The sequence below is a fragment of the Silene latifolia genome, chromosome 2, assembly GCF_048544455.1.
Source record: "Silene latifolia isolate original U9 population chromosome 2, ASM4854445v1, whole genome shotgun sequence".
Taxonomy (NCBI): domain Eukaryota; kingdom Viridiplantae; phylum Streptophyta; class Magnoliopsida; order Caryophyllales; family Caryophyllaceae; genus Silene; species Silene latifolia.
In genome coordinates, this window is record NC_133527.1 from 63,131,356 (window position 1) to 63,203,444 (window position 72,089).

Consider the following 72,089-nt stretch of genomic DNA (forward strand, 5'->3'; position numbering starts at 1 on the left):
TTCTTTATTCCACTGTGGTGCTACTTACATTTCTGTGTAGCACATGCGCAGATTTATGATTTAATGCTGCGCGCTTTGAGCTGTTTTGATTATGACTGTTTAGAGAGGCTCGAAGAAAAAGAAGGTCGAGCTGGGACCTGACTGAAGCTAGCGCTACCCGGGAGGCAACCCGGAGTTTTTATTTTGCATTTTTATTTCATTTCAGTTGTAATAAATGGTTTTCATACCATAGACTATATCAGTATGCTTGTTTTGTTAGTTTGCGGGCTTTTTTTATTGCATTTTGCAGGAACACACTAAGGATCACTCGATCGAGTACTTTTTGTACTCGATCGAGCACTTTTGCTGATAAATCCTCTCGATCGAGCAGCTGTTATACTCGATCGAGCACCTGCAAAGAGTGAACTACTCGATCGACCTAATTTCCTTTCGATCGAGCATTTTTGGATGCCCAACCCACTCGATCGACCACTGTTCGAGTGCCATCGAGTGTTTTTGACTTGGATTAGCTTCCTGTGACGGTATTTCGGGCCTTTAGCAACCTCCCATGTTCATGGCTGGTTTGGGGAGGTCCCTTATTCGCGCAATCTTGTGAGCTTTCCGTATTTATTCTCTTCCTCCTTTAGTTTGCATTTCCTTTCCATGTTTTGGTACAATGGGGGCATTGTACGGTTTGGTTTGGGGAGGTTATGCATCCATATGTGTGTCTGCATCTTGTTTTTATTTGCATTTCTGTTATCACGTTTAATTTCCGTATGCATTGTTGTTTATTTTTCATATAAAATTTAAAATTCCATAAAAATTCAAAAAAATTCACGTTTATTTTAGCATGTAGGTGGAGTCGGAACGGTAGATTTCTATGATGAAATTGCACTGTAATTTGTCTTTTGCTTAAGCCTTGCAATAAATTTATATCTTTTAGCTTTGTCTTTTGCATATCTACGAGTTAATGTTCAAATTTAGCTGAACAAATAGACTTGACCTGAAATTTTGGCAACCTACTTATAAATTCTAAAGATTAGAGCCTTATAAACTGGTGTCATTTGTGACCGGTTTCATGTAGGATTGTGAGTAGTTATTCCTTGCATAACATGTTCATCAATTTGCACATATATGAAATTCAATTGCTTTTTGCCGTCATACATTCGGGTTAGTGGTTGGTGTCACATGCAGGGAGGTGCTTACATTCCCTTTTCTTTCATTTTACCCATTTAACTCTACATTAGCCAAATTTCCCTGTTGACCCTTAGCTACATTCCAAATTTAGCCTGCCTTGCCAAGCTAGTTTAGTGTATGTTTCTGCGGTATATATTTCATTGTGCCAAGTTTGGCTTGTATTTGTTGATTCGGAGTTTTTAATCTATGAAGAAAAGGAGGTTGATGAAAAAGACGTGAAAAAGAAAAAAAATGTGAAGAAATGAAAAATGAAAAAAAAAAAACAGAAAAAGACGTGAAGAAAGAAAAGAAAAAAAAACCGAAAAAAAAATAGAAAGGAAAAAAAGAGTTTGTTTTGTTGACGGTTTCTACTCCTATGCTTTATTTACATTTATTGAGGATTATTTTCAGTTCGGATTGGTGAGTTTTGTGCCAAATGAAGGGCATATGTGCTTAATTCATAATTGAGTTGGAAATGGATGTCGTCATATGGTTCTGTTTAGGTACTAGCTTGATCACCTATACCTCCACATTCCCATAATTATTTTGCCTTTTCTTACCCATTGCCTCACTTTACCATATTTTTGTAAGCCCTCGGCTGTGACAGGACCTTGTTTGGTTGGAATGTGTGTACGCTAGCTAGAATTGTTTATCATATTAGTTGCACACATGTTATGTAGGTCGTAGTTTAGGTGAGTGACTATCTTTCTTTCTCTCTTACATATATATGTTCACCCTTTGCTTCATGAGAGAAGAGTGACTCGTGAGAGTCCATTATTAAAGGTCTTGCAAGGTCGACGGTTCAGCTTTATTATAAACATCTTACAACTCGTTTGCATTTGACTGTTTGCTATAAGTGTTAGTTGCTTGCATTAAATCGGTTTAAGTGGGCATTTGTAGCTAGCTCTGAGTTATCTTTTCCGTTCCATTAGTTTGCATTTAGTTTACTCGAGGACGAGTAAAGGTTTGGTTTGGGGAGATTTGATACGTGCATTTTATATAGTCTTTATAGGCCTTTTTATGCACGTATTTCCATGCTTTTATCGTAGTTTATGCTACGAAATGCCCCGAATATGCTACTTTGGGTTATTTTGTCTTATTTGCAGGAATGAACCAGAAAGTATTGAAATGAAGCCATTTATCGTCCGTTTTGCATGCATTTGGAGGAAGAGTGAATTTGGAGCGGAAATATTACTGTCTTGGGATGCGTGAAGCTGTTTTGGGAGCTAAAAGGACAAGTCAAAGTCAAACTAACGAGATTTTGTAGCTGCTGAAGTCAAGAAGCACTCGATCGAGTACTTTACTAGTCGATCGAGTGGTTTTAGGTCAAATAATCACTCGATCGAGTACTTTAGATGGTCGATCGACCAGTTTCATATTAAGGGTTAGTCGATCGAGCACTTCTTTTGGTCGATCGAACGGTTTGAGCCAGGATTTGCTCGATCGAGTGGTTTATCCTACGGGGTTTGGCTTTTTAGTTTATTTCCGTCAATTAGGTTAAATAATTCCTATTTTCTTATAAATAGGAAGTTAGACGTCATTTGTAATCTCTCCCTTCTTTCCTCTTACTCTGGTTCGGACGCTGCTTTTCCCTGTTACTTTGTTCCTCTTATTTCTGGATCATTAATTCAGTAATCTAATCTTTCCCTTTACTCTTATTTAATGCTTATTTCTTCCTTATCTCTCCCTTTTGTTCTTGTTCTTTATTTAGTTATGTCTAGCTAAATTCCTCTTCTAGGATTAGGTGATTCAATAGACCGATGTTAATTGCTAATTAGGTTATTAGATCTGTCATTGTAGTTAGGTCTATGTTGTTATCGCTGCTTTAACTGTATCCTGCTAGTTGATTCGAAGCAATTAGCCTTTTAATATTGGTAAACCTTGACCTGGACCGAAAGGTTGGAAGGGGTGAGACCCGCAGTGAACAATATGATGCTTTAGTGAGGGCGAAAGTTAAGCTAATAGCATTCTAGGGCGAATTGAGACCGAAAGGAGATATTCATTGCCCCTTAGACCGACACATCGACTAATCTGTGACCTTACCTGCAATTAACTGACTTTCATTGATGACCCGAAGTCCTAGTTCCCTTCTCTTACTGTTAATTTCTCTCATCTTTATTACTCTTGCCTTCGCCTCTTTAGTTTAGTTTAAACAATCAAAACCCCCACATTGTGACATTAGACAGATAGAATAGACAAGTAGATAGTAAACCGCCTTCCTGTGGTGATCGACCCTACTTACCGCTAACTTCTGTTAGTAGTAGCTAGGTATTTATTTTTGGTACATAATGTGGAGAGGGGACGATCCTTCTTCTTATCTAGGCAAGAGGGAGAATTCCGCGATCTTACAGTGTTTCTAACACCATAAGGAGCCTACTTTTGACAAAAGCATTTAACGATTGAGGATAAAAGTACCATGAGTTTGACACAACTTGGAGAAATGATATCTAGAATTGAGTGTGTACCCTTGAATTGCTTCCCCCTCAGGTGATTTCCGCCACTTAGATGAGGAAAGTGGCTATTCTTTTGTAGATGCATCCATTACTTGTTTTGTGTGCTTAATGCTTGGATGTATCGCCATTTTCGCAAGCCCCACCTTTCCTTGCAAGAAGGAATCTTACCTCATGGATGTCTTGTTGTAAGTTGAAGGGTCGGAGTGAGACCCGCTAATTTTCTCACATCGATTATATTATTAGGATAGTTTAAATAAAGGTCAAGTTCTCGTCACCTATTTACTCGAGACGAGTAAAGGTTCAGCTTGGAGATGTTTGATGTGACTCTTAATTGTGCACATTTAGTCCCCTAATTAAACCCATTTTGCATTCTAATATAGCATTTCATGACCATTTTATCCGCCAATTCCTTCCTATTTTGCTTTCCAATTGCATTGTATATGTCTTGTAGGAAAGAAGATAATGAGGCGGAATTTCCGACTCTCGCGCATATTCGGAAACTTGTTGACGATCTTGGATGGACTATGTAGATACCTCATTTCTGCACCTCTCGCAAACCACCCGGTGATGATTGGGCCGCATGTTTGGTACGTGGAACGATTTGTGACAATTCATAAGTTTATCGTCAAGTGATTGCTCAAATATTAATGTCTACCTCTTAGTTGTCATCTACGTGCCGATAAGGTCGTTTTGACAGTAATTAGAGTACATTTGGAGTCCGAGCCTAAAACCGTCTCCATTTTCTGATAATCGTTCAATCCCGAGTCGGAATGTTCTGGAATGTTCCGGATTTTTCTATTCCATATTTTATAAATATTTCACAATCTTAATCTTTTGGCAAACAATTTCCCCTAATATTCATATAAAGTATTAAGGAAAACCAAATTATTCCGTCCTACCATAACTAAAACACGGAAATCTTTCTTCCGCAGGAGGAAACCACTTGGGAACAGACGCAGCAGGTGATGCGCCTCTTCCAAGAGACGCAGTGACTGCTGCGCCTCTTCCCAGTCCTATCTTTGCGTAATTTTCGTATCTTTTTCATATCTTTCCGAGATTCACTTCCAAAGAGTCTCCGAAACCCTATTTCCTCCACGTGATTAGTATAAATAGGAGCCTTCGCTCCTCATATTTCTCACGCGAGTGTCCGCCCTTCTCTTCTCCCTTTGCATTCTAGACCTTTGTTCTTACTTTTTGGCGTCTACGTGATTAAACATTCGACCACGTAAGCTCGGATCCTTCTGAGTACCAGCCTCGTTTTGCATGACTGACCAATTTGACCAACTCCACAATCAATCAAAATAATTAATCTAATCGTTTTCCTCTTACGAGGGCACTTTCATATTTCCATTATAGTTCAAGTCGTGCATCCTTAATCGATAACTTAGTCAAACATGTAAGTCTGAGGGTGTAAATCTCTCTTTTATTATTGTTATTTACCTTTTGTATCATCATTAATGTAAGGTTTATGTCGAAAATACCTCCTTAAAACCGATTTCTAAAACCGTGCTTTAAAACCTCTTTTTACGGATTTCAAGAAGACAAACCGTCGAGAAAGGACGCAGCAACTGCTGCGCCTCTTCGAAGGAGCGCAGTTCCTGCTGCGCCTCTTCGTGAGGCTGCCGCAGTTCCTGCTTCCTTTCTTCTTCCTTCGTCCTCTGTGATTCGTTCGTCTTTTGTTTGTTTTCGTTTGTTTCCTGTTAATTCTTTGATATGATAGCATATTAACCTCACATGTATATTATTTATCATTCATTTACATGTTTAATTCGTCATTAAATCCGACTTAAATCCCTTATAATCCAATATTTGCGGGTTTTCGTCATTAAATTCATACGGGTTGTAGAAGTTCGATTTGTTCATATTGAGTTTCTGGAATTCGTCTTTGATATATTTTAATCTGTCTTTTGTCACATTCATCGCATTTTCATCATTAATTCGTTATTAATTTGTCATATTCAGTCTATTTTGTTCACCCATGTCACTAATCAATCATTAATCATGTAATTAACCCGCCTTATCTCCGTTTCATCCATGTTTTATTGTTTATGATCCATTAATCACATGTAAATAACCTATTAATCACTTCCATCTGAGTAAATAAATTAATCCATCGTCAAATTCACCAATGAGTATTAACAACACGCAATTAAAACTTCACAAAATTTAAGTCAGGAACAGACGCAGCGTCTGCTGCGCCTATTCCAAAGGATGCAGCTCTGCTGCGCCTGTTCCGGGTTGAATTCTGTCCCTGAACTCCGTTTTTGCCTTGACTTAGTTTAATTAGCTCGCGTATAATTAACTATTAATCGTATTATCACCTTCTGATCTGTTCGTAATTTTATTCCTTTATTCGTTTTTTCCAAATTATCCGTTTTAAAGGTATTTTCGACATAAATCGCCTAATCCAATGTAATTATTGTAATTCTTTTATTGTGATTTTCTTTTATTGTATTTATCATTATTTCTTGTATCATTTGAATGTTCTCACATGTAATTGAGCATTAAATCCTACTTCGACCTTAATTGTATGCTAAATTGATTGTTCACCGACTTAGTATTAATTCTCACATGCTAGGATTAAAACTTGGATGTTGCATTGCATGCATACAATCGACGATATATCGAGTACGAATAACTTCCCTAATCATTAGTAGAGGCCGCCATCGAGGCGGGCGGGATTAGGTGTTCGATCAAAAGAGCTTCCTAATACGTACCCTCACCCCTTACTCCAGATCTCCGTGAACACCCGTGTTCATTGGCATCCACGAGAGTCATTCTAGACATAGAATGCTAAGGGTAACGATTCCTTAGTGTTCATGTCTCTACTTTGTGTCTTGACATGACACGAGGTATTCGAACGGTTCCAATTTCCCATAATGGCGACTCCAACAAAAATGCAAACGCTTGTTTCTCTTCTCTCCCAAGCGCCCCCGTGGGCCCCCCGCTGTCCACAGTTTGGCGACTCCGCTGGGGATAATACACTTACGTGTAGCTAAGGGTGAAACTTGAACAAGGTTAGGGAATAGTTTGTACAAGACAATTGTCGGTTCTCATAACTCGGTCTTCCTAGACCGTTTTAATCGGCCTTCCTAGGCCCAACCCAACCTATTCGACCAATCGTCCCGTCTAAACGGTCCTAATTCCTATTTGGGCCTAAGGATGGATAGCGATTGACGTCATCCATACCATGATGCTTACTCTTGTTTGTGTCAAGGGCCTTCACTACTTGAGGAAATGGACTAGGAATTGGCCTTACTCTTGTTTGGTACGAGCCTCTCCACAGACTTCGGGTTTGATGGTTCGGTCTGGCAACCCACCCTTTAAACCAAAACCCTCTTAAATGCACTCAGCATCCCGTTATAATGCTTGTATAAATGCTTGTACATTACATGATCACCATTTCCTAAACAAAACCATGACGATTTTTCAAAAAGCAAAACCCCTTTTCTTAATCAAAATTTCGAAATAGGCCATTTGATTAGCGCAAAATCCAGTCGAAACTCTGTCCGTTTGTCAAGTCAAAATTCGGGCCACAAGCCCGTTTCAAAACCTCACTTCGAGTGCACTCCTACAACTACACTATAGTTGACTAGGATACACATTTTCAAAATCTTTGTCTTTCTTCAAAACTCACTCAACACAAGTGGCACACACCCACTTCACGAGTCAAAACATTTCTTCTTTTAGCAAGCGTGTTAGAATGGTCGATCGTGTTTTGATTCGTCATCGATCTCTTATCCAGTTTTCAAGATGCCTGGATCCAGCGAAACAAACCTCAACCAACTTCAAGATGGTAATGATCGAATCCTAGCCGCGCTAGCCCGTATCCAAGATACCCAAGACCAAGTCCATGATCGCCTTGAGATCATCGAGGGGCGGATCTATGCCGTAGAGGGAAGGTTGCCTCCCCATGAAAGTGAAGTAATAGGTGACTCCGAGAATGAATCCAGGGATGAAAATCCTCTCATGGGGATGACTGTAGCTGAGAAAAGACTCCAATACTTAGAGGAGCAATTGATGTACCTTAAGGGGGATGACATTTATAGAGAGAATAACCGCAAGTACGAGGCCATCGATGCCAAATTACCAACCAACTTCAAAATGACGGATATCCCTAAATTCAAGGGTCATGAGAACCCTTTGAACCACATCCGTGCTTTCAAGGAGTACATGTCTATCAAAGGCATCAAACCCGAGATGTTCTTAAGGATCTTTCCTTCATCTCTTGACACTATCCCAAAGCAATGGTTCTACTCTCTAGATCATAAGAAGGTCGCTACTTGGGAAGATGTTGCAATCGAGTTTTCTAAACAATATGCGGATAATGTCGAGATCCAAGTTAACATGCGCATTCTAGAGGTTCTTACCCAAAATGACAAAGAAGGATTCCCCGACTTCCTAAGTAGGTGGAGGAAGACTAGTACCCAACTAGTTGAACGGCCGGATGAGGCTACCCTTGTGGAGAAGTTCGTGGATAATTTCAAACCCATTTATGCCAACCATTTGAGATACCAAAACATCAAAAGTTTCAAGGACTTAACCGTACTAGGGACAAGGATCGAAGATGACATCCGTAAAGGACTCTTGTCCAAAACAGTAGGTCGAGGATATCAAGGCTCAACAAGCCGTTCATACGGCTCTACTAGCAAGACAGATGAAGTTAACCTTCTCGAGCCATCCAAGAAAACTACCCCACCAAAGAAATTCACAAATCTTGGGGACACTTACGCCAACGCTCTGAAAAGGCTAATGAAGCAAGGCAAACTCCAACCCATTGGACCTACTCCCGAACCCGAAAGGAAATCCAAGTTCTGGGACGAGAACTCATACTGTGAATACCATAGGGGCAAGGGACATGACACAGAAAAGTGCTACAAGTTGAAAAATGTGCTTCAAGACATGATTGAAGATGGTCGATTGCCAATACCGCCGGGAGGTAAACCCAACAACACTCAGAATCCTCTTGGAGTTCTAGTGATCACAAGTGATGAATCTACCTTAGATTGTTCACACCTCATTTTTCCAATCGAAAATGAAATCTATGCAATCGAAAATGAAGGTTTATACTCTACCATCTCCCCTACTATTTCCGACTTCATCACATGGGCAAGGAGTGTGGATAAGCAAGTTTGGGAATTAGAAAATGTGGTGACAACTGCTCGTGATCCCAACGCGACACCTAAAGAGCATGTGCCACTAGTCTTCTCTCAAAATGCTACTATGCAAGAAATAGTCGCTGTGGTAGATAAATTAGTCGACCAAATCATACGACTAGAAAATGAAATCATGAGAATGAGAAGACTAGCTACAATTAATGGAGTTTGGGCCAACGATGACGAGGACGAGTATCTCATTGAGAACTCCCTAGTCAAAGAAATAGTCCAAAATGGCGAAGATCAAGATGTGGACCACCTAACTCGTTCGGGTCGCCCATATCAAAGCACTACTCAAAATGGTCCAACCAACGTTGTCACACCAAATGATAACGAAGATGACTCCACTGATCATTTGCTCAAGCAATTACAGAAGACAAAGGCTGATCTTTCAGTCTGACAATTAGTAGCAAGCTCGTTCCCACATCGCCAAGCTTTACTGCAAGCCTTTGCCAAGCTAAATGTAGCACATAACTCGACACCCGAAGATGTAGTCAATTTGGTCTTCCAAGAATCACCGAAGCTAAGTAATCCTATTACTTTCTCAGACGAAGATCTACCGCCTTTCGGCGCTAGTCACAACTTGGCTCTCTACATCACTATCATTTGTCTAAAGAAAAATGTGCCAATGACCTTGGTAGATGATGGCTCTGCGGTCAACGTCATACCCCGCAAAAAGGCATACAAACTAGGCATGAAAGAGTCGGATTGGACCCCTACCAATCAAGGTGTTCGCGCATATGATGGTACACGACGAAAGGTTGCAGGACTCATTAATCTAACCATAGCCACAGGACCAATTGAGCGAAAGGTTAACTTCCAAATAGTGGACATCGAAGCTTCCTTCAACATGCTTCTAGGAAGACCTTGGATTCACGCTTCCAAAGCAGTGACATCCACCCTTCATCAAAAGATCAAGATTCCACTAAATGGCAAAGTAGTGACTGGAGCGTATACGGAGCGAAAGACTTTATTGTGGATTCAAGTGAGGCGAAAGATCCGAATGCACTAGGTGCAACCCGACCAGTTCGTGTCACTTGGCGTGATATGGGCGAAGCGGAAGTCTTTTTTGTTTGGTTTTTGTGTTTATGTTGTGCAAGAATAAAAGGATATTTGCTTCGATTTCTTGTGAAGAGATCGAACCAATGGGATATTTGCTATCACTAGACCTATAGCGATAACAATGGGGAATTACTCGAAAACGCGTCAAGTAATTCAACTTAAACTGCGGAGCGCGTCCTTAGTTCAAGGCAAGACTCGAAATCATCGACTCTTTGAAAAGATTGAAACAACAAGTTTCTCTCTCTAAAAGGTTTTTTCTTCCACTTCGATCATCTACAAATGAGGAGGTTAGGTCCTTATATAGGATAAAAAACCTTGGCCTCCAAGCAAGCATTTAATGCTAGTTTGTATGTTTCTAGGATGAATGAACATAGAACTCACAAACTAGACTATTTTGTCAACTTTTATTCTACCTAGTTTGAAAATGCAAAAAACTAAGAATAGGATTCTTCTCCCCTTGTGGATGCCGCCACTTCCCTCTCCCCTTGCTTGATGCCGCCACTTCCATTGTTCCCACACGGTTTCAGCGTTCCCACGGCCTTGAGCTTTAATCGCACATATTTCCTATCTTTTATTTGAGCCCATCCAATTTTTGTGTGCGAATATGCATTACTTGGGCGTGGTTTTGCTTAGTCCTCCAAATTGAGCACAACCTCTTTCATGTGGTCGATATTCGCATCAGGTCGTTTATTAATCGTCCCGCCATACGCATCAAATTCTCTCCCTTAAAAAAGAATTGTCCTCAATTCTTGCCTCAGTATGCCGGGATCAAAGATGAATATTATAAACCCGAACAACCCCGAACACGTAGTCGAATCTTTGGTGCCACCGGGATCAAAACCAATCTGGAAGTTAGATTCAAACTTGATTAAGAACATGAAGCAGTTTACGCACCCCGTTGATCTTCTCTTCAGCTCATCATCTTCAATGTAGTCTTCACGTTTATCCATCTCCGGTGATTTGAATTTGTAATGAGTATTGTAAATCACAACCATTTTGTGCCATCTTTGCTTGTGCTTTACTTTCTTGTGATTTCCTTCCCACCACCTTCCATGCACAATTCTACCAAAATCCAAATAATGGTTGCTCGAAGCAACAAGATCATCATGAGCTTCCATGAAAATTGACTTTAATAAGAAATTAGAGTTCCCACCATGTAGCTTCTCGTCAATGTATTTGTCAATTGGTGATTGATACGGTTCTTTGACTTGATACGGTTCCCACCTTCGTATCACATCCTGCACGTCTTTCTGCAGTTGGGGCCAATGAAAATGCTCTTTGAGAATATCTACAGTTTTGTTTACCCCGAAATGTCCTCCAAGTCCACCTTCATGAGCTTCTCGAATAAGGAGCTCCCGAGTTGGAAGTTTTGGAACACAAAGTCTATTATCCTTGAAGAGGAAACCACCTGGACTAACGAACTCATCATGAGTTCCGGACTTGCAAATCTCGAAGGTTTCTCCAAAGTCGGGATCATGCTCGTAGTAATCCTTCAATGCCTCAAATCCAAGTGATCGGACATCGAGCACGTTCAATAATGAGTACCGTCGTGAGAGAGCATCGGCCACCACATTACTCTTGCCACGTTTACACTTTGATGAAAGGTGAAAGGATTGTAGGAACTCCACCCACTTGGCATGCCGTGGATTTAACTTTTGTTGTCCATTGATGTGCTTCAATGATTCGTGGTCCGAGTGGAATATGAAATGACTCGGCCAAAGGTAGTGACTCCAACGTTGAAGAGCTCTCACGATAGCATAAAATTCTTTGTCGTACGTCGAGTAATTGAGCCGGGCTCCATTCAATTTCTCGGAGAAATAAGCGATGGGTCGCTTTCCTTGTATTAGTATGGCTCCAATTCTAACACCGCTTGCGTCACATTCCATCTCAAATGGTTGAGTGAAATCCGGGAGTGCCAATAACGGTGCCTCGCAAAGTTTCGGAATAATGGTTTCGAACTCCTTTTGAGCGGTTGGGGTCCATACGAAGGTTCCCCTTTTCGTACACTCGGTGATAGGACTAGTAATGGTACTAAAGTCCCGAATGAACCTCCGATAGAATGATGCGAGTCCATGAAATGATCGGACCGCCGTGGTGGTCTCAGGAGTAGGCCATGACTTGATTGCTTCAAGTTTGATTTGATCCGCCGAAACCCCGTCTTTAGATACCATATAGTCGAGAAAGATGACACTCTCGACCCACAACGACCACTTCTCCTTCTTTTCATAGAGTTTCTGCCCTCGAAGTATGTCGGACACCTCTCGAAGGTGTAGGGAATGTTCTTTCTCAGTTCGATTGTACCCCAAAATGTCATCCAAATAGACGACAACAAATCTGCTCAAGAAAGGTTTGAGTACCTCGTTCATGAGTCGCATAAAAGTACTCGAAGCATTGGTTAATCCGAATGGCATGACGGTCCACTCGTATAACCCATGTCTAGCCTGGAACACGGTTTTCCACTTATCCCTTTCTCTAATTCGCATTTGGTGATAACCACTCCTCAAGTCGATTCTAGAAAAGGTTTTGGATCCATGTAACTCATCCAGCATGTCGTCAAGCCTTGTGGTAGGAAAACGATATTTGATAGTTATGTTGGTCATGGCTTGACTATCAATGCACATTCGCCACATCCCATCCTTCTTTGGGACAAGTAGAGTAGGGACGGCACATGGAATCAGGTTTTAACGAACATAGCCTCGATCCATTCGCTCCTCCATTTGTCGTTGCAACTCTTTTGTTTTCATTGGATTGCATCGATAGGCCGCTTTGTTCGGTAATGAAGTTTCGGGAGTGAGAGCAATTTGGCGTTCGATCCCTCTAATAGATGGTAAACTAGCGGGTAGTTCCTTGGGAAAGACATCCCTGAATTCCTCATCCGTGTTTGGCACAAGATTAAGATTTTCTTGAGTTGCATCGTCATAACTTGTATGATCACTTTCTTCCATGTGAGTTTCGTCATAAACTTCTTCCAATTCTTCATCAAAAACAATTGGTAGATTTGGATCAAATAAAGAAGTACCTTCCGCATGAGGTTCATCCAAGTTGGCAAATATGTCATCTTCAATCACATCTTTAATTTGATCATCGTCACTCAATGGCTCTATAATCTCGTCCTTTTCTCTTTCTTCGAAATTGAACACATCGCCCAATCGTTCCTCCTCATCAAACAACTCATCCTGATAAGCAACGGTGTCTCTCAAGGTGTTCAATCGTTCATTTGGACACGCGCTTTGATAGTGCCCACACCCCGGACACTTTAAACATCGTACTTTGGAGAGACTTGTTTCCTTGGAATCGGGCGTTCTTGCCTCGGAACTTGGGGTGGCAGCCGACTTGGGTTCGCCAACACTATTCGTCGTGCTCCATTGTTTGAGATTGGCGATCTTACGATAAGTCGTAAGCGTATAAGTTGTTGGAACATATTTCTTACGCAACTTGCGTTTAAGAGAATCCCAAGAAGATAATTTCCTTTTCCCAGCGCGAGCACGCCTTGCTTTCAAACTCTCGTACCATAGTGAAGCCCCTCCACTAAGTCTTTGAATAGCGTACTTGCAGCGTTTCGCGTCATCCAGAACTTCAAAATCAAACATTCGTTCGATTTTCCGTTCCCATTCAAGGTAGTCCATTGGGTCCGTGCCTCCCGTGAACTCGGGTAGTTCACTCACTTCGAACTCTTCAACGGTTCGTTCTCGTCTAGGCAACCACTTGGAATCGTTTTCTTGTAACCTTTTCAAGGCTCTTTGAAGATTCTCAAGAAAGTTGGGATCGTCGAAGTTCATTTTGATGTTGGTTGTTTGAAATTTCGAAGCTCTCTCTTTTTTTTTTTTTTTTTTTGATGGTGAACAAGATCACTGAATGTGATTTTTGTGTTTTTTTTTTTTTTTTTTTGTTCAATTCGTGCCTTCAAGATCCAATCGATTAAACCTCAATACCTCGCCGAGTTTAATCTTTGAATACCAAGCGCGTTGGATATTCAACTATCAACTGATTGGGACCTCCTTAGGACCGTCTTGATTTTTTTGGGGTGATCAAGAGCCGAAGCTCTGATACCATTTGGAGCGTATACGGAGCGGAAGACTTTATTGTGGATTCAAGTGAGGCGAAAGATCCGAATGCACTAGGTGCAACCCGACCAGTTCGTGTCACTTGGCGTGATATGGGCGAAGCGGAAGTCTTTTTTGTTTGGTTTTTGTGTTTATGTTGTGCGAGAAATAAAGGATATTTGCTTCGATTTCTTGTGAAGAGATCGAACCAATGGGATATTTGCTATCACTAGACCTATATCGATAACAATGGGGAATTACTCGAAAACGCGTCAAGTAATTCAACTTAAATCATGGAGCGCGTCCTTAGTTCAAGGCAAGACTCGAAATCATCGACTCTTTGAAAAGATTGAAACAACAAGTTTCTCTCTCTAAAAGGTTTTTTCTTCCACTTCGATCATCTACAAATGAGGAGGTTAGGTCCTTATATAGGATAAAAAACCTTGGCCTCCAAGCAAGCATTTAATGCTAGTTTGTAAGTTTCTAGGATGAATGAACATAGAACTCACAAACTAGACTATTTTGTCAACTTTTATTCTACCTAGTTTGAAAATGCAAAAAACTAAGAATAAGATTCTTCTCCCCTTGTGGATGCCGCCACTTCCCTCTCCCCTTACTTGATGCCGCCACTTCCATTGTTCCCACACGGTTTCAGCGTTCCCACGGCCTTGAGCTTTAATCGCACATATTTCCTATCTTTTATTTGAGCCCATCCAATTTTTGTGTGCGAATATGCATTACTTGGGCGTGGTTTTGCTTAGTCCTCCAAATTGAGCACAACCTCTTTCATGTGGTCGATATTCGCATCAGGTCGTTTATTAATCGTCCCGCCATACGCATCAGTGACGATCACTTCGTCACCCATCAAAGCAATAATCGAAAAGAAGTCAAATAATCAAGTCCTCGTAGATCCAGTATATGAGCTTGGGGGCTTCCAAAGCATAAGCGTCATAGAAAGTGAACTGGCACCCTTGTACTACGACCCCTAATCGAACTTGGTGGTCAACCACATACTCAAAACCCAGGGATACTTCCCTGGAATGCCTTTGAACCGTATCCGAAGAAATACCTTCGCACCATATAAGGAAGGCAACTCAAAAAGAATACCACTTGGCCTAGGGTACAAACCCACTAAAGAGGAGGTTCTCAAGATGCTTGCTTAAGTTCAGAACCGTAAGTACACAGGAGTCCAAATGCGACCCTATCTCCCCACCTTAAATGGGTACTTTGTTAAGGAGGGAAGCCTGGAACTCTTTCACGGATTTCCCGAGCCTTGGCATTATCTCGAGAGGAAGCTAGCAGGAATCGAGATCTTTCACAATTGCTACTTCATTCCTCCAGAAACGGTTCCTACCGTCGAAACCCGTCAAGCACCTTGCTTAGACGAACAAGCTGTTAGCTTGTTGTTTGAAGAAGATCGATTTGTTAAAGCCGCGCAAGATGAGATCATTACCATGATACTTCAAGACGACCACTTCAACCCTACAGCGTTAATCACAGAAACAAGCACAAATCAGCAGAAAGGATGGAGAAAATCGATCAAGTGGACCAACAATCAAGGAAGACTCTTCAAGCTCACCACTGGAGAAGGAGAGATGTTCAAAGGAGAACCAGAAGACGATGAGTTTGAGTCGGAGCCGGAATCAGAGTCGGAGTCTAGAAAAGTCACTAGGAAATGTCCTCCTGTCGTCATCCCCGTCCCCTTCATTTCTTCTAGCTTAGCCTCGAGTAGTCACAGTAGTTCGGGAAATGCCCCAACCACTGTCCCTTTGCCGCCACTGACCATGGATTAGTTGGCTTCTTTGTTTCAACTTTACTCAAACTTTAATATGAATAAATCAGGTTCTGCTTACTCTTTGTGTTATCTTGAGTGCAATTCTGTTTACGATGATACTGAGGATGACCAAGACCCAGACTCGATCGAAATACCTCCCTACGTAGCCAAAGAAATACTACAGGAAGGGAAAGGGGGACAAGTAATAGAGGACACCGAACCCATCAATGTAGGAACCGAACTAGAACCCCAAGAACTTAGGATAGGGACTACCTTGAGCTCTACCGAAAGGGCCGACTTCATAGACCTTCTCAACGAGTTCAAAGATGTTTTCGCTTGGTCCGACAAAGACATTCGAGGAATCGACAGGGATATCGCCGAGAATAGGATTCCGATAAAGCCAGGTTTCAAACCTGTGAAACAGAAGCTTCGCCGAATGAGAACGGAATGGGCTCTCAAGATTAAGGAAGAAGTTGATAAGCAATTCAAGGCCAGGTTCATCAAAGTTTCCGAGTATTCTGACTGGGTAGCCAACATAATACCTGTACCCAAAAAGGATGGGAGAATCCGTGTTTGTGTTGATTTTAGGGATCTAAACAAAGCAAATCCTAAAACACATCGACATACTGGTTGACAATACTGCAGACCACGCATTACTGTCCTTCATGGATTGATACGCGGGTTATAATCAAATCAAAATGGCCATGGAAGATATGCATATGACCGCCTTTGTCACTCAATGGGGAACCTACTGCTATACAGTGATGCCGTTTGGATTGATCAACGCCGGAGCTACATATCAACGCACCGCAACTACACTCTTACATGATATGATGCACAAAGAAGTTGAGGTATACGTAGACGACATGATCTTCATGTCCAAGGATAGAGAGGGGCATATTGCGAACCTTCGCAAATTTTTCGCAAGACTACGAAAGTACAACATGAGGCTCAATCCTCAGAAGTGCACATTCGGGGTAATGTCTGGCAAACTCCTGGGATACGTCGTTAGTCAAAGAGGTATAGAAATAGACCCTTCCAAGATCAAGGCTCTGATCGAAATGCCGCAACCACAAACAGAAAAAGAAGTCAGAGGATTCCTGGGAAAAGTGCAATATATAAGTCGATTCATATCGAAACTTACAATGATTTGTGAGCCTATCTTCAAGAAGCTCAAGAAGACAGACCACACCATGTGGGATGACGATTGTCAAAAGGCATTTGACAAAATAAAGGAGATATTGGCCAAACCGCCAGTGCTCATGCCACCTCAACAAGATCAACCTCTTGGTTTATATCTCACCGTAACCGAAACCGCCATGGGTGCCATGCTAGCTCAAACTGTAGGGAATGAAGAAAGGGCTATCTACTACCTTAGTAAGAAGTTCTTGGAGTACGAGTGTAAATATTCACAACTCGAAAAGACATGCCTCGCTCTTGTGTGGGCAACGAAGAAGCTACGCCATTACATGCTTAGCTACTCCGTCAAAATATACTCCAAAATGGATCCAGTCAAATACCCCTTCGAAAAACCCGTCCTCAACGGACGCCTAGCAAGATGGACTTTGATGTTCTCAGAATTCGATATCAAATACGTGCCCCTGAAAGTAATAAAAGGTCTCGCCGTTGCCGAATTCTTTGCAGAGAATCCCATCGACGATGCACAAACAATAGATACTTGGTCATTTTCAGACGAGGACATACTCCAAACTAATGTAGACTCCTGGGACCTTTACTTTGATGGAGCGTCAAACTTAAGAGGATTTGGAATAGGAGTGTTGCTCATTTCTCCTGAAGGCGAGCATACACCAATCTCTGTCAAACTCGACTTCGAGGTGATAAATAACGCCGCAGAATACGAAGCTTGTCTCATTGGACTGCAAGCGGCAGTGAGCTTAGGCATTAAAAATCTTCGCGTGCATGGGGATTCATCCCTAATCATCAACCAAATTACAGGATCTTGGAAAATCCGAAGCGAAAGCCTCGCACCTTATCAGGCTAGAATAGACCAAGTTGCTCAATTCTTTGATCACGTAACCTATCTACACCTACCTCGAGAAGAAAATCAATTTGCAGATGCTCTTGCAAAACTCGCATCTTTGATTAATATGCCAGATAACATGATGGAAATGCCTTTATGCATCACACGACGGTCGGAACCGACTTATGTGCATCAAATCACCGATGAAGAGGTGATCGCGCAGGAACCCTGGTTCCAAGCAATCCTGAATTTCAAACTCAATGGTACCTATCCACCGCATATGGACAAGAGGGGACAACATGCTATACGCCTACTCGCTTCCCAATACGTTCTCATGCAAGGAGAGTTATACAAAAGAACACCTCTTGGTGTAATCTTACATTGCCTTGATCATTCACAGGCGCGAAAGGTGATGGAAAAAGTCCACGACGGAGAATGCGGTCCTCACATGAGTGGGCCCATGATGGCAAAGAAAATCACACGTTTGGGATATTATTGGAACACAATGGAATCCGATTGCATCGAATATGTAAGACATTGCCACAATTACCAAATCTTCGGGAATGTACAACATGTCCCTCCTTCATTGTTCTATACGATGACATCTCCTTGGCCATTTTCTGCCTGGGGAATTGACATAATCGGGAAGATAACCCCAGCCGGAACAGGAGGTCACTGTTTCATCCTAGTGGCAATTGACTATTTTACCAAGTGGGTGGACGCGGCTTCCTACACCAGTCTCACGGCAAAAAATGTGGCAAAGTTCATACAATACAACATCATCTGTCGATACGGTTGCCCGCATGAGATCATTAGTGATAATGGATCCCATTTCCAAGCTGAGACTGAGCAATTGCTAGCCAAGTACAAAATTAGGCATCACCACTCTTCGCCCTATAGACCACAGACTAATGGTGCGGTAGAGGCAGCAAATAAGAACGTTATCACAATTCCCAAGAAAATGATTGACAACTATCGAGATTGGCCAAGCAAGATACCCTTTGCTCTGTGGGGATATCGTACATCTGTTAGGACGCCCACTGGGGCTAATCCTTTCTATTTGACCTACGGCATGGAGGTCAGTACAACCAACAGCTAGAGATACCATCCTTGCGTATCTTACTCGAGAGTCAAATCCCAGAAGCTGATTGGAAAAGGGATAGATATGAAGAACTCATCCTCCTGGATGAACGCAGGCTACGCGCCTTGCATAATGTCCAAACATACCAAGCTCGTATCAAACGAGCTTTCAACAAAAGGGTTAAGCCCAGAAACATCAAGGAAGGAGACTTGGTGCTTCAATCGGTTAGAGCTCTTTTACCTGTCGATCCACGGGGAAAATTCAAACCTAATTGGGCCGGACCTTTTCTAGTCAAATCCATACTTCCGGGGGGTGCAGTTAGAATCACAGACCTAGATGGGAATGAGTTCTCCAACCCGACAAACCTTGACCAATTGAAACGAAACTATGCCTAGAATAGGAACAAAAACGCGCCTCGCGTAACCCCACGTGTCGCTCTTGCGGCACTAAATAAACCGGCCCCTGGCCAAGCTGAAATAAGCTAATGTCACTGTGCTCTTGCATTTTGACAAATTGGTCATCCTCATGTCATCAAATAAACTAAATTTGCACCTTCAGATTAAGCAAAAGCTCGTGCTAATTTTCTAAGTTCATTACAAGCTCTTGCTTAGAACAATTATTCTTTTACATTTACTCGAACTACGCGCAAGGGTTTGATTTCATTTTCTAAGTGAATACGTAGGAAATCCTTCACAGGATACAACCCATCATTTTCAAAAATGTAAATAGAAGGACATCTGCATTGCATTTGGAATTCGACAAGAATAAAAAATAGAAAATCACAACGGTTTCATAACCATTTAACCTTTTTTATTTCATTCATTTTCTAATAATAATAGTACGCTACATAATAAAAATAGAAGAGGCTAGGATTCTAAAAAACCCCACCTTTTTTTACTACCACAATAATAATAATAATAATAATAATAATAATAATAAATAATAATAAAAGGACTTGGGCTATTCTTCCATCTTCCCCTTGCCCTTGTCATTCTTGTCACACTTCTTGTCACGACCTCGAGCCGGACGCTCTTGCGCCACTTCAGACCTAATCACCAATGGTCTTTCTCGAGGCCTCGACTTCCCATTCTTGCCAACCACCATTTCCGCGACAGGAAATATCTTCGGTTTCTTCGAAGGATGAATAACTCGAAGCCCGGCTTCTTCTTCTCCTTCTGTCAGAGGCTTCTCTTTCTCTTTCTCTACCTCGCGCACCTTATAGTCCACAGGCTCGCGCTTCCTCAATCTCTCGCGTTCTTCAGGAGTCGTAGCCCTCCTCCATCGCAGAAAAGAATCCGACACCCATAAGGCATTAGCGGAGAAATTCAAAAACCACATGTTTCTTTGGGCCCATTTAATGGCCCATTCCCTCCGGCTATCAGTGGTAAGGGCCACAACCGTCTGCGCAACGGTATCCAGCTTCGGGATCATCTGCTTCATCCCGATTTGTCTCATCAATCTTTCCGGGAAGATACACACCATGAATTCTAGACCAGGAATGCGCACGGGCCTAGTAGGATCTAAAGAAGACACTCCGGTGACGGATTTGAGGTGCCACCACGGTACGACCCACCTAATCAAAGGACCGTCCTCACTTTCCAGCTTATTCTTCCAGTAATCACATACCCGAGTGAAGTCCACCATGTACAACCTCGTCCTCATCGCAATCGAGCGGGCATGGTAAGAAGGAACATGGACTGGGGGCTCGATCAATCGAAGCCGTTCCATAAGCCAAACCTAACAAAAGCAGGTATTAGACATAACACAAAAAACACGAAAAAAAAAACGAAAAACGAAAAAAACATAAGAGAACAAAAAGAAAGTGTTGTTTTACCTGCAAGATGACGGGACTCCCCAAATACGGTAGGTCGCGGTTGGATTTCCTATTATCCAAGCCCAACAAGATCTCTCCTAAGCATAAACAAGCTGGGCTCCTGCGCAGCTCCATTTGCTCAACAAGGACCAGAAGACGGGGATCACCTCTCAAATCTTCATCAACATGCCCTTGGAAGACATACGCATGCAAAAGGCAAAACCCAAATGCCCTCCGCCTAGCAACATGAGAAACGGTGGGGTCGGCCCTATTTATGAATCGGTCTATGAAGTCCAGTATTCTCACTCCTTTCGAGGTAACTAGTCGGTCTACCTCAAGTCTAGTCAACCCAAGCAAATCTATAAATTTGCTCTTGTACCCTTGCGAAGTATAAGGAATGGCAGGCAAATGTTCGGGATCCCACCCACCAACCGCAACAATTTCTTCAGAAAATGGGCAAATGTCGCCTCCAGGGAACGCAAAAACGTGATAATTCGGGTCCCAATAATCAAGACAAGCATCCAAGAACGGTTTAACAACCTTGATTAGCCTAAAACTCAACAATGATCCAAGGTTATAGGCACCCATATCATATTTTTCCGTGTTCGAAAATTCGTTGGTCCATTCCTTCAAGCGAATCTCCAAAGTATTCATGATGAAAAGTTTCTTTTGAGAATTTTATATAATAAGACGAAGACGAGACGGAAGAATTATGTGAATAAAAGCTCCATCCGTGTTTCTATTTATACTAATTTCTGTTTCCAAAAATCCGTCAGAACAGGACAGCTTGGGAACAGGCGCAGCACCTGCTGCGCCTCTTCAAAGGGACGCAGCTCATGCTGCGCCTCTTCCTCAGCTTCACTTTTGTGATTTTCCTCATTGGATCTTTCCTAATTCCATGACGAATAATTTCCTATTCCTACGGGTTATTATTTTGGTAAATACGTGAAAATTACCATGTTTCAGGTTTCCTAATTCCGCGGGCACGAATTTCGAAGCGACGTCGACATTTTTGCCATTTTACCACACGTGCACATTTTCATTTTAGGAAATAATTTTCATTTTCATTTTAGGAAATATTTTTTGTTTTAATTCATTTTAATTCATTTACATTTCTAATTTAATTCATTTACTTTAGAAAATAATTTTCAATTTACCGAATTTCAAACATTTATATATTAATTTCAATTTCTTAATTCCATTTCTACATTTCTAACTTATAGATTTCTATTTTTTTCTTTTTTTAGGGGTAACCCTCCCTACCGTCCGGTCATTTCCAGCTAAATTTTTGCATTTTTTGCATTTCTTTCGAGTCTTTCATTTCGCTCTAATTAAGGCCATATGTATATACAAATGAATGTTTTGTGTGATTTCTATGTAAATTTCGGCAGCATGACGGCGTAAACCGTCATCTACCAAACCTGTTCAAAGCTAACCTGCAGATACAAGCAACACAACCCAGCAGCAAAGGCTCTCAGGCCATCTTATATACACCAAACAAGGAAATGTACAGCAAACTGGGGGCTCTTACCCCAAACAAAAGTCCAAAAAATGTCCAAAATTAAGGTCCAAAATGTACAAGTGTGCAAGTCTACAAAAACAAAGCAAAGCTACTGCTGGTCGCCCTCCAGCTCCGCAACTCTTGCCGCAAGAGCGGAAATCTCGGTGTCCCGAACCTCGAGCTCCCTCAACAAGCGAGCTGTCTCCTCCCGAGACTGGGTCAACTCTCGTTCCAGCTCGCGGTCCCCCTGTAAACAACAAAAAAATTGGCTCATGTCAATCGTGTCAAATCAGTCCAAGCAATTACAAAGGAATTAAAAATCAAAAATGAAATAAGCATAAGGTTAATACCTGACGACCTCGACCGCCGACAAGTGCCTCGACGGCAGTAGCTCACAGCCGGTTGGCCACCCTCCATAGCGCCACGAACCGAGACGGCGCAACCTGCATTTTCAAAAGGAAGTTCTCAATAAATTTAATAAAGTTCAATCAAACGTGTTCTTACACAACAATTATACAAGTCAGAGGCTCACCCTCCGAATCAGATGCTGCCAGTCGTCCAGGCCAACATCCGTCACAGCCATGTCAAAGTCACGCAGCTCGGAGATCGTCGTCCTCCCGGTCGCGTCAGTGTACTCGAGGGTCTCGGGGTACTCTGGGGGCTCGATGCCCGCCGCCTCAACCTCCTGTGAAGCCAAATATTTCTCATTAATCGATGATCATTCATCATAAGTTCTCAAAAATCAAGTAAAGAAAAAAAGTAAAGATGCTCACCACTACCGCCGCAAGACGCCAACCTCCCGAGAGAACGCCGAGTAGTCCTCGCCAGAAGAAGGAGGGCGTCACCGCCGACACCAGCCAAGTCGGCCTCCCTCTCGCGCCGGAAGGCTCCCCGAACATCGTCCTAGGAGGGTCGATGGGAACCGTCAACACGTCCCGAGAGCACCGACGAGCCAAGCGCTCGCCCAGTACCACACAGACCCATCGACGTCCTCGGCGGCCGGCTCGAGCTCCTGGGTCGAAGGACCTCAGCCACAAAAGGAGGCGCTCCGGCATACTCCGCCCAAGGTCTGGGCACCCACTGTGATAAGACAAACAAGGATCATTCCTATGATCGATTAAAAAATAATGAAGAAGCGAATGAATATAAGTGAGATGCTTACGCTGTCCAGCTGAAGAGCGTTCATGTCCCGCCGGTAAACGCCGTGAGAGGAACGCTTTCTCCTCGTCCTACACATCACCCAATCCCTCACAACAGGATAGGCCCTCTCCAGCGGCTCCGTCCTCTAGGGCGCGAGGCCCGGGAAGTAGGAGTACACCCACGCCTGTGAAACAAGATTATCAATAACGATCATTCGTGATTTGATAAAGAAGGGAATTCATTTCAAGCCTCAATGAAGGTTCATACCTCCAAAGAAGAGTCCGGTCCGACAAAGACTGAAGAAGTCCCCTTCTCCATCAACTCCGGACGAACCATGGCCCTCATGAAGCGAATGAGGACCGCAAAGCCAGCAGTGACCCAGTCCCAACGCCCTAGGGAGCTCAGGTCAGAAAGGAAGGGAAGAAGCTTCGTCGACAGCCTCTCTCCCTTGTCTCCGAGGTAAATCAAATACATAAACCACCAGAACCACAAACGAGCCCTCTGCTCAGCTGTACAGGGAGGAGGAGCCGTCTCCCTCCCATCAATCGTCACCAGCGCCGTGATCTTTCCCACAAAGTAGTCTCGAACGTAGGAGCTGGGCACCAAGCCTGGCACTGTGACGGCCTTCGGCGATAAGTTCCAGCCGATCAGTCTCCTCGCCTCAGCCGAGTTCGCCCTCATGGCAGTCTGTCGCCACTCCACCTCCTCGGTCCCACACGGCAGACCAGAAATCATGTCGTAGTCCTCCAGAGTGACTCCCACCTCACCGAAAGGCATGTGAAACGTGGAAGTCATATCCCAGAATCGGTCCAAGAAAGCGCGGACCAGGCTAAGGTTAGCCCGCAGCTTCCTCTTCGCGATATCCCTCCAGGCCTGCACCAAAGAACCGAACGCTCTGCGCTCGATCATGGCGCGCTCCTCTGCCGACAGCCGCTCGTAGCACTCCATCGTCGTCGTATAGCCCGAGAACGACCTGATGTTCCCGGCCTCCTATTTTGATTTGAAACAAAAGCTATCTTTAGTTTTGAATGAAAATTGGAAAAGATATGAGCAAATGAAACGAGAGAAGATGAGTGATGAGTATTGAATTCCTATTTACCAAACTGTTCACCGTCCTGTAGGACAGGTGACCCTCGGCAGCCCACAGCAGGTGCCTACTCTCCCATATCCCAGCCCACGCAGGAGCTCCTCTCAGCTGACGACCTCCTCGTCCAACGTTGGCCCGTCTCGGGGCCTCCTCCTCCTCAGCAGCCTCCTCCTCGTGGACCTCGTCTCCAGCAGCCATCACCGCAGCGCTGAAGGCCTGCTCTAGAGCCTCCTCGACAGCAGCAGTTTCTATCTCCATGGGAACTCTCCCAGAAGTAGAAGCCACATCACCTGTGACATTAAAGCAAATTTAGGCCGCGTCGCATGACGACAAGCCTTGGTTATGGGATTTTCGAGCCTTTGGAAGCCCTGAAACCACTCTTTTCTCGCCGTTTTTGGCCAGACTCTCACCAACCCGATCACTCATGTGGTAATATGGGTCAAGTCAAGCCTAATTTGAAGCCTAGTTCCAGGTTCGAGTCGAAATTTCGGCAGCATTTCGTTATAACGACGATTATGCCTTAGAAAGTGTCCTGAAAAAGCTGTCACAAACCAAAATTCCGAGATGATAGAAAGTTTACCCATCATCCAAGGGTCCCAAATATCAAGTTTCATCGCAAATGGGCAATCCTAAGACTATTTTCGAAGCAATTTACCGTTCAGCTGTGAAACCGTCTCAAATTTCACTCAAAGGCTTAAAAACTCAACGAAAATTCGAGATAAATACGTGGTTGTGTTCCTTATACTACCAATTATCCATTTCTAATGTCAATTTGACAAAGCAAATGCATTTGGGGGAAAAGCCCCAAATTTTCGATCAATTGGGTCATGAACCCTAATTTTTCGATCCAAAATTCGACAAATACAGAAGATTAATGCAAGAATGAGACACATACCTCGATTGGTCATGATTAATGCAAGATTTTGGATCAAACCTTGGCGGAAATGTTTGATTTTTCAGAGAGAAATTGGAGGAATTGTGTTTCGAAATAATGAAATGAACCTTCTGATTATCGCGTTTTTACGCAGAATAGACACTTTGGGGAACAGACGCAGCAGGCGCTGCGCCTCTTTCAAGAGACGCAACTCTTGCTGCGCCTCTTCCTTGTGTTCCCTCCATACGAATTTTCAAAAATTCGTTATGAGTCCGTTATTTGTGGGCTCATCTTTGGTGCGCCTCTTCGCCGATGCTATTTTATACTTTTGGTCCGTTTGCCGATTATCTTTCATTCCGGCCCGCATTTACCAAGCCATCAATAGACTGTTACACGTCATTTATTGCTTCCAAGACCTTTGCTCGTCACAACAAGCATTTATTCCTTCACAGGTGTTTCGACACACCTTCACGAGAGTAAGCGGATATACTTTCCCTCTCACGATATGGAGATTAACATCTACCCAAGCAGATTTCTCCACAGCAGTTCCCGCCTGTGTCCTGCTCTTTACCCTTTTTCTCAAAGACTACCCAAGCAGTCTTCTTTCAGCAGTTCCCGTCTGTGTCCTGCTACTCATTTTATTTTCACCTTCACACCTAATCTTCGCCCCTTACTCCCATGCACCTCCGGAAGCATTTCGAGAAAATGTCTCAGGTATGGTCTCTTCATATGGCTGGCGAGCCTCCTTACATAGTCTAATGGACTTTAAAAGACCCTCCCCGATAGTCGACAGACTCTAAAATGTTTCCGACAACAGGTCCTTGGCTCAAACCCCTTGAGCCATCTCGCGTCGCCATAGTCGTCAGGTTGTAATATTCGATTGACCTGATGGCTATACTTTGACTTTCGCCTTGTCCAAGCCTCAGTCAAAGTGGGGGCTCTGTAGATACCTCATTTCTGCACCTCTCCCAAACCACCCGGTGATGATTGAGCCGCATGTTTGGTACGCGGAACGATTTGTGACAATTCATAAGTTTATCGTCAAGTGATTGCTCAAATATTAATGTCTACCTCTTAGTTGTCATCTACGTGCCGATACGGTCGTTTTGACAGTAATTAGAGTACATTTGGAGTCCGAGCCTAAAACCGTCTCCATTTTCTGATAATCGTTCAATCCCGAGTCGGAATGTTCTGGAATGTTCCGGATATTTCTATTCCATATTTTATAAATATTTCACAATCTTAATCTTTTGGCAAACAATTTCCCGTAATATTCATATAAAGTATTAAGGAAAACCAAATTATTTCGTCCTACCATAACTAAAACACGGAAATCTTTCTTCCGCAGGAGGAAACCACTTGGGAACAGACGCAGCAGGTGCTACGCCTCTTCCAAGAGACGCAGTGACTGCTGCGCCTCTTCCCAGGTCCTATGCATCGTAATTTTCGTATCTTTTTCATATCTTTCCGAGATTCACTTCCAAAGAGTCTCCGAAACCCTATTTCCTCCACGTGATTAGTATAAATAGGAGCCTTCGCTCCTCATATTTCTCACGCGAGTGTCCGCCCTTCTCTTCTCCCTTTGCATTCTAGACCATTGTTCTTACTTTTTGGCGTCTAAGTGATTGAACATTCGACCACGTAAGCTCGGATCCTTCTGAGTACCAGCCTCGTTTTGCATGACTGACCAATTTGACCAACTCCACAATCAATCAACATAATTAATCTAATCGTTTTCCTCTTACGCGGGCACTTTCATATTTGCATTATAGTTCGAGTCGAGCATCGCTAATCGATAACTTAGTCCTTCTCGTTTCGTCAAACATGTAAGACTGAGGGTGTAAATCTCTCTTTTATTATTGTTATTTACCTTTTGTATCATCATTAATGTAAGGTTTATGTCGAAAATACCTCCTTAAAACCGATTTCTAAAACCGTGCTTTAAAACCTCTTTTTACGGATTTCCAGAAGACAAACCGTCGAGAAAGGACGCAGCAACTGCTGCGCCTCTTCGAAGGAGCGCAGTTCCTGTTGCGCCTCTTCGTGAGGCTGCCGCAGTTCCTGCTTCCTTTCTTCTTCCTTCGTCCTCTGTGATTCGTTCGTCTTTTGTTTGTTTTCGTTTGTTTCTTGTTAATTCTTTGATATGATAGCATATTAACCTCACATTTATATTAGTTATCATTCATTCACATGTTTAATTCGTCATTAAATCCGACTTAAATCCCTTATAATCCAATATTTGCTGATTTTCGTCAATAAATTCAATACGGGTTGTAGAAGTTCGATTTGTTCATATTGAGTTTCTGGAATTCGTCTTTGATATATTTTAATATGTCTTTTGTCACATTCATCGCATGTTCATCATTAATTCGTTATTAATTTGTCATATTCAATCTATTTTGTTCACCCATGTCACTAATCAATCATTAATCATGTAATTAACCCGCCTTATCTCCGTTTCATACATGTTTTATTGTTTATGATCCATTAATCACATGTAAATAACCTATTAATCACTTCCATCCGAGTAAATAAATTAATCCATCGTCAAATTCACCAATGAGTATTAACAACACGCAATTAAAACTACGACCTGATTCAAGTCGAACAGACGCAGCGTCTGCTGCGCCTATTCCAAAGGACGCAGCTCTGTTGCGCCTGTTCCGGGTTGAATTCTGTCCCTGAACTCCGTTTTTGACTTGACTTAGTTTAATTAGCTCGCGTATAATTAACTATTAATCGTATTATCACCTTCTGATCTGTTCGTAATTTTATTCCTTTATTCGTTTTTTCCAAATTATCCGTTTTAAAGGTATTTTCGACATAAATCGCCTAATCCAATGTAATTATTGTAATTCTTTTATTGTGATTTTCTTTTATTGTATTTATCATTATTTCTTGTATCATTTGAATGTTCTCACATGTAATTGAGCATTAAATCCTACTTCGACCTTAATTGTATGCTAAATTGATTGTTCACCGACTTAGTATTAATTCTCACATGCTAGGATTAAAACTTGGATGTTGCATTGCATGCATACAATCGACGATATATCGAGTACGAATAACTTCCCTAATCATTAGTAGAGGCCGCTATCGAGGCGGGCGGGATTAGGTGTTCGATCAAAAGAGCTTCCTAATACGTACCCTCACCCCTTACTCCAGATCTCCGTGAACACCCGTGTTCATTGGCATCCACGAGAGTCATTCTAGACATAGAATGCTAAGGGTAACGATAGCTTAGTGTTCATGTCTCTACTTTGTGTCTTGACATGACACGAGGTATTCGAACGGTTCCAATTTCCCATAAAAATTGGTGGCGACTCCAACAAAAATGCAAACGCTTGTTTCTCTTCTCTCCCAAGCGCGCCCGTGGGCCCCCAGCTGTCCACAGACTAGTATGAAGATGAGGCAAGAATGATAACCAAGGATAAAAGAATAAAGAGTATAGAAGGATCGTAGGCTTAAAAGCAAGGGCGTCAAAAAAATCAAGTGGTTAAGGCTTTTGAATCACTCCAATAGGAGTCCGAATGAGAAAATGACGTCCGTTTTACAATCCGAGCTCAAATAGACAAGCTATCCCAGGATCCGCGCGTCCCAAACTCAATCCGCGCATCCAGAGTTGCTTTGCCATTTCAGAAAATCCTGGAAGAGGATCCGCGCATCCCGAGCTCAGGATGAGCATCCCAGACCTAGGATCCGCGCATTTCCCTCAGGGACTGCAAAGCTCTACTCAACACTTAGCATTGTTAATTACTAATCTACCCTTGCTTAACCTAATGATGTACCACTATATATACTGATAGAAATTATTAATCTCATTAATTAACATATTCATATATGTGACATTTTAATTTAGTCATAAAATTAAAACTAGATCTTATGCACGCAAACTAAAATAGACAAGGGAAGAAATCGTCTTTCTTACTTTGGGATTTCGGATTAAAGGGCACAAGTAAGATCTCCTTCTTACTTGTTCTTGAGCTTTCCTTAAAATGGATGAACAAAGGATCCAAAGTAGAATTCCTCCCAAAAGTGAATACCCAAAGAAATTCTTTAATAACTAATATTATTTGTATTAGAAATAATACAAGTCTCACTTAAAGATTGACACAAAATAAATTTTGTTCTCTCTTGTGTAATTCGACCAAGAGAGGAATGATTTTGGGAGATTTTATTTCTCTAAGTATTTCAAAGTGTAGAGAGTAGTATTTCTCTAACACACTAGAAATTATTATATGAGGTAATGAATAATTAAAGAGAAAACATTGGTATTTCTCTAGTGGGAAAACCGTTTGGGGTATGGGTAATGAGGGAGCCAATGCATAAAAAAATTGCTCTTCTCAAAAGCTAGATTTGCATGGCTACTAGTTAGATTTAATTATTGTGTTTTCCACTTAAGATAAAAAACACAATATAAATCTTATACTCCCTCCATTATTTTGGCACACCTAAAATAAAATGGGTAGTCCATTTTATTTTGTCACTTGTCAATTTTGTCACATGTAACATATTACATGACATGTCACAATGTAATGTATTTTTAACATATTAGAAATCAACATACTCATAAAATATGTCATTTACAAAATCGACTAGTAATTCGTAATTACTTGTACCAAAACGGTTTATCAAATTATAAATTACAACGTCTTGTATTTATAATAAATTAATCATTCAATTTCGATTTCAATTGTTTCGTAAACAATAATTTTATCCAAGTAATAAAACAATTCGATTACGTAGACTGTATCGAATATAATCGAATTACAATAAGACACGTTAATCTCACTCACAAATCATCCGTCAATTTTAAGCAATTTAATTAACTCGTATCGGCATACGATTAATCAAATTATCAATTAAGGGTATTTCCCTATAGGTATGACCTAAGGGGATCAACTGAGCACCACCGTCGCACGACAGTAATGTCAAACTCTAGTCAGCCAGTCATTACCGATATGTGTGGACCAGTTGACTTGTAAAATATTACATCCCACATGTATTCTTAAAATGAGGTTTAAACATGTGATCATCATGATCAACAGTTGTGATCGCATTATTGTCGGAGGACACATATTCCAACAATCTCCCACTTGTCGTCGACAAGTGTGCGTCACCAATTCTCTTGTCCTATTACGATCTCCCACTCGATGCAAGGTGTCTTTCAGTTCGTACTTTCAAGTGATCATTTCGAGAGTGGTTTCCTCGATCTGGAGAATAACTGATTGACTGGAATTATCTACCATGTATACCTTCCGAGCGGAGCCACGCATTCCCAGTTCATTTCTCCTCAAGTGGCCCTGAGATATTGTTATAACCCTGACAAGGGGTGGACATTTCCTATCGCACTTATTCCCATCGACTAGCCACAGCCATCATAACCCAAAATATGCCCATTTGTCCCCATTTATGAAGGTCGTAGTAACATAAATCAAAGTTAATCTGAAACTGTGCCACCTTAGGCGAACAGTCTTTAGTCAAAAGAATCGACTCATTAGAATACTATAGTAGCTCTCGCCACGACCAGGCTATATAAATTTGCCAGAACTCTATAAGCGGTCATTAGCCCGACAAGGTGTTCCTAACAGTATGCCTATGTGATCGACTAGTCATTCTCATATGACTCTATGGCACTTTAACTTGCCATCAATCATATCACACTCTAGTCACTTCGAGACGTCACCTCATACAAGTGACTATGGGCGTTTACTATGTCAATTTAGTTCACTTTAATGGGGTTCAATCTTGTCTCCACAACCCATTTGAATATGACAAAGTAATGGAAAAAAAATAAAAGACAAATGTGATTATGCATATGATCAAATAAAATAACTCTTTTATTTCATATCAAAATCTAACATAAAACTGGCATGCGTTTGAGTCCCATGGACGCTACATGTCCATCATGCTTAGCCTGCGATAAAGGCTTGGTGAGCGGATCAGCTATGTTATCATCCGTCCCAACCTTACATATCGCAATTTCCTTTCTTTCAATGAAATCTCTAATTACATAATATTTTCTAAGTACATGTCTAGATCTATTACTAGACTTTGGCTCTTTAGCTTGGAAGATCGTCCCACTATTATCACAATAGAGAGTGATGGGATCATTCGCGGTAGGTACTACTCTTAGATCTTCCGTGAATTGCATGATCCTTACAACTTCCTTGGCAGCTTCTGATGCTGCAATGTACTCAGCCTCCGTTGTTGAATCCGCAGTCACAGCTTCTTTGAAGCTTCTCCAGCTAACAACACCACCATTGAGCATGAAAACGAAACCAGCTTGTGATTTCATGTCATCTATATCCATTTGGAAACTTGAGTCCGTGTAACCATTAACACGGAGCTCGGTGTCTTCTCCAAACACTAAGATAGAATTATTAGTTCTTCTCAAGTACTTAAGGATGTTCTTGACGGCTATCCAGTGACTCTCACCTGGATTTCCTTGACATCTACTCGTCATGCTCAAGGCATACGAGACATCAGGACGTGTGCATATCATGGCGTACATGATTGATCAAACAGCGGAAGCATAAGGGATCAACTGCATGCGTTCAACATCATGGGGTTCGGAGGGCGATTGAGACTTGCTCAATATCGTCCCAGTCACCATAGGTACCAATCCCCTTTTAGATTTGTCCATGCTGAAACGTCGAAGAATCTTATCAACATAAGATTCTTGACTTAGTGCCAATATCCTCTTGGATCTATCTCTATGGATCCGGATACCTAATATGCGTTGTGCCTCTCCTAAATCCTTCATTTGGAAATGGTTACCTAACCACTTCTTAATAGAAGACAACATTGGAATGTCATTTCCAATGAGTAGTATGTCATCGACATACAAGATTAGGAACACAACATTGCTTCCACTGAATTTCATGTATAAACATGGTTCCTCAATACTTCGAGTGAAACCATTCTCTTTTATCACATGATCCAATCGATGATTCCAACTTCTAGATGCTTTCTTAAGACCATAAATGGATCTCTTAAGTTTGCACACTTTGTTAGGATTTTTAGGATCGACAAAACCTTCGGGTTGTATCATGTACACCTCCTCTTCTAAATGCCCATTTAGAATAGCAGTTTTGATATCCATTTGCCATATTTCATAATCATGAAATGCGGCAATCGCTAACAAAATCCGTATGGATCTTAGCATGCCTACGGGGGCGAAGGTTTCATCATAATGAAGATCTTGGACTTGGGTAAATCCTTTTGCGACTAGCCTAGCTTTGTAGACATCATCATGTCCTTCTATGCCATTCTTGACCTTGAAAATGCATTTGCATTGAAGAGGTCTTGCCCCTTTAGGCAAATCCACCAAGTTCCAAACTTGGTTTTCATGCATAGAATCCATCTCGGACTTCATGGCTTCAAGCCATAAGGAGGAATTTGGACTAGAGATTGCGGCCTTTTAGGTGGCGGGCTCGTCACTTTCTAAAAGCAACACATCGAGTGTTCCATCTTCTTCGATAAGTCCCACATATCGATCGGGATGGCGAATAACTCGGCCCGTTCTTCTAAGTGTAGGAGGGACAACCGCGTTAGATGACGAAGGAACATCTTCTTGCGTCTCTACTTTGGTTTGTGGCTCTTGAACTTCATCAAGTTCAAAATTTCTCCCACTCTATCTCTTAGAAATAAATTCTCTTTCTAAGAAGACATCCTCACAAGACACAAACACTTTGTTCTCTTGAGGTTTATAGAAGTAATAACCTCTGGTGTTAGAATAGCCTACAAAGGTGCATTTTTCAGATCGTGGGGCTAGCGTATTGTCATTTTTGGTTTTGACATAAGCATTACATCCCCAAATTTTCATGTAGGATAGATTAGGAACTCTTCCTTTCCATATCTCAAATGGAGTTTTCTCGGTGGCTTTGGTGGGACAATTGTTCAAAGATCTTATTGCGGTTTGAATCGCAAATCCCCAAAACGAGTTCGGTAACTCGGTTTGACTCATCATGGATCGAACCATATCAAGTAGGGTTCGATTTTTCCTTTCGGCAACACCATTGGGTTGTGGTGTTCCGGGTGGAGAAAGTTGTGATATAATACCACAACCTTTCAAGTGTGAATCGAATTCAAGGCTAAGATATTCTCCACCACGATCGGATCGTAGTGCTTTTATCTTTTTGTTCAGTTGGTTCTCTACTTGATTTTGAAATTCCTTGAATTTCTCAAAGGCTTCACTCTTATGCTTCATTAAATAGATATACCCATATCTACTCAAGTCATCAGTGAAGGTTATGAAGTAGTCATAATTTCCTCGAGCGGTGATACTCATTGGTCCACACACATCGGTATGTATGAGTCCCAATAGTTCGCTTGCTCGAGTTCCTTTACCGCTAAAAGGATTACGAGTCATTTTTCCAAGAAGGCAATATTCGCATGTTCCATATGATTGATAATCAAATGGTGTAATCACATTAGTCGAAATTAATCTTTTGATGTGATTCTCGTTTATGTTACCTAATCGACAATGCCAAATGAACGATTCATTTGGATCACTTGATTTGAGTTTCTTTGATTGAATGTTGTAGATGTCATTAGTCGGATTCGAGGTTTCTAAAATGTAAATGCAATTAATGGAAGGAGTTTGGCCTATAACCAAGTCGTTCCTTGAAATAGTACAACGATTGTTTTTAATGACAAAACAAAAACCGTCCATGTCCAACATAGCGATTGAAATAATGTTTTTAGAAAGTGTAGGCACATAAAAACAATTATGTAAATACAACTCAAATCCATTAGGCAAAGCTAATACATAAGTTCCCTTGGATTCGGCCACTACTCGAGCTCCATTTCCAAGGCGTAGATCCGCATCTCCTTTGCTAAGCCTCTTCACGTCTCTTAACCCCTGTAAATGATTACAAAGGTGATAACCACAACCGGTATCCAGTACCCATGTCGTAGTGGAAGTATAATTTACATCAATAACATAAATTTCCTTAGGAATTTTACCTTTTGGAACAATGATTCCTTCCCTTATATTTCGCAAATATACGGGACAATTCCTAAGCCAATGTCCCATGCCATAGCAACAATGGCACTCATCTTCAACTTGCTTGAAGTTTTTCCCTTTCTTTCTCTTCTTCTTGAACCTTTTTCCCTTAGAAGCAAGAGCTTGATTGCTTGAGCTCCCACTAGTTTTGGCATCTTTCTCTTCCAAAGATAAAGATCATATAGATTTTATGAGGCGGTCTTCCTGAGACTGGCTCACAAGAGATCTTGTAGTAGTAGGTGGTCTAGAAGAAGTGATGAAGTTTATGTTTCCATCCGAACCTATCCCAAAAGAAAGTTCTCTAGTAGTGTCGAAATCATTGTTGAAGCAAACGTCGTCAAAAACATTGTGGCAAGACTCAATAGTTATCGGTGTAGTAGCGTTTGATGGATTCATTGTAATATGGAGGAAAAGGAAATATTAACATTTGTCATTTTTAATCATACTTGTAAATAATTTTAACAAGATATGAGCATTTATATAGTGACCTCTACCCAACTATTATAAATGATTCCAAGACTCAAATTCATATTAACTTAGGCATCGGTAAAGCCGAATACAACCCTTATCAATATAACTCGGTGGATTAACTCTTTAATCGATTCTACTTTTAGAACTCTTGGTCGATAAAATTACATTAATATTTATCTTTAGCCCGAAACACATCCGGCAACCGTCGAGAATACTTTCGTTGAGTTCAACCCAAATTTCGAATAAATGTGTCCATGATCCAAATTTACATCAACTTGGGCATCGGTAAAGCCGAATACAACCCTCATCTTTATAAATTCGGTGGGTAGACATTTATCACACACTTCCCCTACGTAGCAAGGTTTGTACCTCGGTAAAGCCGAGTGCACTCCCTCACGAAATAGGTTTTCATGGTTTCTAATTTTTGGTAAGGCTAAGTCTCAATTGTTTATTTTAGCGAGATGTCATGTCAATTTATTATCTATCACGTTTTAAGTGAACTAAAGCGGTGAACTACGATAATTGTAATTGACACGGTCGATAACTCGATTAAATGATAATGCATGTTTTAGTTATGGTGATTTAGCGATGCATGCAACATATAAATAAAATGCAAAGCATAAATAAATTCCTAGTATGGCCTTCCTAAAATATTAAATCTAATAAACTATTACAAATTCGGAAACCAACTCCTTTGGTCCCTTGAACTTCGGTCTTGGCACGCATTTTAAGGCAACACTTTCTTTAATGGATCGCCTTCTCGAGTGGCACCGTCTTCAAGGAACTCCGGAATAAATGAATTACAAAATGAATTACATAATTTCCTATTATACATTTGTAATTAAAATAAAATAAATCTATTAAATTACAAAACGGTGATACGAGATCACAATAATTACAACCGAATCGATATTCCCATACATTTCGGGTAATACCAATTAAAACTAACGCCATACTAAGTAAAATTACATAATTCAAAAATTACATAAAATTAAGATATGACAATCATAAATCAAATGCAGCATTATAATATGTATGAACATGCTCGATTTTATGCTAAATCGCCTTTAAAGAGCCAATATCGTATATTAATCGGTTTTTACGGATTTGCGTGATTTAACTTTTTAAAAATCACAATAATTACACAAATTCATATTTATGTACAAGTTAATTACCCTAACCATCTTAGGACTCAAAATTAGTCTCCACTAATATTTTGACAATAATTAAACTTGTTTTCTTAATGTTGTTCATAAATGGACCTAAAAATTACAAAATTGCTATAAACTTCAAATTAAATCATAAAAATTTCAAATAATTTCAAAATTTGAAATTTAAACTCATGAACATTCTGGAAAAATACCATGACACCCATAATATTCAAAAACTTAGGTTAAAAATTTCGAAAATTTATCGAGAAAAACAATGTTGCGGTTTATCGGTTTTAACAAATATGACCGTAAAAATATAAGAAAAATTATTTTATCAACTTTTCACTTTTAGATCTAAAATATATGATAAAATTCAACATGTGACGTTTTTCTTTTAGTCATGAAGTATGTTTAAGCATTATTACTAATTTTAGTCACTATTTATGTGATTTTTCATCAAAAATTCATAAATCATGCATAAAGACTTCATTATAGCCAAATATTTTACACACATCTTGTAAAATTGCATGTGACAACATACTAAATTTCCATGACCAGATTCGAAATATAACTCATATTAACCTATTTTCCCATTTAAATACGATTTTAACTTGAAAAATCCATATTTCGAGCAAAACAACTCATTTTATCATGAATATTTACAGGCTATTAGTAAATAATATATGTGAAAACATATACAAAAACCACTAAAAAAATCGAAGTTTAGCTATTTTTCGTCCAAAATGACATTTTTATTATAAGAATCACATTTTACTGCCAATATTATATAAAATGAACAATAAAATCCATAAATAAACCAAAATGTCCTAAAACTCACTTAGGATCAGAAACTTTTAACATGCAAATTTATTTTAAGGTTTATCTTCATAAAACCAATTTAATTAGTTTTGTATGTTAAATCATATAACTCGGAAAAACTATAAACCGATTTGCATGCAAACAACCTAAGGCTCTGATACTACTTGTTAGAAATTATTAATCTAATTAATTAACATATTCATATATGTGACATTTTAATTTAGTCATAAAATTAAAAGTAAATCTTATGCATGCAAACTAAAATAGACAAGAGAAGAAATCGTCTTTCTTACTTTGGGATTTCGGATTAAAGGGCACAAGTAAGATCTCCTTCTTACTTGTTCTTGAGCTTTCCTTAAAATGGATGAACAAAGGATCCAAAGTAGAATCCCTCCCAAAAGTGAATACCCAAAGAAATCCCTTAATAACTAATACTATTTGTACTAGAAATAATACAAGTCTCACTTAAAGATTGACACAAAATAAATTTTGTTCACTCTTGTGTAATTCGGCCAAGAAAGGAATGATTTTGGGAGATTTTATTTCTCTAAGTTTTTCAAAGTGTAGAGAGTAGTATATTTCTAACACACTAGAAATTATTATATGAGGTAATGAATAATTAAAGAGAAAATATTGGTATTTCTCTAGTGGGACAACCGGTTGGGGTATGGGTAATGAGGGAGCCAATGCATGAAAAAATTGCTCTTCTCAAAAGCTAGGTTTGCATGGCTACTAGTTAGATTAAATTATTATGTTTTCCACTTAAGATAAAAAACACAATATAAATCTTATACTCCCTCCATTATTTCGGCACACCTAAAATAAAATGGGTAGTCCATTTTATTTTGTCACTTGTCAATTTTGTCACATGTAACATATTACATGACATGTCACAATGTAATGTATTTTTAACATATTAAAAATCAACATACTCATAAAATATATCATTTACAAAATCGGCTAGTAATTCGTAATTACTTGTATCAAAACGGTTTATCAAATTATAAATTACAACGTCTTGTATTTAAAATAAATTATTCATTCAATTTCGATTTCAATTGTTTCGTAAACAATAATTTTATCCAAGTAATAAAACAATTCGATTACTTAGACCGTATCTAATATAATCGAACTACAATAAGACACGTTAATCTCACTCACAAATCATCCGTCAATTTTAAGCAATTTAATTAACTCGTATCGGCATACGATTAATCAAATAATCAATTAAGGGTATTTCCCTATAGGTATGACCTAAGGGGATCAACTGATCACCACCGTCGCACGACAGTAATGTCAAACTCTAGTCTGCCAATCATTACCGATATGTGTGGACCAGTTGACTTGTAAAATATTACATCCCACATGTATTCTTAAAATGAGGTTTAAACATGTGATCATCGTGATCAACAGTTGTAATCGCATTATTGTCGGAGGACACATATTCCAACATATACTCCATTTGTAATAACCAAAAGACCAAGTTCTCTTAGATTAAATATCTATCTTATATTAGATTAGGAGTAGATTAGAATAGATTAATTTCAATCATTCCACATTAATCTTTCTTTAATTATTGTTCAAGGTTTATTATTATTGGATAATTGAAGATTAATGGGCTATTATTGGAGAATTGACAACTCTTCATCAATCAATCAACTTTTCTTCTATTATTCTTTCCTTTCCAATTGTTTATCCACTACTACACATACCTTGCATTGGTGACGCTTTTTTAGGCGTTTTTCGACGCTTTTAAGCATCGGTTTTTTATTTAGCGACGCTTTACAAAAGCATCAATTTTTGAGCCGTCGTTATTTTTTGACGCTTTTTTTTGTCAAAAACTTTGACGCTTTTTAGCGTCTTCTTTAACTATTGACGCTTTTATTTGTTGACAAATATGACGCTTTTAAGCGTCTTCAGTGATTACTGACGCTTTTTTTTGTCAACAAATTTGATCTCTTAAGCGTCTTCGGTGATTACTGACGCTTTTATAAGTCAACAAATTTGACGTTTTTAAGCGTCTTCAGTGATTATTGACGCTTTTATATGTTGACGCTTCTTATTGTCAGAGTATAATTTTGGCTTTTAGATTTTTAAGAATTTGATTTCCTGATAAAATCGTAGAGAATAAATAGACATATAATGTAGTAGTACTACTAGCTATTACTAAATCATAAACCAGCATAATGCAATATATATATATATATATATATATATATATATATAATGAAGTAGTACCCACGTACTTTTATAAATAATCATATGTCGGATACATATATCGTCTCCGCCACAAATACTAGCATTGATTGATAATTTAACTAATATAAACTAGTACTAAATAGTACGACAAAATCAAAAATAGCCATAAGGATCCGGGTGAAAGTATAAAATCCAACATAAAGTTGTCCAAAAAATTCGTAAATAATGCTATGAAACTAGCTAGACAAGGACACCAAGTAGTTTGGACGTCGTAGGGGCTTCAATCATGTTGGCGCAATGTCAAAGGGGCTTCAATCAACATATGAAGGCGGATCTTCACCATCTGACGAGTCTAAAACCTATAACGGGCAAACAAAATATATTTTATATGAATATATTTTATTGGGACATATACACTGAAGGCAAGAATAACATAAAGCAATAATTTACATGAATATATTTGATTAGCTCCAAAATTTTACCTTCACATGGAAATCCAAAATTCCAACAGGAAAACAACACAACTCTGATGAAAGCAACACTAAATGTTTATGGATTTTGGGCTTATGATGCTACTATTGCTCTAGTTAGAGCTGTCGAATGAGTTGGTAACATTAATTTCACCTATCGGAAAGCTGACACTGAAGCTAACTTATCTACTGATATTGCTACAATGGGAGTCTCACAGGTTGGCCCCCTAAGTTGCTGAAAAAACTATTACACATGAGATTTAAAGGTTTGAGTGGTAATTTTACTCTTTTCGATGGGGAGATTCAAGGCTCGAATTTCCAGTTCATAAACAATAGGAATTGTGGGAAGCATGTAATCGAGTATTGGACACCATCCAGCGGACTAGTTAAGCCAGCTGACAGCGGAAAACATGCTACTTCAGTTGTTAGCCTTGCCACCATTAGATGGCCTGGTGATTCAACATCGATTCCTAGAGGTTGGGTGAGTTCAGCAAATGGACAGAATAACTAATATTACAAGTACCAACTGCTTAAAGAGCGCCAATAAAACAATAATTTTAGTTACTAACGGAAATGAACTACTCTGTTTATGCTAGTCATTAATTTACCTTTGTTCAAATTTGTTGCATATCATATCTTCGACCTACATCAAAAACCAACAAAAAATGGGAACAATTAAATGTTACAATAGGACACAAAAACTGGAATATTAATGAACATGTATACTAGTTATCGCTAATATTGCAAGTACCAACCACTTAAAGAGAGCCAATGAAATAATACTTGTAATTACTAAGGGAATTGAACTACTCTGTTTATGCTAGTAATTAATTAACCTTTGTTCAAAATTTCTCACAAAATTGGTAAAGGTAAACAATTGACTAAGAAAGAGAGAGTATAAACTAACCATAAACTATACAAAACCTTCATACTTGCAATAGTATCGGTTTCCCCTATCTTGATTCTAGCCAAACCATTTGCCTATCATAAATTCAGTGGCAAAAACAAAGATCAGCTTGTACCCCAGTTCGATAAAAACTCGAATCCTACACAGAAAAAGAAGTCCATTCTACTGACAAGCTCAATTGAGATTTCTCCATTACAGTACCCCAACAAATCAACATTACTACTGACAAGTTCAATTGAGATTTTAAGTTCAAATTACCGATTTTTTAACCGAGCTTATCTTGTTCCAATAGTAAACCTTGTTCCGCCACTGTCCTGGTACTACTAATAAATTCAATTTACAGCATCAAAGCCAAGCAAATCCCGTTAAATACACAAGCAGAGTCAACTACATCGATTAAGAAAGACAAATAAGAAGACCTATATAAATTTATACACAATTGAGTATACAAAAGAACAAACCATGGAACCTTAAATTTTAATCCCTCCGTCGGTCATTTGTTTTCCTTTTTTATTCTTTATACCGGGTATTTTTGTTGAAGGTAAACAAATGATTTAAGACGAACGAAAGGAGTAGTATTGTACCTGAAAGAAGTTGTCAATTGGTCGTGGGTTGTTAGTTGGTTGCTAACTTGTGTTGTGGTTTAATTTTGGAGGGAAGGCTGCTAAACCTTGGTCAATGTAATTATGGCAGGGATAGCGGATGTGTCAAAACTGTAGAAATTCGTCATCACTGACAGTAATAATTTCCGGCAAAAATTAACAAAGCATGCTCAAAATAGCAAAAAGACATGCCTAAGTAAATATTAGCCTCCAAGCTCGGTAAATTTTGCATTATTAACATTCCTAAACTAATAAGAAAACAAGGAACAAATAATCAATAATCAAACATGATTTTAGGAGTTTAGTACTTACCCTTATAAGAGGACCTAATTCAGCTAACTTATTGGTCAACCTTTTAATCTCTTCGGACGATGACACCCTTGTTTTACAATCAGGGAGTATGCTTATTGACCATGCTGGGGACTACATTTTACAATCAGGAAGTATGCTTATAGACCATGCTGATAAATCATACGGATTACAATTTATCACGGAATGCTACCACCTGAGATGAGATGAAATGATAATTGTAAAGAAAAGTTGCACAAGTCCCTTTGCACGAGAAGACGTTAGCCTGTACAAGTACACAGAATCAGGCCAACAATATTGGTAGAGAGACTAGTATGAAAAGATCTCACTTGTGAAACCATACCAAATCCTTATTTGTTAGAGGATGCTGAAAAACACACAGTTTATCAGTTCTGCTTCAATTGACAAGGAAACATAAAAAACCTATTGATTCCCAACTTCACTAATATGTTATCGTAGCGATTCCTTTGATCTATTCTTAAAACTAATGATAATAGCTAGCATTAACTCATTCATCAGACGATTCTAAAACCCAACTTCACTAACATGTTTTCCAAGAAAAGCTGGAGAAACATAAAACTTAAAAGCATCATAGTCAACTTAAAAACAAAAAGTAGAGACATGGAATTCGCTACGATTACAAAGAGGGCTAGGTAAGCTAGATGTCAAACCAGTACATTTCCTATAGGATACGCAATTGGATAGCAAACTATCATTAATAGTCGCACAAATCACACAATTTTCACCAACAGCAAGTCCATATCTAGAGCAGATGGCTTCAGGAATAACTTATAAACAATTGGAAAAAATAGAATAATGCAAATGACTTGCAGAAAAGGAAATGAAAAAAAAAAAGGAGAATACAACAATACAATTAATCATCATTACCTCTCCAAAACAATAGATAAGAGTCACTGACATGACAATAGCAGCAAACTGCTTGGCAAGCTTGTCCGGGTATAAAGGACTATATCTGGAGAGTGTGGTACACTGGTGCGATAAACGTTTTTAATCACGATATTGAGATAATTTGCTCCAACTTCATTTTATGGTCATTCGCTTTCCCTGCTATTATTTCTAGAGAGGTTTAAATGTATGTACAACAATCATTTAAATCAAATTTATTAAATTTAAAGTTAGATTTCACATCTAAGATTGGCGTACTACAATCGTACGGAAAATGATTACACTATTACATTTTTTTATTAGTCCCCAATACTATAAGGCTACCCATCGTTGCAAAAAATTGTGAAAATAGAAAATCAGGACAAAATAAAGAAAAATAGTTACTAGCTTACCACAAAGTCTGAAATCAGTAGTTACTAGCTTGTTGTGAACCTACAACTATCGTCAGACTAAACAACAATTAAGAAAGCACAACAATAAACCAAACTAATTCATGTTTAGGTGATGGTAAACATGGCGGCTCTTCTTTTTGTTTCCATACTTGAAATATGCACACCCTGTGATGTCAGTTACATGGAGTTGTTTCCTTATACAATGAGATTACTCAATAGTTCCACTTTGTTCTTACCAGGTTATAGACGTTATGATGGAGCCACATAAAAAAAAATTGATAATACAGAAAATAAGCATTACATGAAAAGTCCTCTAGTTGAATATGACTGACCTTGGATTCATATCCTTTCATGCTATTGTTCATGATTGGAGGCGAATAATTCCTCATACCAATCTAAATCTAAAAAATATCGATTTTACTTCAATTTAGATCTAAAAATTTATTGTAATCAACTATATGTTACCATTAGCAACAAACGATTTCGCAAGATTCTAATCAATTGATCAAACAATTTCAAAATTGAAAAGAAGGATAATGAAGATAACCTCGAGTAGTTGTTGAAGGAAGCGGTATATTGAATCGTACACATCGATAGATGCGGCGGAGCACGAGAGAACGATTACTATCAATAATAATGGCAAAAATCGATTCAATTATTGCTAGTAATCGATTATTGTTGAGAGATTTCCCATTATTATTTAGGGTTTTGTTCAATGGCTGTAGAGAATGGGAGAAGAAGATGAAGAACGAATGTGTGTAAGCGGAATATTCTAGGCGCGTTGGAATTTTGGTGGAATTTCAATTTTAATAATTGCGCTGAAACAAAAACTAATTAGTATACATGATTATGTGGTCCACGCTCTATTATAGCATCAATAGTCAAGTGTCATATATGCAAGGGATTTGTAGTAGTGATCTTAAGTTTGGTATAATCTCTTTACTCTTTATTGTTTATTTCCTCACTCTTTAATCATGTTTATACTTGTTGTAATGATTGACACCATTGATAACATGTCTTCCATGATAATAAGTGAGTAGTTACTTAACTAGGATTAGTGAGGAATTAGGGGAGTTAATCATGGGATAGATTTATGCTTAATGAGTTCATATGAATGCTTGCTTATTGTTTATCAACTTATGCACATATCATGTTTGATAAAATGCTAGAGTATGAAACCTTGAATTTTTTTTTGCCCATCTCTTATCTATTCAACAAGGCTTGTAAGATATAAACCAACTCAAGCCTTGTTAGACCTTGCACAGAGTTCAATAGGAAAAACCCAAGTCGACTTGTAGGTGTTGTAAAGTCTTAACCGACTCGGCTCCGAGAACACTACTACAAATCCAGGAAACCACAACGGCCCTTTAACAACGCTTATTCACGAAAATCACCAAAAGACGTTGTAGAATGGATTGCGCGAAATTTTACTAAACTTAATTACAATGGTTATGTGTTGTTAACCGTTGTTATTGGTTTTAACAACGCGTCAAACTTGCACAACCGTTGTTAATATAAAAACTAATAACAACAGTTTACTCTGTAATACATTATAACCGTTGTTAATAATTTGGCCCAAAAGTTAGTGAAAAGTAATTACAACGGTTATATTAGAACCCGTTGTTAATACTTTTTAACAATGGTTGTCAAAGGAACCGTTGTTAATATATTATCTAATGACAACAGGTTTATGTGTAATAACCGTTGTCAATACTTTCAAGCAAATACCACAATATATACCACAGAAACACAGATCAGCTACAGTCATAAACACAAACACACAACCACACTCTTTCTCATCGTCTCTTTCTCATCATCGCTTTATCATCTCTGTCACTTTTGTTGTCATCGTCTCTTTCTTTCTCTAATTATCAGGTATATATCTATCGCTTTATGGTTTTAGGTTATGTCATTTCCGTCATTATTTTTCTTTCTCTAATTATTTTATTTGCTGTGTTTTTCTCCGTCATTGTTCTTTCTCTAATTATTCGCTTAGTTTTTCTGCGTTTATTAGTAAAACAGATTAAATAAAATAAAACAAAGAAGATGATGGAGAGGATAGTAAAACAAATCCACATTTAACGTACATAAACTTAATTAATTGATATATATATACATAAACTTAATGCATTGCTAAAAATACATTTCTTATATGTTCATATAGGGATGCATGCTCTTCTATGAGAATCATCCTCTCTTCCTTTGCTATTTGGAGGTTTCGTTCCGCAGATGCAATATCTTCATATAGCTGCATTATTTGTGGCTCTAACAAGACATGTTTTTTGGCCCCCTTGAGTGCGATCCGAGCTTGCTCAAGGAAGAGCTTGTTCTTCCTCTCGATTTCCTGCAAGCGGCGTATGAATCTTTTGTTGTACTCGGTCATAATGCATGTTAAACGAATGGTATCATTCATTATTGAAGGAAGTTTGGAGTTTATTAGGTTTTAAAGATTTAGGGTTTGGAGTTTAGGGTGGAGATAGTGATATAATGGGTTGGTTATTGAGATAGTGGAATGAATTTATAATTAGTATATCTGTCGTTTGAGTTTTTTTTTAATTAATATGTTTGGGTTTGATGCTTAAATTAATACGAAGTATACTTTTGTTTCGAAAGTTGTGTTATATCCCTGCTTCAAATCATATAACCCTTCACATTCCATATATTGTGTCCTTTCATGTAGGGATTTTGGCAGTAATAATGCATCTAGGAATATATAATTAATTGATGCAGGAGGGATTTTGGCAGTAATGCTTTGTATTTTTATTTTTATTTTTATTTTTTTTAAAAACAATAACAACGGTTATTTAAAAAAAACCGTTGTCTTTAGTTATAACATCGATTTTTTCTATTGTAACCGTTGTTATAACTTTCCCACCAAAAATTAGTCACACTTTCCACAACGAATGACTCGTAACGACAACGGTTTTTAACCATTGTTAATAGTTTTCACAACGGGTTTTAAAAAAAAAAAACAAACCGTTGTTCAAGGTTAACAACGGATGCTTTAACAATGTCCGCTTTTTTATATAACAACGGTCTTTAACCGTTTTTATACCCTATATCTGTAGTAGTGGATGTAAGTTTTCCTAGGAATTGGTTTATCATGCATGTAGTCTAATAGGAAGAATTAAGTCGGCTTGTAGCTGTTGTAAAGTCACAAATGACTCGGCTCCGGGACCCAAATCTTCTTATAAACTATATGGCATGAACTAACTTAAATCTAACAATAATAAATTGCTTGCATCTATATAACTCATTTATGCTATCTTACCATGATTCCCCTATGATCCTATGACATCCTATTATCCCTTTATTACTTGTTTACACCTTTATTTACTTTATTGCTTTCATTAGTTTAGAATCTTTTAACCAAATAAATTGTGATAACCCTAAGTGCAACTACAATTATATTGAATAATTTGAGTACCCCCGTCCCGTGGATTGACCTCGATTTGATTGGTATGCTTGTAGTTGGGCATAAATGTGTTTGATGGCGGACAACAACCCGCTTCATCAGTTGTGTCTGTGTATTTGTCACCTGTCTCTTTTGGGGTGGCCTGTGTGGATCCCTATGATGTCCTTTGGTCTTATGGGGAGCAGGTTAGGTACAGATGGTTTGGATAGTAATACGCGGGAGACGGGACGAGCTTGATGAGTCACAAGACGAGTATAGTTAGTTAGATGAGTATAGTAACCATGAGTTGTATTTTATTCATTAGTTAATGGTTTGTAATAACTGAACCTGTCATTTATAGTAAATGTTTCTTTATTGTATCTCCGATTCACTGCCTCGGACAACCGAGAAGGTAACATCTCCCAATTACCTTGGCCGGGTAAGAAGGGGGTGTTACAAAGTGGTATCAGAGCGACAATTTTGGAACCTAAACCAATGAACCAAAGTGATTTTAGGAGCATCTAATAAAATGAACCTGACATGAGTACAATAGGAGGTCGGTTTTGGGTGAGAAGGATCCCTCATTTCAAAAATAGATCCTATTTTTTCGGTTGGTCACTACGCGAGTGGTTACGAGTTGGGAAATGTGAAGTTGAATGTTGCATGATTATGCTTGTGTTATAGTGTTATCAGACATCTTGCATGATATAGAGGTTGTGTGATAATTTATAATATGATAGTTGAAATGATGGAATTGAAATGTTTACTTGAGTGAAATATATGTGATACGAGTAGAGAATTGTTTCATGTGAAATGCATTCATTTGTATGAGTGTTGCATGTTTGAGTATGATGTGTTTTGAAGCCGTAATTTGCATAGTTGATAGGATTCTTACAAGATGTAGGTATTCCTTTGGTATATGTTAGTATGTGAAAATTGGAGGAAAGAGTAATGTGTATAACATGTTTTGAAAATGGTTATGGCAAGTTAGTCTGTGAGGGGCACCAGCCCCGTTTGTTAGCATTTCAATACCGCATATATTCTTGAATTTCAATAGTACCATAGTAAGGTGTGATTAGTAATAGTGGTTAATAAAGTAATCGCTACTATAAGCATAGTAATTCTTAGTCGGGATTGCAAACCATAGAGGGGCACCCAACCGAGTGCGGGCTAGTATTCGACCGAGTACCAGTCACTTGACCGAGTGCACCCTACCACTCGACCGAGCAGACCTATTTCCAGAAACTTGAAAATTTCTGGAAGAGAGTCACTCGACCGAGTTGAGAGGACACTCGACCGAGTGGACGGGCACTCGATCGAGTGGACTGAGCACTCGATCGAGTGCCAACTTCAGGGCTGTAAATTTTGCAAAAATGGTGTTATTGGCTTATTTTATCTCCTTATTCATTCATTTAAAATCATTTTTCCTTGTAAACTTCATTGTTGATTGTTTATTGCTCGAATTCAAGTTCCTACTCTATTTTAGCCCCTTAAATTGGCTAATTTCACCGTGCAAGTGACGCTTTGTTTCCTCTCATTCTCCCAACTTGATTTTTGTGTGTAAATCTACGTTAATTCCTTTACATTTTGTCAATTCATTACATGTTCTGTTAGATCCATTATATTAACCTCCTCCTACTTCCTTTATGATGTCAAGTATAAAAATTTTTATGTTGTATTTTGCCCAAATGTTTTTTTATGAACTCGAAAATATATATTTTGGAGTGAATAATTTGATTTTGTATTTGTTGCTTGGTTAATTGTTTAACAAGGACCAAGGTTTAGTTGTTATTACTAACTTTTGTAGTATATTTGCAATTTGTCTTTAAAATCTATTCCCAAATTTTTCAAAACTTTGATGATCATGCTTAAGTTTTGGATTTTCGCATTGAAGCCTAGTTTAATTGGCTAATGAGGCAACTATCCTTGCTAGTAACGACATGTATCATTTTGATTCAAAGTTTCATCTTAATTGTGGCCCAAAATTTTTGGAATTTCATGGATTTTGATTTTGCACTCAAACATGACTTAGTTAATTCGTGGTACTTAGTCCTTGTTGATTTAGTATTATGTGATCCAAATGTTGTTTGACGATGCTAGGTATGGTCTTAAAATTTGAATATTTCGTTTTAAAGCCTTCTTGATTTAATTAAGTAATAAGACTTCAATTTTGTTAATAATGTTATGTATTGCCTTAATTTGGGAATCCTATCTTAAAATTTTGCTAATTTCTTTTTTTATATACCATAGGGTATATGATTAAATTTTAAATCTTCATATTTAAAACATGGTTTCCTTGTCTCGTAGTGTTGCAATCTTCGTTAATAGTTTGATGTTTGCTTATATATGTGTGAATGCCTTGTTTACCTTCCGAGTTGTATGGTCTTGATGAGTAAAGCCGTGTAGACATATATGGTTGTGTTGGAAGGGATGTGTAATGGGAGTGAGTCGATGAGTTTATGAGGAAAAATGGGGTACTAATAATGTACAAGGAGTGAATAGAGTCCCTTGAGAGTTAGGAGCAGGAGACATGGGTTATGGTAAGTTGCTCAATGGATGTGTATTTGATCCAAGTAGAGGGTTACATGTATGATGTGCTAGAGATTAAATTGGAATTGGTTAAATAGTGATGAAAGTATTGTGAGTAAAGGAATAGTGAATGGAAATAGGTGTTTATAAGCATATATTACCAATGTAGAGTATAAATTTAGAGATATGAGAACGTAACATGACTATTGACTTTTAAAGAAGCAATCTTTCATGAGTGTGTAACTAGTGTTGTTTTGTGATTAAGGAGCTATTATTTTGGTGATCCAAAGTTATGAGTGTGTTTAGTAGATTAAAAAGAGAAGTTGGGAGTGATTTTGTATGTGAATTATGTCAGAAATTGGGAATACAAGAAGGTGACTTAGCTTGCGTAAGGAGTCTTGAATCGAGTAAAAGGATTGTGTGAGGTAATTTAAGGATAATAAGTGACGGGTGATCTAGGTCGAACGTTTGTTGATTGACTGAACTTATGGATAATGAGTGAGGTTTGGGTTGCATGTTAAGAGATATTATCATTATATGTGGCTTGGAAATTTGGGTGATAAATAAATGAGATTTGAATGGTAGAATAGTGTGGAAGCAATTGAGATACCTAAGGGTAGACTAAAGTGATAATTTGGGTTGTTCACAGTTGTGGGAATATGTAAATCGGATTCAGGGATTGACAAGAATTGAAAGATGGTAAGAAGAATTTATGAAATAGGAATATAAGAGGTTATTAGATGGAATTTGAGGTGATCAATGAGATTTGAGGGTACAAGATGTCTAGTAAAAGCCGTAGTAAGAAGTGAGTGACGAGACTATTTAAAAGTTAGTCTACACGTGTGATATGGTAACTGCTGGTTGTCCTATGAAAGTCAGTTTTCGGGGAGCGATAAATTGTGTTGTTAAACTAATCGATCATTGATCGTATATAGGGTAACCATTTAATTTAAGTACGTGTGCATGACAAGTGAGAGTAGTTAATATGTTGTTTGTAAAGTTTCCTCCCAATCGTTGAGTGAAGCGCCCACGGTGTACATCGTGACCTTGTTGTGGTGCCTAATTGAGTGATGAAATAGGGAAGCATGGAAAGGGGTTTGAGAATGAAAACCTCATGCACAGGTGACACTCGGCCGAGTGCACATATACTCGACCGAGTGGCCGCCTACTCGGTTGAGTGGCCTCCTACACTCGACCGAGTGGTCTACTTTGATCCTTGTTTTGTCAATATTCGACCAAATATTGGGTGTATACCCTTATCTCGCGGTTATGTTAGTTGAGTTGTGTTGTGTTTGGATGAGCATGTTGACCTTACATAGGTGATACTCTTGTAAATTGTTCATGTTTGACCATATAATATGGCTTTTGAGTGAGATATAATTGAAAGTGGTAATTGACATGTATAATTGGATAACAAGAATGATGTGATAACCTTATTTGATGCGTGTTAATTGAGGTGATTTTATTTTGTTGTGTACAAGTAAGATGAAAATGCAAGTTATGTGTCACATAGTGGTCATTACATGATAGTAATTGTGGTCTTCCGTATAAGCGGAATGGGTGATGATGGATGAGAATGGATATGGAAACACGTGTGTGATCCCGTGATGGATTTGACGCGGTATATGCGTGGCATAATGTCCGGAAATGGGAATGTTGAGCATTTTTGAGTCACATAACTAGAAAATTTACATTAATTGATTGTTTCTTGTCGTCTGTATATTCGTTTTTGATGTGCATACATGTGGAAGTACGAGAATTGACACGATATAGAGACATAATAATCGAGTTATACCCCGTGATAGATACGTATGCTTTTGACCAACATGAGTTAAGAGTTATCTATGAGTTTAGAGTTTTGAACCGCGGGTTAGATCTCGCGCTTGACCTTTGGGAGGCTCGTACGGGTACCCATAGAGAGACTTCTAGAGAGGCTTTTAGAGTGGGATTATAGCAATGTCATAAGACTATATAGGACTTGATAATGGAGTTGCAATAGGTCAAAGAGAGTGTGGAACCTGGAACATAGCTATTCGTGGAATTTAGTAACGAGTGTATTAGATCATTATGAGGTTTGTTGGCTGAACTTCGGGTCGAAGTTCTCTTTTATGGGGGAGTGGATGTAATAATTCATAAATTTAGGAAAGATAAAGTACAAAATGTGAGAAGTAGTGAGAATTGAGTGAAGAACTTTGGGATGAGTGTGATGTTTAGCAAGAGGGTATACGGTTGATAACATGTGAGGTGCGAGAGAGTGCATGAGATTTGAGGAAATGAGAGAGTGACGTTAACTTTAGGGACGAATTTATTTTTAAGGAGGGAAGATTGTAATACTCGTAGTTTCTAAGGCGTTCACTCGACCGAGTAGACCGAGTGGGCCGAGTATAACCAATACTAGACTTAGTGGAGTTATTATAATGTCCGTCTATAGAAGGGTCCTCTTAAAACTATCATAACTTGATATCTAGAAATGATATTGATTTTATTCTAATTGGAGGTGATAGCTTGTTCTCTTACGATTTGAATGGTAGGTCACACACCCAAAATGACCAAGAAACGAGTGAGATATGACTGTTTTACGAAAACTGGTCATTGCTGAAAAATGCGTCGCACTCGACCGAGTGAGGTTCACTCGACCGAGTGGACTCGGCACTCGATCGAGTGAGTGACACTCGACTGAGTAAACTCGCCTCTCGACCGAGTGGCACTGGACAGTACCCGTAAAATACGATTTTGGACCTTAACTTAATTCATTTCTATCTTATCCTTTCTCACTCCAAATCCTCTCCCTTCTCTCTAAAACCTCAATAAACACCTTCTCCATGAGGATTCAAGCTTGCTTTAGGAGATCTCCCACCATTGCTCTTCCACCATTCCACTTTTTAAGTAACACCCATCTATTCTTACTAGTGTGAACCCTAATTTTTGGGGGATTCTATTTGGGTTAATTAATTAGTAATTAGTATGTATAATAAGGGTAATTAGTGGGTAATAATAAGGGGTTTTGTATTATGTTATAGTGTAGGATGATTTGTGATAGTTATTATGTGGTATTATAGGATGAGACGGATCTTGCTTATTAATTGGATTGCTTGTGAAGAATGCTAAAAGATAGGTTTATCCTACTCGGTTTCAATATTTTGGGTGCATATTTATTTTTCTTGCATCATAATTTTATGTATGAGTCGATTTGGATAACATGCTGATATTAGAGGAGGTTTTATCCATGGTATGTTGCGGTTGAGTTCATGATGAGTCGTATAATTGGTGTTTTGTTGCATTTCTCATGTGTGGTCATTGTTGTATTGTGTTGGAGATCATTGGTGGTGTTACTTGGTAGTTGAGGAGACAAAAGGCGGTTGGGAGACCGTCTTCCGCTTGGGTCACCTCTTGGAGCTTCCCACTCCAAGAGGGATGTGCACATTAATGACTTGAGTTTGGAGAGACCTGTGTGGTTGAGACACGACGTCTGGCAGGGGATCCGGTTGGCTTCCGGACCCGGTACGTCTGGGCATGTCCCGGTACCTATTTATGATTATCGGTATGTCGGGGTGTGTCCCGGTCCCATTGTGCTTATCGGTATGTCTGGGCGTGTCCCGGTACCAGTGTGTTTATCGGTATGTCTGGGCGTGTCCCAGTACCAGTGTGGTTGTTGATATGTCTGGGTGTATCCCGATACCGTGGTGGTGGTTGTTGATAGTGGTTTAGTCATATTAGTAGTCATGTTGCATATTCACACACTTGAGTCGTGTCACACTTTATTTATTTATTGAAACTGACGTTTGTTGTGTTTGTTTATTTGTCACCTGTCTCTTTGGGGTGGCCTGTGTCTATCCATATGATATCCTCTGGTCATATGGGGAGCAGGTTCGGTACAGATGGTTTGGATAGTACGCGGGAGACGGGACGAGCTTGACGAGTCACAAGACAAGTATAGTTAGTTAGATGAGTATAATAACCATGAGTTGTATTTTAATCATTAGTTAATGGATTGTAATCACTAAACCTGTCATTTTTAATAAATGTTTCTTTATTGTATCTCCAATTCACTACCTCGGGAAACCGAGAAGGTAACATCTACCAATTACCTTGGCCGGGTAAGAAGTGGGTGTTACAATAGTTGAGATTATAAATATTGTTTGAAGTGGGTTCCACGACAAAACCCACCATCAAAATGGCGCCGTTGTCGGGGATAGCGTTAGATTGTGCTTAGTTAGTTAAAAGTCTTAGCTTTAGTCTTGGTGTCTTTTGTTTGCTTATTTCAGTAGTGCTTTGTTTCTTGTAGAGTGATTGTCTTATTGCTTATCCCTAGTGCCTAAAAACACTAGTAGACTAACGTTTTGTTAAAGTGTATGCCTAGAGGAAACGGGATTCCTCTTTTTAGCGATCCGGAACCAGAAAGGCTTTTTCGAGTTTTACGGAGTTGGACTTTATCAAGGGTTTGGATTACCTCTCAAACTTCCTCAAACCGAGCAACAACAATCACCCAAACGCACCTAGAAACCAATATACAAGCGCAAACAACCATCACCATTGATCCATTCATAGAAAATCCTTTTACCACCTCCAAATACCAAATACACAACCTGAAACAACACCTCAAACACAACCAAATACAGCTCTTATAAATCCACAAATGGCCGCATTAAGAGATCATAACCGAGCAAACCACGACGACACTTCCGCTCCAATCAACTTTGGCACCCTTGCCTCAACAATTTTAAAATATATCCCATCCAAGTTGGCCATATTGTGAAGGATAGCTTTGGTGGGCACATTGATGAAGATGCGCATTCACATATAAGAAAGTTCAAAAGCAAGGTTGCAATGATGAAGCGTAATGGAGTACCGGAAGATACTTTGAGATTGATGTTGTTCCCATTCTCTCTAAGGGACAAAGCGGATCATTGATTAAATGTTCATGCACTGAACACATTTACTACATGGGACGCCTTATCCAAGGCTTTCGTAGCCAAGTATTACCCATCCTCCAAGACCGCTATGATCCGGAATGAGATAACTACCTTTTAACAAGAAGATGGAGAGTCTCTAGAGGAAACTTGGGATAGGTTCCAAGACCTTCTTGCACGTTGTCCACACCATGGGATCTCGGCTTGGTACATTATCCAAGCTTTCTTAACATTGCTACCAAGGACCAAAGAGATGGTGAATGCCTCCGCGGGGGGAAGATTTGATCATCTAGGAGATGAAGAGGGTTCGACCCTTATAAAATAAATGGTTGACTAGGAGTCTAACTATAGGTCAAGAGGTAACATGTTGAGGAGAAGTAGCCGCTATCCACAAGAGAACTCTTCTAGCTCAAATGTCGAAACCAATGCTAAACTTGATTTTCTCACAAAGAAACTTGAGCAAATGCAAAGGAATCAAGTGCACCAAGCTAGTGCCTCCCATGGTCCACCCATAGAGGAGGTCATTCCTACCTATATATATATATATATATATATATATATATATATATATATATATATATATATATATATATATATATATATATATATATATATATATCAAAAAACAATATTACAAGGCATCTAAATTACAAAAAACATAGAGACCAAACTTTGTCAGGTTCGAATCCAACAAGGACCAACCTTACAATCTAATTCCCAACTGACCAAGCCAGACTTCGTGCTGTCTACTCACTTTTGCATTACATTTGAACTTGATTCTTTGCCTCACCTCTTCTATGATCTTCTGAGCCACCAGAGAAGGGACCATCAGCGTACCATTAATCCTAGCTGAATTCCTTCGAGCCCAGATATGATAGATGCAAGCATTCAAGATAATGGCATAGATATGTTGTTTCAATTTACCACCACCATTGTCATAACCACCAGTCATGGCACCAGACATCAAGATGCACGCACCACACCAATCTTTAATGAGGGAGACAATAGCTTTGCCGTAATCACACTTAAAAAAGAGACGTGGTTGTGTTTCAGTTGCATTCTCACATATACAGCAGGTATCAGAGGTGCAACATCCAATCCTGTATAACTTCTCTCGAGTATTCATCCCATTTTGCATGATTAGCCAAGTAATGATGGCATGTTTAGGTACATTCCAGCTATTCCATATTGTATTGTACCACCATGGCTTGATTTGATGCGGTCTCTGCCAATCATATCCACTCCTAACAGTATATCCTTTCGTATCAGGTTGCCACTGCCCGTCACTGTAAGCATTTTTCAGCAGATCCTTAACCTTACAAATGCTCTTCCAGGTCCAAGCAACATCTGCACGAGGACTGTAAGAATGCCAGTCATGATATTTTATGTAAATCTGGTTAATCCAGCTTACCAACAATAGCAACATTCCAAATTTCAGCTTTCTTGATGCCAAGACCACCTTCATTTCTTGGTAAAGTGACAGTATCCCACCCTACCAAAGGCACCCTATGTAACTCAGCACTCCCATCCCACAAGTAATTCCTACATATGGCCTCTATCCTTCTTATGACACTGTTGGGGAGAATGAAAATGTTGGACCAGTAGGCATACAGTGTGTTGAGGACAGAATTGATAAGAGTGAGCCTCCCAGCATAGGATAATTTTTTTTGCTCCAAGACTCCTTATCCTATTAGCCATTTTTTCAGCAAGTATATTACACTCCTTCTTAGTGAGCCTAGTAGGTTGGATTGGGACACCTAAGTACCTGAATGGCATTTGTCCCTCAGCAAATCCAGTCACCTGTTTAGTATCCTCCTTCAAAGTTGCTTCCATTCCATTAAAGTATACCTCAGATTTAGAATTGTTCATAGACAAACCAGATTCTTTAGAGAAAGGTAAGAAAGTTATGAGCATCAACATCACAGACTGAGCATTTCCTTTGCAGAACAACAGAAGATCATCTGCAAACATCAGATGGTTAAGCTTAAGTTCTTTACAAAGGGAATGGTATTGAAAGGGCCATTTAGTGGTAGCATATTTGATTGTTCTTGTTAAGTAGTCCATACAGAGAGTGATGATCAAGGGGAAGATAGGGTCCCCTTGTCTTAAACCTCTTTGGCCCTTGAAATAACCAAAATTACTGCCATTTAGAGATAAAGTGAATGAAGTAGTTCTAATGCAGGTCATGACTTGCTCACAGAAAAAAGCAGGAAATTCCAGACCCAAGAGCAGATTTTCCACAAAATCCCATTCCACTGTGTCATAGGCTTTTTGGAGGTCAATTTTGAACAAGCATCGAAGAGACACAGCTGCTCTATTATACAAATTCACTATGTCTTTACAAATCAAGATATTCTCCAGAATGGATCTCCCTTTAATAAATGCACCTTGATTTTCATGAACAATTTCAGGCAAAATCACAGATAGTCTGTTGCATAGCAATTTTGAGATAACCTTGTAAATCATGTTGCAACAGGCAATAGGCCCGAATTGTTTAACAGATGTAGGCCTCTCACATTTGGGTATGAGGGTGATATTTGTGGCATTGATCTGAGTCAAGAGTTTTCCAGTTGAGAAGAAGTCTTTAATTGCATCACAAACATCAGGACCAACAACATCCCAAGCATCTTTGAAGAAACAACTAGTATACCCATCTGGACCTAGGAATTTGTCAATAGGAGTGCTAAAGAAGATACCTTTTATTTCTTCATTTGTTATAGGGAGCATAAGGGAAGCAGTTTTCTCCTGAGTACAGCAAGGTCCCTGATTCAAAATAGCAGTTCTGATGCTCTCAGTAGGATTCCTACTGCCCAGTAAGTCCTTATAGTAGTCAAGAAAAGCCATCTGAATGCTATTACTCTCAGTACATAACTTCCCATGTTGATCTTCAATTTGTATAACCTTATTTCTCATCTGTCTTTTCTTAATTGCACCATGGAAGTATGTAGTGTTTTGGTCCCCTACCTCCAACCACTAAAGCTAGGCTTTTTGCTAAAGGAAGTTGTTTCGTGCCTTAGTCAGGCTCTTCAACTCAGCAATACTTTTCAATTCCTGGTCAGGGAGCCCAGGATTTGAGATATCTTGAACAATATCCTGCTGAATCTGCTCTAACCTCCTTTCTGCAATAATAGTTTTATTCTCTGTATCAGAATAGCACTCCAAATTTAGTTTTTTGAGCACAGGTTTCAGTCCTTTCACTCTCTTCACAACAGTGAACATCTTGCAACCATTATGCTTCATGCCCCAAGCTTCTCTCACTCTATCATTGAATCCAGGTGCTTGCCCCCACATATTGAAGTATTTAAAACTGGCAGTTTTAACATTACCAACCTTAGCATTACTAACTATGCAAGGACAATGGTCAAAAAGACCTTCAGGATAGAAATAAGCTACCATATCAGGAAAAATATCTAACCAATCTTGATTAACCAGAAATCTATCCAGTCTACTATATATCCTGGTAGTTGGGTCTTGCTTATTATTCCATGTAAACAAAGCACCAGTGGAAGGAATATCAGTCATGCCACAACTCCCCATACATCTTATAAAGTCGTCCATAACATCATGTTTAGTATTACCTCCCACCCTCTCATCAGGACTCAGAACAGTGTTAAAATCCCCGGCAAGAGCCCAGGTTCCAGCATAGTGGAGATTGATAATCTCTAACTTATGCCAAAGATAAACTCTGTCACTACCTTCATTGAAGGCATAAATCATGGTCAAATAGAAGTCCTGCTGATTAACTCTGGAATGTACCTTGGTATGGATAAATTGCGCATCATATTGCAGAATCTGCACATCAAAGAGACTTGGCTGCCAAAGAATCCACACCCTACCTCCTTTATGATACTGACAGTTGGTGGATACACTCCAGCCATCCAACATATTATTAGCAATATCAAAAACATTATTATTATTGATTTTGGTTTCTAGCAGGCCAAACAAGCCAGCTCCTTTATTGTGAATAAACCATTTTATTTCTCTCTGTTTATGTTGGAGTTAGTGTCCTCCACAATAGTGCGTTTACATAATAAATCTCATTAATGGAATATCATCAGATATTTAATTATTTGATTCTCGTCAATTGATTAACGTAAATCGATAACGGTTGGCTGACTAGAGTTTGACGTTATTGTCGTGAGACGGCGGTGATCAACTGACCCCTTTCGGTCACACCTAAAGGAACGAACCCCAATTGACAACTAATTAATTGTATGAGATACAATTTATTTAGTCCCTTGATTTATAGACTAAAAGGTTAGTCGATTATTTTTAGAGAGATTTTGAGTTGCGAACTCGAGGAGCGGCAGTTATTATTTAATTACGCGATAATTAAATAATAAATTTTATGAGACGGGTTTTAGTTAATTAATTGTTAATTCACTAAAATTGTACTATTTGATTAATGTGATTAATATTAGTACGTAAATAATATGTGTAGTGGTACACGTATATTTACGGAGTGATTTGGACGAATTAATTATGGAAGTATTTAAACATGAAACGATGTTTAAAATAAAATTACACGTATTTGTGCGACAAATATAAAAACCAACATGGACCCGTAAATGGGCAAGTGGACCATGTAAAATAGAGTTGTGAATGATTAAGAACATAATCATTTCACCTTACTTTATATTCTTCCATAAGTTATCTTATAATGATTTTGCATGTGATGTAAAATTGATAAAAAAAAAATAAGAAATTCACTCCTACACACTACCTCACTCCCACCCGCCACTTTCCCCTCCTATATACTCCATCTTATGTTCATTTCTACACTTCACTTCACTTGTGTGTTTTGCGTGTGAACAAAAATCCATCATCTCTCTAAAATTATTATTGATCCTTTACTAAGTTGTTAGTAAACTAATATAAATATTTACTAAGAGTGTTAGTATTATTTACATATTATCAAGGGAATAATTCTAATAAGTTACTAGTAAATACTTGTTAGAATAATTGGGTAGAGTTCTTGGGTGCATATTGTAGGAGATCTTCTCTTTGAAGATTTGTTAGGAAGATCATCCATTTGTTATAAGCTCAAGAACAAACTAGAAAAGTGATCTAGTTTGTGCCCTTATTACCATAAAATAAATATAAGGAAATTGTTTTTCCTTAAACTTTCTTTTTATGCTTTTATATTTGCATGCATGTTACATAGATCATCAAAATGATAAACTATGAGATAATTTAATTTTTATTATAACGTCTAATATGGATCTATGATCTTTCAAGTGGTATCAGAGCTTAGGCTTGTAATTTGCATGTTGATTTTAAGCATATTAATGAATTATGAGATAATTTATAAAAACTCAAAAATTGTGTTAGAAGAGGTTTTAGCACAAAATTTTTGGGGGATGCATACCTACTGATCTTAAAAGGTTTGTGGTTAAGTTTGGTGATTTATGAAGTTATTTTGCTATTTTTAGTGATTTTTGGTAGAAAACCGAGTCAAAATGCCGTATTTTAGTTAAAAATTGACTAAAAATTGTTAAAAATTGATTCGGACCATGGAATGTTTATGGTATTTCAGGCATGGTTTCTACTGATTGTATGCAAAAGGTTAAAGGTTGGTTCGAAGTTTTTTGCATGTTTATTGATTTTATGAGATAAAAGTCGATAAAAGTGAAATAATTTAATCATAATTTCGAAACATTTGATTCTGCCCTTGATAAATTTATGTACATTTAAAAATATTATTTAAATATTAAAAGTGAGTTTTAAAATGTGTTGTCACCTTGTTTTGATGTTTATTGGTTTTAGTGGTTAAAAACCGATAAATATCGATCTTTTTATTCATAAATTTTATCCGGATTTTTGGGATAATTTTTTTGACATTTTGGTGTTCTTGGGAGTGTTCCAGAATACTCTAATTTTTTGTTTCATTTGTTTGGGTAATTTTTCAATTATTTTGGATTTTTACTTAAATATTATGATTTTACCGATTAAATTAGTAAAATATCACCAAATCAAACTAATTATTTATCATAAAATTAGTGAGGAATAATTTTGAGGTTCAAAATAGTTTGGACAATTAGTTTGGAGTTAAATGAGATTTAAGAGTTAATTATTGATTTTTACATGTTAAAAATCGATTAAATCCAAAAAAACCCGAGATGGATACCAACGATTGATAGATAGGGCGATTTTGGCATCAATTTACAGCATTTTAAGCATATTTATTTAAGTTGAATGAATGATTATCATTTATTTAAAGTATTTATCTTGTTGTACCTAGTATGGCCTAGTTTAATTTTAATCGTTATTACCCGAAATGAATGGGAATATCGATTTGTTTGTATTTAAATACGATCTCGTATCGTCGGTTTGTAATTAATTAATGGTTTTATATATTTTATTAATTAATGTATAATAGGAATAGCTACGTAATTCAATTGTAATAGTAATTCTTACCAGCGTTTTCAAAAGACGGATTACATCGAGACGGAGTCTATTTTTGGAAGCTGTTCCAAATCCCACAAGAAGGAGCCACTTTTGGAATGAAGAGGCAAGGGACCAAGGAGTTGGTTTCCGAAATGTAATAGACTAGTTTTTTTTTTTATTAACTAGGTGGCCATACTAGGATTTATTCATATGCTTACTTATTTGCTTGTTTTATTTTCGCGCATGCCAAAATCGCCATTCACATGCATTTTTATTTTCGCGGTTGTCAATTCACGTCATTTACATTCACTGACTTAATTCACTTATAAGGAATTAATGACTAAATTGACAAGATCTCTCACATAACTAAAATTGAGATTAGCCTTACCAATTAGCAACACCTATGAATCTCTTGTTCATTAGAGCCACGCTCGCCCAAGCGGGGTGTTCTCTTTTTACCTTGAGTAAGTAGGGTGGTAAACGGTTATCACACGCTAAAATTGGTTGGACTCAACGGGATATAAGACGGTCTTGTGTTCCGAGGCTAGTAGATGGATTTAGGGAAATTCGTCGACCAAGAGTTTTAGAGGTAGAATTAGTCAACGTGACTTACCGAATTTTCACAATTATGGGATGTTTCGCCCAACCGATGCTCATTTTTGTTTAATATTTTGGTCTTGGAATCATTTATATAATTTAGTGGGAGATCATTATATAAATGCTAAAACTTGTTAAACATGTTTTCACAAGCAATTTTTAAAACAATGGATGTTAAGTTTTCCTTTTTGTTGTAGTATTTTAATTCGCAATGGCAATTTCATCAACTCCATCGACTACTTTACTAGACAAAGATTCATGGCTAAGGTCCGTAATGGACAAATGTATCTTAAAAGATGACGGTAGTAACTTTCTTGAATGGGAATCCAACATCAAAAGTGTCGCGTTGTCCGACAATGTGCTCACTTACATGACCGATGCTCCTCCCATCGAGCCCGGTCCAAGGGCTTCATCGGCGGTGCGGACCGCCTATGATGACCATGTGAGGATGTCTAATGATATCAAGAATTTGTTGATATGGTCAATGTCCCCAAAGCTCAAGCTATCATGCATTTCTTTAAATGCGTATGAGATATTCACTCGTATGATCACTATGTTTTCACAAACACCTAAAGTCCGTCAATACGATGCGGCGGCACGGTTCTTTGAAGCTAAGCTTGAGAGGGGCCAAAAGGTTGGTCCCCATGTACTCAAAATGGTTGAATATGTTGACATCCTAGAGCGTCTAGGGTGTAAGATTCCTAAGACTCTTGTGGTGGATCGTATCCTCCACTCACTTCCCACCAAGTTTTCCCACTTTAGGGTAAACTACAACATGAATGACATGGATAAGAGTTATCATGAAATTCATGCACTCCTCATCCAAGCGGAGAGGGATATGGAAGGTAGTGGGAGTGAAAAAGGAGATGTTTTAACCATGAAGTTAAAGAACATGTCCCTTGAAGGTAAGAAGGGATAAGGGAAGGAAAAATCCCAATTCAAGAAATCGTCAAAGAAACATGATAAGGGAAAGGGGAAGGCCGTTGAGAATGGCAATCCCAAGGCAAAAAGTGTCAAACTCTCCGAGGCCTAATGTTTCCATTGTAATGGGAAGAGGCATTATAGGAGGAGTTGTCCCAAATAATTGGAGGATCTCAAGGAAGGGCGTGTGACGCCTATTGGTATAATTTCCTCTCTCTATGTGATAGACGTTAATTATGCTTGTACGTCCACTTGGGTACTTGATACCGGATGTGGCTCTTACCTTTGTAATCATTTGCAGGGTTTAAGGGACGTGCAAGCACTAGCAAAAGGTGATGTGGATCTCCGCATGGGCAATGAAGCTAGAGTAGCCGCCGTTTCCGTGGGGACCTATGTGCTCACTTTAGCTAGTGGTCTAGAGTTGTATTTCAATAAGTGTTATTTTGTACCAACTTTAACCAAGAACATCATCTCCATTTCCGCGTTAGACGCGGAAGGCTTTTGTTTTATGATTAAGGACAAGTGTTGTACTTTATCTTTTAATGATGTGGTTTATGGCAAGGCCATTTCAATTGGAGGAATTTATGTTTTAAATGATGTTAATGACGTTTATCATGTGAAAACTAAAAAGCTCAAAACGGGTAATCCAAACGAATCCTACCTTTGGCATTGTCGTTTAGGCCACATAAACGAAAGACGCATTAAGAGACTTGTTTCATCAAAAGTGCTCAAACAATTTGGTTTTGAATCTTATGGTACATGCGAGTCTTGCCTTTTAGGCAAGATGACTCGTGCACCTTTTGCGGGAAAAGGGACACGAGCTAGTGAGGTTTTGGCTCTCATACATACGGATGTGTGTGGACCATTAACCATCACCGCTAGAGGAGGTTTTTACTACTTCATTACTTTTACTGATGACTTAAGTAGATATGGGTATGTCTACTTAATGAAGAACAAGAGTGAAGCTTTTGACAAGTTCAAAGAGTTTCAAAATGAAGCAGAGAACCAATTGGATAAAAAGATTAAGACCCTATGATCCGATCGTGGTGGTGAATATCTAAATTATGAATTTGATTCACACCTAAAAGATTGTGGTATAGTATCACAATGGACTCCTCCTGGCACATCACAATTAAATGGTGTGGCCGAAAGGAGAAACCGAACTTTACTAGATATGGTTCGGTCTATGATGAGTCTAACTGAGCTTCCTTCTTCATTTTGGGGTTTTGCCCTCTTGTCTGCAGTATTTTCACTAAATCGAAGCCCGACTTAAGCGGCCGATAAGACTCCATATGAGATATGGACAGGGAAAGTCCCTCATTTGTCATTCATGCGTTTTTGGGGTTGCGAAGCGTACGTTAAGATCAAGTCTGACAATAAGCTTGCACCCAGGTCTGACAAATGTCTTTTTATAGGATATCCAAGGGAAACACGTGGCTATTACTTCTACAGTAAATACGAGAACAAAGTGTTTGTGGCTCGTGATGCCGTCTTCCTAGAAATGGATTTTATTTATAGGAGACAGAGTGGGAGAAAATTTGAACTTGAAGAAGTTCGAGAGCCACAAACCGAGAATGAGGCAGAGGAGAACGTGGAGGATAGCATTCCCTCTTCCTCTGAAACGGTAATTGTTCCCAGAAAGTCATGTAGGATTTCTAATCCACCTGACCGCTACCTTGGTAACATCGAAGAGGATGGTGTTTTGTTACTTTTTGAAAGTGATGAACCCACTACCTACAAATCGGCCATGTCTAGTCCCGACTCCTCGCTTTGGCTAGAAGCCATGCGGTCCGAAATGGATTCCATGTACGAGAACCAAGTATGGGACTTGGTGGATTTACCTGAGGAAGTGCGACCCCTTCCGTGTATATGGATATATAAAATTAGGCTCGGCGTAGATAAACATGTGGATGTTTACAAAGCTAGATTGGTGGCAAAAGGTTTCACCCAAGTTCATGGTTGACACTATGACGAAACCTTCGCTCCAGTCGCTATGCTTCGATCCATTAGGATAATCTTAGCGGTTTCCGCATTTCATGATTATGAGATTTGGCAAATGGATGTCAAAACCGCCTTCTTGAATGGGATTCTAGAAGAAGAGGTGTACATGATACAACCCGAAGTTTTTATGGATACATCTAACCCTAAGAAGGTGTGTAAGCTTAAAAGGTCCATCTATGGTCTTAAGCAGGCATCTAGGAGTTGGAATCATCGCTTTGATCATGTTATTAAACAATACGGTTTCACTAGAAGTGTAGAAGAACCGTGTTTATACATGAAGTTTAGTGGGAGTAAGGTTGCATTCCTTGTCCTATATGTGGATGACATATTGCTCATTGGGAATGATGTTCCATCACTCACTTCCGTTAAGGAGTGGCTAGGGAAACACTTCCAAATGAAGGACTTGGGAGAGGCACAACGAATCTTGGGTATCCAGATCTACAGGGATAGTTCCAAGTGGATACTAGCATTGAGTCAAGAAGCTTATATTGACAAAGTTCTTGACCGGTTCAATATGAAAGACTCCAAGAGAGGATTTCTACCTATGGGCCAAGGGATTACTTTGAGCAAGTCACAGTCTCCCTCTACCCCTAAGGAGATTGAACACATGAAGACCGTCCCTTATGCTTCCGCTGTTGGGTCTATCATGTATGCTATGATTTGCACTCGTCCCGACGTTGCGTATGCCTTGAGCATGACAAGTTGTTATCAAGCTAAGCCTGGTGAGAGTCACTGGATAGCCGTAAAGAACATCCTTAAGTACTTGAGAAGGACTAAGGATTCGTTCTTAGTGTTTGGAGGAGAAACTGAGTTACGTGTAAGAGGTTACACGGACGCAAGTTTCCAAACCGATCGGGATGACATGAAATCCCAATCCGGCTATGTGTTTATGCTAAATGGAGGAGCTATTTACTGGAAGAGCTTCAAGCAAAGCGTTACCGCGGATTCTATAACAGAGGCTGAGTACCTTGTAGCGTCTGAGGCTGCGAAGGAAGCTATTTGGATTAGGCAATTCATGGAGGGACTAGGACTAGTCCATTCCGCCGAAGATCCTATCACTCTATATTGTGATAACAGTGGAGCTATTTTTCAAGCCAAAGAGCAAAAGTCTAGTAATAAATCTAGACACATTGAAAGGAAATACCATGTAATTAGATATTATGTGGAAAGGAAGGAAATTGACATTTGTAAGGTTGGGACAGATGATAATATTGCTGACCCTTTAACCAAGCCTTTATCAAAGGCTAAGCATGATGGTCATGTCGTCGCAATAGGATTGAGACGAGTACCATATTTTCTTTAGATTATGGATATGTAATAATTGGATAGTGTATCTCTTATTATATATATATATATATATATATATATATATATATATATATATATATATATATATATGATAATCACATTCATTGTTTTCGCATTCATTCTTTTATGAATATTTTAATTTAGTGTGACTAAATTTTAAATACCTTGTTTATCTGAATAAGTTGTGGAGACAATGTTGAACACTATTCAAGTGAATAAGATGAACATTGTATTTTGTCCCTAGTCACTTAATGAGGTGACGTCTCGGAGTGACTAGATTGTAAGTTGATTGATGGTTGTTCAACACCATAAGGTCATATGTGATGACTGGTCGATTTCATAGGTAGAGTGTATGACACTTTGCCGGACAGTGACCATTTAGAGAGTCCCTAAGTTCTATTATAGACGCCTGGTCGTGGCGGGGATCTCTAAGATGTTATAATGAGTCGATTCTTTTGACTGGACACTATTATCTGAGCAAGTGCAGTTTCCGAGTGACTTTGGTTTTTGTCCTAGGTCGTGCCGTGAAAGGAGGCCAAAAGGGCATTTACTAGGTCATGATGATCTGTATTGTGCAATAGGATAGATAAGGCATACAGGAATTGTCCACCCACGTTGGGTAACTATATCTCAAGGCCAATCGAGGAGTTATTGACTACAAATGCGTGGTCACGCTCGGAAGTAATCTGTGAGAGATTTTTAAGGTCAGGTAGTCACACTCCCGATTGAGAAAACCACTCGCGATATGTTTGTGTGCAAGTGCGACCTGAAAGACACCTTGCATTGAGTGGGAGATTAAAACGGACAAGAGAATTGGTAGCGCACACCTTGTGTCGGACAAGTGGGAGATTGTTGGAGTTAGTGTCCTCCACAATAGTGCGTTTACATAATAAATATCATTAATGGAATATCATCAGATATTTAATTATTTGATCCTCGTCAGTTGATTAACGTAAATCGATAACGGTTGGCTGACTAGAGTTTGACGTTATTGTCGTGAGACGGCGGTGATCAACTGACCCCTTTCGGTCACACCTAAAGGAACGAACCCCAATTGACAACTAATTAATTGTATGAGATACAATTTATTTAGTCCCTTGATTTATAGACTAAAAGGTTAGTCGATTATTTTTAGAGAGATTTTGAGTTGCGAACTCGACGAGCGGCAGTTATTATTTAATTACGCGATAATTAAATAATAAATTTTATGAGACGGGTTTTAGTTAATTAATTGTTAATTCACTAAAATTGTACTAATTGATTATTGTGATTAATATTAGTACGTAAATAATATGTGTAGTGGTACACGTATATTTACGGAGTGATTTGGACGAATTAATTATGGAAGTATTTAAACATGAAACGATGTTTAAAATAAAATTACACGTATTTGTGCGACAAATATAAGAACCAACATGGACCCGTAAATGGGCAAGTGGACCGTGTAAAATAGAGTTGTGAATGATTAGGAACATAATCATTTCACCTTACTTTATATTCTTCCATAAGTTATCTTATAATGATTTTGCATGTGATGTAAAATTGATAAAAAAAAAATAAGAAATTCACTCCTACGCACTACCTCACTCCCACCCGCCACTTTCCCCTCCTATATACTCCATCTTATGTTCATTTCTACACTTCACTTCACTTGTGTGTTTTGCATGTGAACAAAAATCCATCATCTCTCTAAAATTATTATTCATCCTTTACTAAGTTGTTAGTAAACTAATATAAATAATTACTAAGAGTGTTAGTATTATTTACATATTATCAAGGGAATAATTCTAATAAGTTACTAGTAAATACTTGTTAGAATAATTGGGTAGAGTTCTTGGGTGCATAATGTTAGGAGATCTTCTCTTTGAAGATTTGTTAGGAGGATCATCCATTTGTTATAAGTTCAAGAACAAACTAGAAAGGTGATCTAGTTTGTGCCCTTATTACCATAAAATCAATGTAAGGAAATTTTTTTTCCTTAAACTTTCTTTTTATGCTTTTTATATTTGCATGCATGTTACATAGATCATCAAAATGATAAATTATGAGATAATTTAATTTTTATTAGAGAGTCTAATATGGATCTATGATCTTTCAGTTTATGTACACTATTAAGACCTCTAACATTCCAAAAACCTAAATTATTCATTGGGGGTATTTGGAGAAAGAGTGCCTATACCAATTCCACATTTAGGGCTAACTAATCCATCTAGGGCCTGCAAATATGTCTTGCCTGCTGACTTCAGCTCCCCATCACTACCAGGTTCCTCTAGAGCAACAGTGGCTTGTTTAACAAGAGTAGTCTCTGGATTGACAACTACTGCCAGACTGTCTGTAGCCTACACAAGTTCATTAACTGTCTCAGCTGTTGGTTCTGTCACAGGTACAGTCAGCTTCTTATGTAGCAGTAGTCTCAACAGTGTTAGTAGCAGTAGGCGCCATTGGCTTCCACACTTGTTTAGTAACAGGTTTCTTTTTGGCTGCCAAATCATTCTTCCTGCATTAATCACCAGTGTGGCCAATCCCCTTGCATTTGAGACATATATCCTGACACCATTCATACTCAATTTTTATTGACACAATTGCACCTGATTCATCAAGGAACTTCACTTGCTTAGGGCATTTCTGACCTACATTCATTTCAATCATTACTCTAGCAAATCCAAGTCTCGTCTTTTCACTGGTTGCTTGATCAGATTTAACATACTTGCCATCCAGTCCAGCTATGGTAGGTAAACATTTACCCCAGAATCTCAAAGGGAGTTCATGTAACCTAATCCATACGGGGACAACCTTGACCTCCTCTTTTGTCAACTCAATATCCTCCATCCAAGGTCTTACTATAAGCGGCTTGTTATCAAACATATGATAACCCGCATTCAAAACAGTCTCCTTATCCTTATTTTCCTTAAACCTAACCAAGAAAACTCCATTAGGAAGGAATTATACCTTATCAATGCCATATTTCCCCCATATTCGATGAATATAGCCTTGAAGCACATCCCAAGGTGGATTTGCCCCAAAAACAAAGCAATAGACAACATGACTCCAATTTGATACTTCGTCCTTGGTATCATCAGTAGAGAACTGCATCAGATTATCTAAACATATCTCGTCCTCCTCCTCAACAGGAGGCTTAGCCTTTTTTCCACGTTTAGTAATCCATTTACTATTCTCTTCTAGCGCAACATCATCATCAGATGGCAGTCATGGTATGCCATTGATTTCCTGCATGCTTTTGGTACGTAGCACATCATTCTCAGAAGGTCCTCTGCCTTTGTTAAACCTTTGTGAAAACGACTCCCTACTTTGAGATTGCATCTTACCAATCCTACTAAAACGTTTTTGAATAGTTTTTGCGGAAGAATTATGTGCCATATGCAAGATCTAAAGAAGAATATTCGAGAAAAATGGATGCCCTAGGTGAGGAAGAAGATCGCCTCCTAACTCTTCTTGTGAATTGTGTGGGGGAAATGGACATACTTTTTATGTGTGTGCCAATAATGCCTACAATCTGGGCTATGATGAAAATGGTCAAGATGTCAACGCTTTTCAAACCTACAACAACAACAACATAAGGCCACCAAGGCCACCTTACAACAACCCAAATGTTTACAACCCGAACTCCAATTACTATCATCCGGGTTTGAAGAATCACCCTAATTTTAGCTACAAAAGTACCAATGTCCAAAACCCGCAACACCTACAAATGCAAGTGTAAAACACCAATACACCCGGGTTTTCTCAACCTAGAGGTGGATACCAAAATCAAATAAACAATTTCGGCAATCAATACTAATGGCTAAACAACAACCAAAGCCAAAATTTTGGGAACCAACCTCAAGGGTACCAAGATTTTGGGGGTAACCAAGGTAGTCAAAGCTTCTACCAAGGTAAACAAGGGAATCAAGCTAATCAAGGGTTTGGCCAAGGGTTTCAACAAGGATCTAAAGAGCAAGGGTATAGCCAAGGGCCTAAGGGAACTTATCAAGGGAGCTACAACTACAACAATCAAGGTCCCAACGCCTGATTTGACTATGGATTCCCTTTATCTTTGGCTAACCAACCATTCCAAGAACCGACTATGGGATCTCAACTTGGTGATTTTATGAAATTAATGAAGAACATTCAAATATCTCACCAACAAGAAATGAACAACTTCAAGAAGCAGTGGAGGCTCGAATGACATCTCAAGCACTTGCCAACCCTCAATGATTGCCGGGTGGTTTCCTTGTCCAAGTTCGAAGCTCAAAGGACGCCTCAGAAAATAATCAAGCCCATGCGGTAGTGTTGAGGAGCGGGATTGTGCTTGAAGACCCTTACAAAGACCTTGAGATCAAAGTTGATGCAGATTCGAAAATGAAGAGGGTGGTTATGAATGGTGTTGGGGAAAGTACACCAATGACTCATTTGCCTAGATTAAGCGAGCCCAAGAAGGGAAAGACTACAAGTGAAGGAACATCAAAAGGAAAAGTTCCTCTAGAGAGCAATGAGAATATTTTGGTTGAAGACCTCCCCTACGAAGAGGAGGTGGGTGAAGAAGCTAGAGAAGAAGTCCTTTTTCAACCTTCTACTAAGGTAACAAGAAAGCCCACTTCTCCAAAGGTATCCTCTAATTCTCAACTTGTCACTAGCATTCCCTATCCCACAAGAGCTTTAAAATCTAGGGAAAACTTCAAGTATAAAAAATTTTGTGAAATGTTGGAAAAACTTGAAGTGACCCTACCCTTTACCAAAGTGATAATGAACATGCCAACCTATTCCATGTTTTTAAAAGATAGCTTGACTAAGAAGAGGACCTTGGGTGACCAACAAATGATGGCTATGGAAGAAGAGTGTAGTTCTCTTCTTCTAAACAAAATGCCACATAAACTTGGTGACGCGGGGAGCTTCTCCATACCTTGTGTGGTTGGTGGTGTTCCAATATCGAGAGTTTTGTGTGATTTACGGGCATGTGTAAGTGTGCTTCCCTTGAAAGTTGCCAAGAAAATTGGTATTTGTGATTTAATTCCGACAAACATGACTCTCCAATTGGCGGATAAATCTGTTAAGCGCCCCTTGGTGGTCCTTGAGGATGTACCCGTCAAGGTTGGAAAGTATTTGATTCCCGCCGACTATGTTGTGCTCGATATTCCGGATGATAGCCACACTCGCATCATCCTAGGTAGGCCATTCTTGGCTACCGGAAGAGTGTTAGTTGATATAAGAGATGGGCGGCTAACTTTTAGAATTGAGGGTGAGAAAGTTGAATTTAACCTTCATAATATTGTGAAAGGACCAAAGTTTGACGAAGAATGCACGCTTGAATTCATTGAGGAAATGGCAAGGGAAGAGTCGGAGATGGAGGAAGCATTTCTAATTTCCCGTCATGATGAAGAAATGAAGCAAGACCATGAGGTTGATGATGAGCTCTTGAAGAAAGTTGAGGGATTTGTCCCTCCAAATGTACAACTCAAAACCCTACCTACCTCACTTAAGTATGCCTTTTTAGGTGAGGAAGAGACTTACCCGGTGATAATCAATGCTAATCTTACTGACGTTCAAGAACAAAAACTTTTGAAGGTTCTTATGACTTACAAGGCCTCTTTGGGATATATCATTGAGGATATCAAGGGACTAAGTCCTAATATGTGTATACATTGCATAAACCTTGAGAAGGGGAGCCAGCCATCGGTTGAGGGTCAACGAAGGTTGAACCCCAAAATGGCCGAGGTAGTCAAGAATAAAGTCTTGAAACTAATAGAAGCGGGGATCATCTATGAAATAACCGATAGTAAGTGGGTGAGCCCCGTACATGTGGTTCCCAAAAAGGGTGGAGTGACCATGGTAGAGCATGCAGACGAAACTTGTGTGCCAACACGCCCGGTCATCGGGTGGCGTATCTGTATCGATTATCAAAAGCTAAACTACGCAACCCTTAAAGACCATTTTCCCACCTCTTTTATTGACCAAATGCTTGAAAGGTTGTCGGGACACGCATACTATTGTTTTTGGATGGATATTCTGGGTTTTATAAATACCAATACACCCAGAAGATGAAGAAAAAACAACTTTCACGTGTCCCATTGGTGTGTATGGGTACCGTAGGATGCCATTCGGGTTGTGTAATTCACCCGGCACCTTCCAAAGGTGCATGTTGGCGATCTTTGCGGATTTTCGTGAGAAATGCATGGATGTCTTCATGGATGACTTTAGCGTCCATTGAGACTCATTTCATCATGGATTGGTTAATCTTTCAAATTTCTTGACATGGTGTGAGGAGCACAACTTGGTCCTCAATTTGGAAAAATGCCACTTTATTGTGGAAGAGGGAATTGTACTTGGCCACATCATCTCTAAGAGGGGGATTGAAATTGATGGTGCTAAGGTATCAGATATAGAAAACTTTTCACCTCCTACAAATGTGAAGGGGTTGAGGAGCTTTGTAGGACATGCCGACTTTTATAGGCGATTCATAAAAGATTTCTCCAAAATCGTAAAACCATTGACTTTACTCCTTCTTAAAGACGCCCTCTTTGTATTTGATGATGTTTGCCTTGAGTCGTTTCACAGGTTAAAGCTTGCTCTCGCCACGGCTCCCATCATCAGGACTCCGGATTGGAGTCTCCCATTTGAAATGATGTGTGATGCGTCGGATTATACCATTGGAGCGGTGCTCGGTCAAGTAGTTGACAAGAAACATCACGTCATCTAGTATTCTAGCAAGACCTTCGACCAAGCTCAATGTAATTATTCAACAACGGAGATAGAGAGATGCTAGCAATCGTTCATGCAATTAAGAAGTTCCAGCAATATCTTGTGGGGTCCAAGGTGATGGTCTTCACCGACCACACCGGTTTGATCAACTAATGGTAAAGAAGAATGCCAAGCCTAGACTATTGAGATAGGTTCTATTGCTTCAAGAAGTCGATCTAGAAATAAGGGACAAAGTCGGGGCTGAAAATATGAGAGTCGATCACTTGTCAATGCTTACGGTAGAGGATCATAGCATAATTGACAAAAGTGGACCGATAGATGAATGGTTGAGGGAAGATGCCCTAATGGAGGTGAGTGTCAAAGTGCCACGGTTTGCGGACTTGGCAAACTAATTGGTGAGTGGTTTTATCCCGGACGAATTGGATGCTAGGGAAAGGAGAAAATTGAAGAATGATTCAAAGAGGCACTTTTGGAATGACCCACATTTGTTCCGGAAATGTGGAGATGGTATGTTTCAAGGAAGAAGGCATGGAAATTGTTGACCGACTACACATTTCGGCCTATGGTGGACACTTATCTATCTCAAGAACAATTGCCAAAGTTCTGCAAGGTGGGTTCTATTGGCCTTCGATGTTCAAGGACATCCATTACTTGGTGAAATATTACGACTCATGTAAATGAACGGGAATATTGGAAAGAGGAATGAAATGCCGCTCAACAACATCCTTGAGGCTGAGCTCTTTGATTATTGGGGGATTGACTTCATGGGACCGTTTCAGAATTCATGTGGAAATAACTACATCTTGGTCGTCGTTGATTACGTCTCAAAATGGATTGAAGAAGTGGCATCTCCTACAAATGATTCAAAAATTGTGATGAAACTATTCAAGGGGACAATATTCCCTAGTTTGAACTCCAAGAGTTATAATAAGTGATGGAGGTTCCCATTTTTGCAAGAGCACATTCAAAGCCCTATTGGAAGCTTATGGA

General features: G+C 39.0%; 1 protein-coding gene and 1 non-coding gene across 12 annotated transcripts; both read right to left on the reverse strand.

Moving 5' to 3' along the window:
* Positions 1 to 38,908: 38,908 nt before the first annotated feature.
* LOC141642790 (beta-galactosidase 4-like) lies at positions 38,909 to 43,181 on the reverse strand. 11 transcript variants are annotated; one of them, XM_074451736.1, is made up of 9 exons: positions 42,904 to 43,181; positions 42,689 to 42,757; positions 41,947 to 42,123; positions 41,255 to 41,323; positions 41,062 to 41,172; positions 40,406 to 40,467; positions 40,148 to 40,221; positions 39,849 to 39,883; positions 38,909 to 39,129 (listed from the first exon to the last, which is right to left on the reverse strand). In XM_074451736.1, exons 3-6 carry the CDS (start codon positions 41,977 to 41,979, stop codon positions 40,423 to 40,425), a joined length of 258 nt encoding a protein of 85 aa, XP_074307837.1. In that variant the 5' UTR covers positions 41,980 to 42,123; positions 42,689 to 42,757; positions 42,904 to 43,181; the 3' UTR covers positions 38,909 to 39,129; positions 39,849 to 39,883; positions 40,148 to 40,221; positions 40,406 to 40,422. The 11 variants fall into 11 exon arrangements, 1 of the variants encoding a protein (XP_074307837.1); XR_012543436.1 differs by having other exon boundaries at positions 40,406 to 40,470; positions 40,732 to 42,123; XR_012543437.1 differs by having other exon boundaries at positions 40,148 to 40,470; positions 41,062 to 42,123.
* Positions 43,182 to 53,280: 10,099 nt separating this feature from the next.
* Positions 53,281 to 53,387, reverse strand: LOC141644992 (small nucleolar RNA R71). Its single transcript, XR_012544590.1, has one exon. It is a non-coding gene; the product is annotated as a small nucleolar RNA R71 (small nucleolar RNA).
* Positions 53,388 to 72,089: the final 18,702 nt, after the last annotated feature.

Bases quoted from the DNA above. Each gene is read 5' to 3' on its own strand.
- LOC141642790 (XM_074451736.1), bottom strand. From the start codon at position 41,979: ATGTCAGTGACTCTTATCTATTGTTTTGGAGAG. The intron at 41,173-41,254 runs GTGGTAGCATTC...TGTAAAATGTAG, and splicing joins ATCATTTCATCTCATCTCAG to TCCCCAGCATGGTCAATAAG. The intron at 40,468-41,061 runs GTAAGTACTAAA...ATTTATTAGTAG, and splicing joins AATTAGGTCCTCTTATAAGG to TACCAGGACAGTGGCGGAAC.